At 46.3% G+C, this 71,735-nt stretch overlaps 4 protein-coding genes and 1 pseudogene across 4 annotated transcripts; all 5 read left to right on the top strand.

The window, feature by feature from the left end:
• Positions 1-2,016: 2,016 nt before the first annotated feature.
• LOC120969403 (uncharacterized) lies at positions 2,017-2,583 on the top strand (annotated as a pseudogene).
• A 5,739-nt stretch (positions 2,584-8,322) lies between these two features.
• Positions 8,323-14,142, top strand: LOC109785492 (uncharacterized). The gene is made up of 12 exons (XM_040395441.3): positions 8,323-8,572; positions 9,077-9,144; positions 10,052-10,056; positions 10,838-10,914; positions 11,004-11,087; positions 11,501-11,540; positions 12,011-12,056; positions 12,525-12,583; positions 12,703-12,770; positions 12,961-13,071; positions 13,147-13,211; positions 13,739-14,142. Exons 1-12 carry the CDS (start codon positions 8,517-8,519, stop codon positions 13,816-13,818), a joined length of 759 nt encoding a protein of 252 aa, XP_040251375.2. The 5' UTR covers positions 8,323-8,516; the 3' UTR covers positions 13,819-14,142.
• Positions 14,143-46,829: 32,687 nt separating this feature from the next.
• Positions 46,830-48,810, top strand: LOC109785497 (F-box protein At5g49610-like). Its single transcript, XM_020344097.2, has one exon. The coding sequence runs from the start codon at positions 47,632-47,634 to the stop codon at positions 48,808-48,810; it is 1,179 nt and encodes a 392-aa protein (XP_020199686.1). The 5' UTR covers positions 46,830-47,631.
• Positions 48,811-52,356: 3,546 nt separating this feature from the next.
• LOC123494802 (ethylene-responsive transcription factor 5-like) lies at positions 52,357-52,884 on the top strand. Its single transcript, XM_045231239.1, has one exon. It carries the CDS (start codon positions 52,357-52,359, stop codon positions 52,882-52,884), a length of 528 nt encoding a protein of 175 aa, XP_045087174.1.
• A 7,072-nt stretch (positions 52,885-59,956) lies between these two features.
• On the top strand, positions 59,957-63,934 carry LOC109785500 (putative disease resistance RPP13-like protein 1). The gene is made up of 3 exons (XM_073503395.1): positions 59,957-60,682; positions 61,461-61,813; positions 61,876-63,934. The coding sequence occupies exons 1-3, from the start codon at positions 60,308-60,310 to the stop codon at positions 63,932-63,934; spliced, it is 2,787 nt and encodes a 928-aa protein (XP_073359496.1). The 5' UTR covers positions 59,957-60,307.
• Positions 63,935-71,735: the final 7,801 nt, after the last annotated feature.

The raw sequence follows: 71,735 nt of genomic DNA, 5'->3' as shown, positions 1-71,735 counted from the left end.
GAAAGAAGAAAAGGAGAACATATGTATGTACATCAGACTTAGATTAGTGGATGTAAATAGAGGGGGTGAATCCGAATATATGCACAGCGTTTGCTCTGTTCGCTTTCCTTTTCCTTTTCATTCTTGTTATAATCTAGGACCATCATTTTTCATCTTTATACTACTCCTTCTCAAGGGGGTTGGAGGTACCTCCTGCTTTTGCTACATGTTTTGTGTATTGCACGCTCTATTTGAAATGCATCGGAGTCAACCGACTGCCTTAATTTATCCTAGTAGCATATATAGAAACTCTGAAATCTGAAATGCAGTAGCATATGTTTTGTGCCTGTGCAAATTTTGTTCTTGTACATGAAAGAAATCATTGCCAAATATCTGCTTCGCAGAAGGATTACTCCGTTTGAGAGAAGATCAGTTTTGTTCCATCATGTAGCTGTTACATCGCCTGTTATATATAACTTTGTTACATGGTAAATGTACCAAGCACTTTGATATAACATTATTCAGATGGCGTATAAAGTTAAATGGAACAAACATCACCAGATATCACTTACCATCTCGGATCAATAGTACAAGGGAAGATAACCTAGCTAATTAAGATGCTAGTTTATACTTCAATTTCCTAGACTCATGCAACATAGAATCCTCTATCAAGATATTTACAGATAAAATAGGCACAAAAAGTATAAATGCGACATAATACATATAAATGGCAAACACGTCGCATGTGTAGACCATCCAAACTAGATCCGACGTATGGCTCGGTTTGTTATTTCTAAATAAATGGAACAAATTGCTCCATAGGTAGATGCATTTTATTTTCTCTTTTTTGTTTCTTTGTTTAGATTTAGATTGTTGGATACATTCAACAAAATACCATGAACTAAACTTTGAAAGCATAACATGTTACCTATATTCCATTTATAATGATGGAAATTTCCATTGTATGTTACTAATGGTGAAGTTTTTAAATATTACAAGTGCCACTATGTAGTAGAAGTGTCAAATGTAATGTAATGCTAGTTAATGTTTGTAATAATGACATGTAAAAAGGTAAAAATATTTAGTATAAATAGGTGATCATGGAGTTATATTGGAGGTTGTTCAGCAAAAACAATAAACCTACATAAACAAGATCCGAAATCACCCTGGTAAGAATAAGGCAATAAAATAAAATTAGATGTCGCGACGTAAACTATCTTAACTGGGGTCGCGATGATGCGAGCCATCAAAAATCATAACCTCCTATTACGAACGTAAGGTGTCCCAACGAAGATTCACCGATCAAACATCACAACGATGAACATCGAGAGGGGCCAAGAGTAGCGTAGACTGAAAAGAAAAGGGGAGAAGAGCCACACACTAATGCAATGATAGGAGAGAAGACGATTCATCACACACCCCCACTCTCCACGCCGACGTATAGGGCTATCCTGCGCGAATCAATCACAAACAGCCAACCCACCTGGTGGGGCAATAAAATAAAATTAGATCACGACGTAAACTATCTTAACTAGGGTCGCGATGATGCGAGCCATCAAAAATCATAACCTCCTATTACGAACGTAAGGTGTCCCAACGAAGACTCACCGATCAAACATCACAACGATGAACGTCAAGAGGGGCCAAGAGTAGCGTAGACTGAAAAGAAAAGGGGAGAAGAGCCAGACACTAATGCAATGATAGGAGAGAAGACGATTCATCACACACCCCCACTCTCCATGCCGACGTATAGGGCTATCCTGCGCGAATCAATCACAAACAGCCAACCCACCTGGCGGGGTACAATATGTACTCGACGACGAACAGTGCCCCGACACGATGACAAGGCGGCCCCCACCGCGATCATCTCCTGAAGCAGAAAAGAGAACAACAAAAAAACTCACGCACAGAGAGAAGAGTGAACCACAACCTTAAACGCAGACCCAGTTAAAAGCGAAAAGAGCCAACGAGATGAGTTAAAACATTCAGAAAAAAATGTACAAACACAAAAGCCAGAATGTGGAAGTCAGAATAGAGAATTCAATGTAACGACTATTTTTTTGCGAGGTAATAGAGTTTTATTCCATTAATATAGGGTTACAGTCATGAGGCAGAAGTTCCTCGATACATGCCCAGGCTGCTGCTGAACCTCCTCTTCCTGCTCGGCCACCTGCGCCGCCTCTCCTCCTGGCTGCTCCGCCTCGTCGGCGCCGGCGTCGACGACGACCTCTGCTTCGACTACTCCGACGCCTCCGACTTCGCCTACTTCGCCGACCACCACCAGGAACAATACCAACACGAACACCACGACCACGGCCTGGAGGAGCACTCTCCGGCCGTGCGCTTCGACGCACTCCCGTCTGACAGCGACGACGGCACGGCACCGCTGCTGCCGGAGTGCTGCGTGGTGTGCCTCGACGACTTCCACGGCGCCGCCCGGGTGCGCCGGCCGCGCGGGTGCCGGCACGTCTTCCACCGCGGGTGCCTCGACCGCTGGGCCGCCACGGCCACCGCACCTGCCCGCTCTATCGGGCCTCGCTCCTCCCGCCGGCGCCGGCATCTCTCAATCCCATCCTCCTGCCCATGCCGCTGCCGGCGTCGTGATTGGCACAGGGCAGGCTCATTCGGGGTGCTGTTTGCATATATGTTCGGCAACTATTCTTGCTGGGTCCTGAGGAGAGGGTTCCGAATTTGTCGCTTCCGGGGTTTTTTATGCAAAAGCAAGCTCAACCGGTGAGATCACGGCAAGGGCCAGGCCATGGAGGCCCATTGGCGGAGAGGCGTCGAAATATTTTCCGATAGCCCCTCGCTAGGAGAGACTATTATAAGACGATCCCCATGGAAGGGGAGTAGTTCCTGGTTTGAGCTTTGATTGGTTTGGGTTTAGACTCTAATGGATTTTGTCTCCAGAGCAAAATCCATAAACCAAGAAAGAAGAAGAGGAGAACATATGTATGTACATCAGACTTACATTAGTGCAAGTAAATAGAGGTGTGAATCCGAATATATGCAGAGAAATTCAAGAAAAGCTTTCGCTCTCCTCGCTTTCATTTCCTTTTTATTCCTTTTTGAAACGCTTTCCTTTTTACTCTTGTTATAAGATTTCACTAGGATCAGCATTTTCACCTTTATACCACACCTTCTCAAGGGGGTTGGGGATGCCTCCTGTTTTGCAGCTTTTGCTGCATGTTTTGTGCATTACATGTTCTCTTGGAAATGGATTGGCTTCGAATGGACTTCCTTAATTTATCACTTGTAGTGGCATATATAATACAAACTCAGAAATCTGAATTCTCATGTTATGGTTGATGTGTACCTATGCTAATTTTGTTCTTGCACATAAAAGAACTCCTTGACTAATATTTACCTTGCAGAAAGATTGTTTTGTTTGCAGGAAGATAACTTTTATTTTGTCATGTATATGTTGCATTGACTATGGATATATAAGAAAAATAACTTTGTTACACGGCAATGCATTGAATACACTGATACTACATTATTCAGATGCCATATACAATAACATGTAACCGATGAGGGATCAGACATCGCTAAACATATTAGCTCAATAGTACAAGAGAATAGGACCTAACCAATTAATATGGTAATTAATACTTAAATTGGAGAAAATTACAATAATTTCCAAGAAATGTGCATTGTAGAACCATCTATCAGGATATTTATAGATAAAATGGACACAGACACGTATAAACATATTAAATGTCAACCACACTACATCTGTAGGAAATCCAAATTAGATTCGACATATGGCTCAACTTTGTTATCTCTAAACGAATAGAACAAATTAAGTCATTGATTGATGCGTGTGATTTTCTCTTTTGTGTGCTTTGTTTAGATACTTAAATAGTGATAGAAGTTTGTGAACATAACATAATTTTCGAATTAATTTCCAAAAAAATACTTTGAACTAAATTTGTGAAGGTAACATAATTTCCCATGATAAATGTTTTCTACTTTAATTGTTGCATTTTTAATGATAGAAGTTTATATCATATGCTTGCGATGTTTAAGTTTTATAAATATTACTAATGCTGACATGTGGTAAAAATTTGTTGAACATAAAACATATTTAGTATAAATAGATTATTTTGTAACAAGATTTGAAATTTGTCCATTTAGGGATTTGTGGTTTTATGTTGGTCACTCGACGCATGTTGATTTCCATATGCGATAGTGTGAGTCTTATAAAGAGTTGACATTCTTCATTAGTTAACAATATTTATCAACTCAGACATGACAAATCTATGACATGCAATTATATGGAATAACCCAAATATTAATGTCCTCCTAGAAAAGAGATTGACATTATGAAATGTGATACTTATTTTTTTATCATAAGTTCCTGCGGCCTGAACCAATTTTGCCGCCTGAATCAATTTTGCGGCTTGAGCTATATAATATTCAATATTACGTCCTTTTGTGTATATTAAGATAGTGCCATAAATCATGATGAATCCTTGTGTGTGTATGATTTATTTCTCTTATTTCTTTATCATTCATTTTGTAGCTGAGACCCACCAACTATTTGGGGACAACTTTTTATTGTAGTTTATTATTTCAGTGGGGAGTTTAGACCCATATTTTTAGTTAGATTTTAAAGTGTTTGTCATTCATATATTTAAACTATAGATCCCATTTATGTTCCCCTTGGATATTAGTGTTCCTACTTTTAAATCTTTAGAACAAGATCAATCTTAAACATATTTTTAAAGTTTTGAATTCAAATTATGAAACTATAATGAAACTTATATGAAATCTAAATGAAACAACATCGAATTCAAAATAAAAAATTAATGAAAATATGTAATAAAAATAATAAAGAAACATGTAAAATTATGATGAAACACACATGAAACAGCAATGAAATCCGGAATGAAACAATAACAAAAATATTTAAAAGAGACATTCAACAGTAAAATAATGAACAACTTGTAAAATTTCAATGACACACAAATTAGTCCCTCACGATATAAAGTGAATAGTACACCTAATATAGTGTCGATTTTGACTTTGTCGTGGAAAATACCATGAAAGTCATTTCACCACCAATTTGTTTCTACGAGTAGGACAATAAGTGAAGTTGTTGCCAACAAATTTTATGATTTTCCAACCATTTTTAAATTACTCTTAAAAAACAGATTCATATTCCCCCATGTACCAAATGTTCCCCTCCACACTACACTCCCTGTTTACTGGAGTACATCTTCCTGTCTTCATCGCCATCCCGCAATCCCAATCATAGGCGGACAACCCACATGGCGGGGCACACCATGTACCCGATGACGAACGATCCACCTGCACCGGACAAGGCGGCCCCCACCGAGCCTCTCTCCGACGCGGATGAGAGAATGACTGATAAACTCACGCACAGAGAAGAGAGTGTCCCGTTGAACCAAACCTAGGCCCAGCTGATAGTGATGGGAGTCAACAAGACGAGCAAAGCAGCGAGAGAGAACGTGCAAGCATGGAAGGCCAGGGTGAGGACAAGTCAACATAGAGGATCGAATCGGACGGCTACCATTGCAAAGGCGCCGCATGCCCCCATTCCCAAGAATCAAGAATTGGTGTATCTTTCTCTCTTTTCTGGTTAAAGGACCTACTAGTATCTTTGTACCGTTAATTTAATGAATGTAATACAAATTATATGTTACAAAAGTTATACTTTAGAAAATATACCATTTAAACATTTCATTAATTCTCTTTCGCAGGGCAAAAGCAGACAATGGCTCGCCCAACACAGGAGCAATCCTCCACCACCACCGCAATGTAGGCCTAGGGGAGTGGAAGGCCAGCCCAACAACTATTTCCTTCAACCTAGCCCACCTGACCCGCACAACTATTTATTGCAAGCTCCGCCACTGTCCATCTTAACCCTTATGCACCTATTATTGGCTAATTGGTACACATCACACTCTCTTCTCTTCTCTTTATCTTAATGGGCCAGCCCATCTTAAAGCACCAAACGAATTTCTCTTCCCCGGTTTTAGGAAGGTTTCCTTACGTTTTATTTTACTTTTTTAACTTTAACTTTTTCCTTTTTCCAAATGCATGAAACTTTTTTTCGAATTTTTGAACCATTTTACAAAACACGTGAACTTTTTTGAATCCATGAACTTTTTTTCAAATTTATGAACTCTTCTTAATTTGTACAAACTTTTCCCCAAAACCCGTAAACGCTTTTTCAAAGTCATATTTTTTTCAAATTCCATGATATGTTTTCAAATTCATGAACTTTTTAAGAAAATGGTGAAATGTTTTCAAATGTGTGATTTTTTCCAAAATACATATATTTTTTCAAAATAACGAACCTTTTCAATTTCATGATTTTTTCTCTAAAAAATGATTAACTTTTTTTTGCAAAATCGATGATCTTCCACCCTCCCTTCTCCATCTTCCATCCTACTCTTCTTTGGTGTGTTCACGTCATCCACCTCCATGTCCTCCCCACTTCTCTTCCCTATCACAATTCCCATGCTCTCCTGTAAACTCCCTTCTCCTCCCTTTGCTTTCTTTTAAATTTCTCCCCTTTTTTTGCCCTCTGACTTTCCTTCCTTTTCCATGCTATTACCCAACACCTTATTTTTTGAATTTATTCTTAGACTGTTTCTCCTTTGCCTTTTGATTCTCGTTTCCCTCCTTTCCACTAGCGTGTCTTTCCCTTTTTCCGCTCATATCTTCTTCACCTATTGGCATGTCTACCAACATGGAGTTATTGTCCTTATTCTTGCTCGGGTCATCTCTTGCATCATCCTTGAAGGCTAGTTGTTTTGTTATTGCATGAACGGCCTTTCCTCTGCCAGCATCACGAGTTTTCAGCGGACTGGTCACCTCCTTCTCCCCCCATCACTGCTCTTACCGATCCATTTGCATTCTTCCTCCACAATGACCCATCACTTCTAGAGTTTGCACCGCCTCTTTCAAAACTGTACTGCCTTCGGTCTCCATGAGTCAGGCCATGTGAACCCGAGTTGTTTCTTCCCCCACTCCAACTCCTACTCCCTTCGCTGCTCTTACTGTCCGTCCATCTCCCTCTACCCCAATAATCTCCCCTCTTATTTTCTTCCTCTGCCCTCATCCACGACCCAAATTGTGACACTTCTTCCTTTGAAGGTTTTGAGGTGCACTCTTTTTCACTATGACCAATGATGCCACAAGTGTAGCAGGAATTCGGCATATGTTCGTACTCAAAGCGACGCCAGATAAGCCTTTTCTTTTTTTGGATCTGACTCGTTTGTCTCCACTCCCTTGGATTCTTCCTCATTTCTGTCCAGCATGAAACCCCTCATGAGTGGTTCATTGATGTCAAGCTTCACTTTAACCCGGAGAAATTTACCAACCGCTCTACCATCATGTCCAACATCTACGTCCAAGACCTCCACAAAATCACTTCCTATCAATTCTCCCATGGATCTGTTCATAGAACTCAGTATTAGCCCAAACACACGTATCCATATTGGGATCAAGTTGAACTCGTACTCGTCGACAATTTTGTTTGGATCGTAGTTCTCCATTACCAGAAGCTCCTTGTCGAACCACCAGGGTCCGTGCTCCAGGGCTCTTCTCCAACCTGTTGCCTTCCTGAAGGTGAAGAGAAAGATGTTCTCTACTAATTCCTTGCAGCCTAGCCCCTTGATCGGGCACCATATTTTCCCCAACGTATTACCAACTACACCTGCATGTGCTGGTTTCTTCAAAAAAAGCTTTCCCACTGCCCGCGGATCATCTGATGCCCAATCTGGTGCCCTATCTTTCTCCTTTCCTCCTATCTTCAAACCCTTCCTCTCCACCGCTGACAGTTTCAAATCCTTCATCATCCCCTCTACTGTGTCCATACCCCGTCACTCCTGCCAAGAGAACCAAACTAGGGTTTACAAGTGGTGTACGACCGTGCGCCCAAGAACATCACAAAAGGTGTGTGGATGGGGAAGTATGGAGTAGATGGACCGGGGGAGGGGGGGGGGGTCAGAGGTGCACAGAAACAGGTGCATATAACTCAGGCCAAGGCGCCGACGGCGAGATCACTTGGCGGCGGGCGGTGGAGCGTGGGCGAGATCTGATCGCCCTCACGATCAGCTCTCCAACAATTACGCTAACCGTCACCCAAGGGACGGACTTGCCCAACCCCAGCTGGTAAAATTCTTGGATTGACAAAAACTCAACACTCCGACTTCCACTTCCCACCGACTCATCCATGAATCATCATCATCGTTCATCAACCCGTGAGGTGGGCTGGCCCTTTGAATAGGGGGTCCTTTGTGCTCCGCTGCTAAAAAGGCCGGCCCGTCAGATGGGCTCTAGCGGACGAGGCAAGTTGGTCCAAGAGCGGCCCGCGGCCCACATCGTGGTTCTCTTCTGCCACCTCAAGGCTCCAGCCTCCAGCGTCCGGTCGCCGCCACCGCTCGCTTAGCATCCTCCCCCAAACCCCGGCGCGGCATCCTGCCGGTGGGCTGGTGCTCGTGCGCCGGCCGCGGCTGCTGAGGGGCTCAGACGAGGCGAGGCGGAGTGGGCGAGAGAGCGCGATGGCATCGCTGGGGCGGCTCAAATCCGCCATCTTCGACAGGGAGGAGAGGAGGATGTAAGGATCTCTGGCGCCCCATATCGTTGCCTCCCTCTCTTTACCTTCTTCGATTTATTACTCGTCGATTTAATCTGATTTTTTTCTGCTCCAATCGGCAAAAAAAACCCTAGCTTTTTTTTAATTCTAAATTCCGTGTTGTTAAGACTGCTAACGAGAAATGCTCACATGATTTAGTAGTACTTTTAATTATTTGAGGATACAATCCTCACATGGTTTACTACTTTTAATTCTCGAGGATACACAAACTAATCTCCCTGCACAAGTAATGCTGTGTTTTACAATGTTCTGCACGGTTTACTACTTTTATTTTTTATCTTGGTGATATCCAAAATAATCGTGCCCGGGAAGTGTAATTTACTTCTTGGCACATAATTGCCTTGTACAAGTTAGAGTAGCCTAGCGTGCTAATCGAAGGCAATGGTTTTCGGCCTTTGGGTCGATCTTTTCGTTAGTTTGCGTGTGGTTCATAGGCTGCTCTGGATGTGGGTTTGATGAATGCAGGCAGTACCAGTCACACATCCGGGGGCTCAACACGTACGATCGCCATAAGAAGTTCATGAAGGATTACGGTATGATCTGCTGCTGCTGCTGTTTCCTGCAAAAGCATGCTGTTATTATCTTTGCCCCAATTTTTTCTGATTGACTATGGATTTGTCTTGGTTATGGTTGACAAAAATGGTTTTTTTTTCAATAAAATAGCATGGTAACGAAATCACGAGTTAGGTAAACCAAATTATTCTTGGTGGTGGGGGTTCAAAGAACAGGCAAAATTTATATCTTACAAGTCCACTAAAAACTTGCATTTCTGATGTAACCACACATACAAAATTGACCCTGCAAACTTCTTGTGCTTGTGTTATTACTAATTAGCTCAAGTGCTGACCTCTGTATGGAATTCAGCATCCCACACACCACAACTACTATATATGCTTCTGGCTTTGTAATTGATCACAACCATTCATTGTGCTGGCGAGCCTGCTTTAGAGTAGCTTTAAGTCTAACATATTTGTACCTTGTCCCAATGGTGAAAAGGAAACTGGGGCAGTGGCATATAATGAGTCATTTATTTGCTTAGTCTTGGTTTCCAAAAGGAACTGAATGTTGAACAGTCCCCTCTACTTAAGGAATAATTGGGGGCTACCTTCATCCATACATGGATTTTGTATTTCTATGTGTAACTTGTCACCTAGCTTAATACAGACAACATTCTAATATGGATTTTTAATATGGGATTTATGTTTTTTCCCAGTGTCAACCATAGACAGGTCACATAACGACTGCCCCTTTTTGCTGATTGATTCTGGAATTGTGTTGGTTAAGGCATTTATTTGTGGTTGAGCAAAATGGTTTGGGAATAAAATGGCATGGTAATGAATCATGAGTTAGGCAAGACAAATTATAATTGGTAGCACTAATAGTGTTAAAAAACAGAGGACACGTGTAAGTTGTAATAACTTTCAAGTATGCAAAAAACAGTTGCAGTTCTGCTGTAACTCCACATACAAACATAGCCATCGATTCTCCGAAATTGATCCCGCAGCCTTCTCGTGCTCCTGTTATTGCTAGTCATCTCAAATGCTGAATTCTGTGTTGAATTGAGCAACCATCACACTAGAATCTGGTTACCTGTATAGGTTTCTGCCATTGTAGTTGATTACAATTTACAATCATTCAGTATGCTGGTGAGCTTGCTTTAGTAGTACCTTTAATTGTGATATATTGTTACCTTGTCCCGATGTAAAGTGTGGATACATGATTGAGTTGCCCTTTCATAGTGAAATGGAAACTGGGGCAATGGCATATAATGAGCTATTTATTTGCTCAGCCTTGGTTTCCTAAAGGAACTGAATGTTGAACAGTCCCCTCTACTTAAGGAATAATTGGGGGCTACCTTCATCCATACATGGATTGTGTATTTCTACTATAACTTGTTACCTAGCTTAATATAGATAACATTCTAATATGCATTTTTAACATAGGATTTATGTCCTGGTCTCCAATATATTGATAACCAGTCTTGTGCAATGGTGCATTTTTTTTGCCAAATGTCAACACATAGATAGGTCATCACTTCATTGCCAAACTTTTTTTAATGCATCCCAATCTCACAAAATAGTGGAATGAAAGAATAGACCCCTTCGTTGTAGAAAGAATTGGAGATCAGACACTCAACCTTACAGTTCTTTTAACCTTAGCGTACATGATATCCATCATTCATTTTCTGTGTGCCACTGATATATGTCTTTACCTTTCAACAGTCAGTTTTATGGCCATGAGAAAAATGTGGATAACAGTCTGCCCATCAAAACTGATAAAGATACATTGAGAGAAGGATACAGGTCTGAACCACGTCCTATTAACATATGCCTGTGGTTTTAGGAAACTCATAATTTCATAAATGCCTCACTCTTCTTCTATCATTTGAAAGGTTCATTCTTTCCGAGGAAGATGACATGGATTCAACTTGGGAGAAGAGGCTGGTCAAACGTTACTATGACAAGCTTTTTAAAGAGTATCCATTTTTAGTATATTTTATATTGCATTGTTCTTTCTATGAGGACATGTCAGTACATGGCATATTTTTTGGATAATTTTGTGAAATAACAAGTTCATGTATGCTGATGCTAATGTCATTACATATAGTTATTTAATAGTTTGGTAATGTAAATAGGCATAAAGCATGTGAATGTATCTTAAACCTGTAAAGGGCATATATCTCTTGCTGTCCTCTGTATTGGTATGCTCTTCTGCATGAAGACTTAAGTGCTTCATGGTTTCACCTCAGTGCCTCATGAACTTGTGCTTTCTGTCAACCAGTATTGATCATTGCTTGTACAAATGGGAGCTGTATTTGATGTGTGCGCTATTCTTTGTAATTTTGTAAGACTTAACTATAGTGTGCTTATGGTCCTTAACTTGAGGCAGGTATTGCATTGCTGACATGACCGAGTTTAAAAAAGGCAAGGTATGGTGCTTTAACCCTATGTCAGTGAATAATGTTTCTTGATGTAAACATGTAGTTTCTCCTTTAGTCTTGAATGATATACAAAAGGAAGAATGCATGGCATGACTTTTGGAGGTACATCTAAAGGCAACAACAGTGTCCTTCCAATTGTGACTCTTGTGACCTTGATGAATTCATATTTCATAAAATTAATGCACATGCAAGAATAACTAGAAAATTGTTTTTTTGGTTGTGAATTTGCATCAATGTGCATATTGCAAGAACCATGTTTTCCAACCTGCCCATTTTTCATATTATGTTCTGGCAGGCACGCACCCTTGTAAAATAGAAGTGAACAACTTAACGATATGGCAGTTGTGCATTTTCAGTGGCAGGATGATGAATGGATGTGCAACCAGTTTTTTTCCCTTCTAAAATCATCTGTAGTTTTGGATATGAATCCCATCTTACAAGGGTATATTCTCCTGCAGATTGGATTGAGATGGAGAACAGAAAAGGAAGTGATATCTGGCAAAGGTATTCTTAAGCAACCCCATCTATTAATTTCCATCTAAAATCATTTCTCTGGAAAGTATGACTGAACTTAAATTGTATCAGTATTCTGTTGCTAGTAACAGACCATTCAAATGGAAGTCTAGAACTTAAAAGGGTATTTAAAGAAATTGTAATTAAAGGTTACTGAGCTTAAAGCTTTATTTCTTTACACTATTAGGCATACTTTTCTTTTATTTAGCTGTATGTCTGAGTGCAGTTGGGGTGCTTGCACCAAATTACCACCAAACTCAAAAACAAATCATAACTGAATCTCTAAATTTTGGAAGCCATCATTGTAGTTTTCTTTTCTAATTATACTAAGGTGGTAGAAAATACAGAATTTGTTTTTTTTCTTCTGAAAATTGTATATTTGCTTAAACAGGATCGGATATTTCTTGTTCAGAATCAATACAAAATCTTTAGCAATGGTCAGAATATGCTCTTTTGCAGGGCAATTTATCTGTGGCAATAGATGTTGTGATGAAAAACATGGGCTAGGTAGTTATGAGGTATGTTCTTGACTAAAATCCTATTGCTCATGCTAAAATGTGCAAAACACAAAACACGTTTATAAAGAACTGTTTCAGCTGTATTTGTAGCACTTACATTTTTCTCTTATCATTTTCAGGTGAATTTTTCTTATGTTGAAGCAGGGGAGCAGAAACAAGCACTAGTGAAGCTGGTAGCTTGCAAGAGGTTAGTAAATCCACTGTTCCATAATAGGATTTAGTTGAACCAGATTTGGCACTGCTCTTTCTTACCATGATAGTTATATTTCCTTAACTTTTCCTTGGACCACTGAATCTTGCTTCGTCTTTTGTGCTTTCATTTTGTTCAAGCAAGTGCCCAATTGATTATTTAGCCTGATTGTAGTACATTATGAAAGATGTGCAGAAAAGCTTGCTTATAAGAGGCTGAAGGAGAAAGAGAAAGAGAAGGAGGAGAATCCCTACGGTGAAAAGGAAATTGAGTTGAAAGACAGGGACAAGAGAAAGAGGTATCTTAAGTTCTTGTTCTTGTCCAACCCCATTATTTTGTTACACTACATTCTTTGACTCTGTTCAAACTGCAGAGAACATGAAGAAAGTGATGATACCTCTGAGGATGAGGCCAGGAAAGATAGAAGAAAGAAAAAAGGTACAGCTGATTGCATACGCCTTTTATACTGGTCATGCACTTTGTTGGGTTGGGGGGGCAGGGGTCTAATGCTTAGTTAATGGCTTGCTTGGCTACTGTACTCCTCAGGCAGCCAATTCTCAAACAGGGTTTTCATAACATCCCTGTGGCCTATTGGCACCATCCTTTTTCCTGAAATCCGAACAGCACTTTTCAAGATATTTGGCACCTAAATGTTGAGTTCACTTGACTCAGGGTAATTGTGTGTGTGGTTTCCACCTGGGAATGGGCCCAGGTCACGGCTGATCTCGGGCCTTGTAAATAAGGCCTATTTGGAACACAGATCTTGTGTTTATTCATGTGCGCAAATGTCATGGCTCTGCGCTCAGTAGAACATATGCCTGCATTGGGCTCACCAGAACCTGCGACAGCCTTGGGCTTTGTCGATTATTCTGTGCTCATGCATGCATCTTGTGTTTGTTCATTGGGGATTTGGGGATGCCATAGATTCCAGCGGCATGAAACTTACTCTTGCAAAAATGCTGCAGGTCGGAAGGGAGCTTCTTCAAGGAGTTCAGCAAACAAGGATGAAGGTTTCGAAGAGTTCCTCGAAGGCATGTTCCCATGATCTGGTTATCTTAGTGGCTACAAAAGGTTCTTCCATGCTCTTTCGGGGAAAAAACGAGCACGGATCTTGTAATAAAGCCATTCGTAGTGGAGTAGCAAGTCGTTGCAAATCCGACCCTTGATGTGCTTTGACTACAAGTCAATGTAGGTGCGCTATCTGTAATTATGTGTGCCCGTGTTGTTTCATTTTCACATCGCGTTAGTAGCTGTTAGAGATGCCTGTTACTCTGTTAGTCAAAGAAAAATGAATGTAACTACTCGTGGGTCTACTTTAGTGTTACACTGAAGGAGTGAAGGACAATTCCAGCAAACATTGACTTCTGTATCCGTATCAGTGTTCTGGCTGGAGAGGTTCGGTGATGAACTACTGTATCTATATCAGCTAGCCTGCCTAGTTTTAAACCAAAAAACTGTGATGAACTTGATATTACATTTGCATTATACCTCGAACAGTTGGCTACCGGTCAATATCTAGACGCAGTCCGCTGGAACTTGGAGCTAACCATACGAGCTTGTCGTGCTTAATTAAACGAAAAGCAAACCCTGAGGCCAAATACCTTGTGACAACAACTTCCCCAGATAGCCACTAACCATATGTTACAAGACACAACAGAGACAAAAAATACACAACTTCTAGGCTATACCTTCAAGAAGAAAACGCCGGACGTGCACCAATGATGGCGAGTCCACCACAAGGTTGAACTCTGGATTCTCATCCCCAAAGCCAAGTTTCGATCCACCACCTTCAACAAGCACACGACGCAGGCGCGACATGACATAGCCCGATCTGAGATCTTGTGTTTCCACCGAAGTGCATAAAATCGTCATTGAAGCCTCCTGTACCATCCGCCCTTATCCTTCTACCAACGTCTCGATATTCAGATACCTCTGGGGAAGACAATGGAAGATAAAGACGTCCCATACCGCCCGCCTCCCGCCATTGCCGCACCACCTTCGATCCAACAGCAACAGGCTAAGCATGAGCCCTCCACCATAGCCATCGTGCGTCTCCACATAAGACATTGTGCGTAACATCCTCCGGTAGCACATCCACCTGGTAGCTTCACCTGCCGACGACAGGTACTGCCTAACAATTCCGAAAGAGTCACATGTGTCACCTGCCGAGCCGCATCGAACCCGATCTATTGATGGAAGGGACGTCCCATACCGCCACCAGCCTCAGAAGGCTGTCGCCACCTCGAGATCCAGACTCAAGTCGCCCACATGACCCCGGTGTCCGCCGCCGTTGATGAAGAGGGGCCACCGCCCCGATTCCGGGTGCTACAGGGAGCACCCACCACCGCGTCAGCTGATGTCGTCGCCCATACAATGGCAACCGCCGTCGCAATCCCGCATCAAGCGCGGTCGACGCCGAAGAAAGCTCCGGCCGACATGCGTTCCCTGCACGAGCTCGTAAACTGGATCCCAAGATCCACCGCCACCGGCGCCGCCACAACATCCCGCATCAAGCTCTAACGTACGATGATGTAACAAAACTCTTAAATGCCCTTGATCAATGAATAAAAAAATAGCGGATTGATTCCTTCACACACGATGAACCCGAGAAGCTAAATGTTCCTTTTTCATGTACGCACAGGGTTTTGCATACATATATAATTCTCACTGACTTTAAATGCATATTATTTTATCTGCCGTTGCAACGCACGGGCATATGTGCTAGTCTTTACTAAATCTGCGACACTAATTCCGGGATGGAGGAAGTATATAATAGAAAGGCCAACACATTGGCCATCTATGTAAGAAATACTTCACAACCAAGTGATCACACACATGCATCATGCATATCCCATCTACAATGTTTTGTGTGGTATCCGATAGAGAAAGATAAAAGAAATACAATACCCCTAGCAGAAAAAAACCCATTGGAAAAACATATGCAACCTAGCTGGTATGTTCCCATGTTGTAGCTGGTGCAATGAAGAATCAATCAGCACACATGTTCACGTACCATGAGTGTTGTGTTGTGATCAGCCGAAGCTCCAGATCGTGTTCACTCCTTGAGTCAACTCTACGGTGCCGCCTCAACTGCGAGTCAGTGACCACCCAGCCAAGCCGCTGCATTCTTGCCCCACGACACGTGCCTCTGTCACTACCATAGCCGACATCGTCGCTCACACACTTGTGTGGGCTATAGCTTGCACTATCATTAACATCAATCCAGCTAGTAGCTAAATAGATAATGCTTCGTATTCCTCCTGCCGATTAAGTGTGCAATCATATACGTCTTCCATTGTTATCATGCCGTTCGGCCAATTGCATGGCAGCACCGTCAGCGTAGGTGCACCAGCGAGATCGCGCGGAGCATGAGTAGGTCGTTCTGCCGCTTGCTTGGCAGCAGCTTCCGCGTAGGTGCGCCAGTGAGATCGCGCGGAGCATGACGATGCCGTTTTGCCGCTTGCTTGGCAGCAGCTTCAGCGTCGGTGCGCCGGCGAGATCACACGGAGCATGAGGATGTTGTTCTGCCGCTTGCTTGGCAGCAGCTTCAGCGTCGGTGCGCCGGCGAGATGGCGCGGAGCATGAGGAGGTCATGTAAGTGCGATATAGAGTATTGCCAACTATCTAACCATGTCCAATTCATAATAGGTATTGACTTGTCGTTTTATCTCTGGGATATTCTTTTGAAAATACATTTTCCTTTGAGAAACGTTTCTACCCGGCGCACCGGCCGAAACTTTCGGCCGGTCCCGCGCGAGGCACGCGATCGAGGCCATCGTACGCCTCGCGTGACGCCCCTGCCCCTGCCTTATCTTCTTCCTCCCGATCCCCTTCTTCCTCGCTACCTTCGTCCTCCCGATCCCCTTCTTCCTCCTAAATTCTTTCTCAGCCGCGTCCACGCATGGAAGTGGCCACGCCCCTCCTCTTCCCCCTTCAGATCTCACCGCCAGCTAGCCCCAATACCGCGCAGGTCCATACCTTCAACGTCAGCGCCATGCCCACTTCTTTCCGCTGCCCGCGGCTGCAGGTTCCTTTCGCCCCGGCGAGCCGGAGTTGAAAGCCGCCATGGATAAGCCATCCGAGAGCTGCTGGAACTGTCCACCGGAGATGCTACCAGCACGGCGGCGCGACCTCCTCTCCCCGCTTCTGCAACCATCACTAGTAGAAAAAGGGCCTATTGTCCCGGTTGGTAAGGGCCTTTTGTCCCGGTTTTTGAACCGGGACTAAAGGGTCGTTACTAATGCCCTAACCCTTTAGTCCCGGTTCTTACACGAACCGGGACAGATGGGCCTCCACGTGGCCGGTGCGGCGAGCCCAGGCAGGAGGGCCTTTGGTCCCGGTTGGTGGCACTAACCGGGACCAATAGGCATCCACGCGTCAGCATTTCAGGGGCTGGGGTTTTTTTTGAAAGGGGGGGGGGGGGGGGTTTGGGGGTTTTGGGGGGTTAATTTAGGTGTTTCATATATTGTGTTAGCTAGCTAATTAATAGAGAGAAGTGTCCTCTCTTATCTCCGTGCTTGGTCGACGCTACGTACTATATACTTATGGAGAGGACTAGACACGCTAGCTAGTAATCAAATGAAGGAAACAGAAGATCGTCATGAACATATGCATACAGAGAGAAGTGATATCGACCACCTCTCCTTCTTCGAGAGATTGGTCGAACAACAAGTTCTCGTATATCTATCCGACACTACCGGCTACATATATACAATAATTATCTCTTACAATATAATCTCCTAATTAAATTATAAGAACACAGGGTCCACATAGTATTCTCCGTTTTCAGCGATCACGTGGTCAAGGAAGAATGCCGCCAATTCCTCTTGAATTGCTCGCATACGATCTGGTGCTAGGAGTTCATCCCGCTTCCGAAACATCTAATTTGAAGAAGGGGGTCAATACATATATATATATATATATATATATATATATATATATATATATATATATATATATATATATATATATATATATATGAATAAATGAAACTCAACACAAATGATGGTAATAAAATAAAATTGTGAATATTATTGCTTACGCACTTCATATTGTTCGTCAGAGTAGCCCCGCTCACAGGTCGTGTAGCGGATGGACTCGCAAACGTAGTATCCACAGTAATTATTCCCGGGTTCCTGCCACAACCACTTTACAAGAAATAGAGGTCAATCAAACTGATAAGCAAGCATGCTAAATGGTATTGATGAAATAGCGCTTGAATCACTAGGAGATGCGCGGAACATGCTACTATAGTACTTACTTTCGAGTGTTTAAATTGCAGCTTCTTCGGCAGTCCCGGAGCTTTTTTGGTGAATTTTCTCCAAACCCTGCCAGACAAAAAAAACAATTACTTGATATCGGGAAATGAACAAAGTTGCTGATATGGTGGATAATGATCGATTTAACTTACTTCTCGAGCATTTGAGTCATGTCCGCATAGTCCTGGGGATCTTTTCGTCTCGAGTCTAAGACGGTTACTACTCCCTGCTCAAGCTTAATCTCTAGGAGAATATAGTGGAAGCTGCGCACGCATGCATAAGTCATCAATTACATTACTATAACCTGGACTAATAAGGGAAACCGAATATGCACAAGACAGTAACACTCACTTGAAGTTGTAAGGAAAGAGTATTATATCTTTGTTTTCATTTATTACCAACGATCGTAGCAAGTTGGCCTCGGTATTTTCGGCATGATATTTAACCTCAGTTGCATCTATGAGATTTGTGTTAATGAACCCAATATCACCGATTTGTCTTTTCTTTAATTCGGCGATCTTCAATTTGCATAATATAGTGAGAATAATTATAAATATATGCAATGAAAGAGCTGACCTATATAGAGAGACTTAATGACAGAAGTAGTACTACTTACAGACAGTAGCAAGTGACCGTTGATTTATCGAGGGCCTTTTGATTGAAAAACTGGAAGAACTCCTCAAATGGAACATTCAACAGTTCAATTCCAACGAGGTCATGCTCCGGTTTAACTCTCAGCGTCAAAGTATCCCTCCCCCAGACTCTCTGCAGGTTTTCATGTACCAATCATGTAATCTTCGCATCATCGTTGTTAGAGATCTTTCATCTTTGACGAGAGGCTTCCCGTAATGGTATTTGTATTCGTCCACCTCCAAGATATCATAATGTACATCATTGGGCAGGTAATCTCCAAGATTGCTATAATCGGGCACCATCCTCGGATCATTAGAGACGATGTCGCTAGACACCTTGAGCGGGGGGCACGATTGGTTCGCTTGTTCGCCGAGCTAGGCAATTTTTTTCCCAGCTCGTCGTTCTTTTAACCTTTGATCACTAACAGTACTTCCCGACCGCTCCGCTTCGGCAAATGTCTTTGCAATAATGCGCTCATAGTTGCCTTTCGGCGGAGACTTTGGTGGTTTTGTCAGGGCAGCCAGAGTGCGCTTCGCTTTCACCGGATCTACCTTCTCCTCCGGAGGTGGATGTTTATTTGCTTTCACCCCTTCAAAGAAGTTCGTCACTTCGGCTCGCACGATTTTCCTGGTTTCCTCCTCGGTCCTCTCGTATGGTAACTTCTCTGGAGTCTTCAGAGAAGGACCGAATCTGTATTGCCTCCCGCCTCAGGCTGTACTGCTAGACGCCGGCAGAGCAGACGGAGCGGCTGCGGCTGTCTTCTTTCCTTTCTTACGAGGCGGAGGAGAAGGACTACGACGCGCCGGAGCAGCCGGAGCGGCGGCGGGTCTCTTCCGCCCTTGCTGACGAGGCGAAGAAGGAGGAGGCTGGCTGCTCTGGCGCGCCGGCTCAGGCGGAGAAGGAGGTGGAGTGCCGCCACGCGCCGGAGAAGGAGGCTGAGTGCCCTGATCACTCGCCGGAGGAGGAGGCGGAGTGCCGCCACACGCCGGAGAAGGAGGCCGAGTGCCCTGATCACTCGCCGGAGGAGGAGGCGGAGGAGGAGGCGGAGTGCCCTTACTCGCCAGAGGCGTCCAGTTCGGAAGGTTGATGAGCTCCTTCCGCCATAGGCATGGAGTCTTCAGAGCAGAACCCAGCCGAGTCTCCCCTTCACCGGTAGGGTGGTCAAGCCGGAGGTCCTCAAATCCCTCCGTTATTTCATCCACCATCACTCTAGCATATCCTTCTGGAATCGGCCGGCAGTGGTAGGTTGCGCCGGGTTCAGGAGGTAAAACAGAGCCAACAGCCGCCTTGACTTTGAAGTTCTGCCATTGCGTCACAAGGTGGCAATGTTGAGACTCCGTGATAGCATCCACGGGGTAGCTAGCAGGAGCCGTCAAGACATGCTCCGGCTGAAGCAGCTCGGTGGAAGCCACGCTGCTTCTCCGCTGAGATGGTGGGGTAGCTTCGGGGGTAGTTTCGGCATGTCGATTGGCGTCTCGTTCCTCTAGCGCTTGAACCCTTTCGTGCAGATTCTGAATTTGGGTCTGCTCCACTTTTTTCCTCCTCTCCTGGCTTTTGTAACCGCCTGCGTCCGGAAAACCAGCCTTCCACGGAACGGAGCCTGGCGTAACTCGTGTCCGTCCAGGGTGCTCAGGATTCCCGAGGGCCATTGTGAGCTCGTCGTTCTCTCTGTCTGGAACGAACGTCCCTTGCTGCGCTGCATCGATATAGTGCTGAAGCCTCTTGACTGGTATTCTCAAAAGCTCGTCCGTCCAAACGCACCTCCCTGATACAGGGTCCAATTTTCCGCCAGCCCCGAAGAACCAAGTCCGGCAACGGTCTGGCCAGTTCAATGTCTCTGGTTCGATCCCTTTATCAAGCATATCATTCTCAGCCTTGGCCCACTTAGGCCGGGCTTTGAGGTAGCCACCTGACCCCGTGCGATGGTGAATCTTCTTCTTCCCAGCATTCTTCTTGTTTGTCGCTGACATCTTCTTACTCTTTTCCGATGTCTTGTGGGCCACAAATGCGGGCCAGTGATCTCTGATCTTCTCATACCGGCCGATGAATTCTGGTGTCTCTTCTTTGTCGACAAACGTTTTCAGCTCATTATTCCACCTCCCGAATAGGTCTGCCATCTTCTTAAGAGCATGAGACTTGATTAATTGCTCTTTAACTGGCTTCTCCGGATCCTCCTCTGGCGGTAGGGTGAAATTTGCCTTCAGCTCAGTCCAAAGATCATCTTTCTGCATATCATTGACATAAGACACCTCAGGGTCTTCCTTCTTAGGCTTATACCATTGGTGGATGCTGATCGGGATCTTGTCCCTAACAAGAACCCCGCACTGAGCAACAAATGCTTCCTTTGTCCGGATGGGTTCAATCGGTTGGCCGTCGCGCGCGATTGCTGTAATCTCAAACCTTTCATCCGAGCGCAACTTTCTCTTGGGGCCTCGTCTCTTTACCGAAGTTGTGCTCGATCCGGAGGGCTAGAAAAAAGAAGAAAGACGAGAGTTAATTAATATGTGTACATACCAAAACAATGAATGCATCAATTAGCTAGTCAGCACAGGCTTAACTAATATATTTACCTGGCCGGACTCTGTTCGGTCACCGGAGCCGTCACCACGGGCTCCTTCTTGCACCAGCATTGGGTCACCGGAGCCATCATAATCATGTCTTTCCTCCTCCACTCTTCGATCACCGTAGCCTGCTTCTTCACCCTGTTCTTCCAGATCATCATTGTCGTTAAGATACGACAAGATATCACCTCCGGCTAAGATTATGTCCCCCAACACCTCTTCTGGTTCCTCGTCTCGTCCGTGCTCCATTGTTTCTGCAAATATTACAACATGGCAATTATTACACAAACATGACAGCAGGTGGATATATTAGTGCAAACGTAGACCTAGCTTATTCCGGGTTTGGGGTGGCCTCGGCAACGCTTCAAGGGTAGGGGCGCGGCGGGAGGGGGTAGGAGACCGACATCGTTTTTTTCTAGGGTTTGGGTGTCCTCGAGAGTTTTGGTGGAGCGAGAGGGCCGGGGGGGGGGGGGGGGGTGCTCTCGTGGTATAAGTTATCATGGTCGAAGTTATCCGGGAGGGGGTTATATCGACAACGACGACATACATACATGGGAAAATAATGTTATCGGGGAGGGGGTAGGTCGAACCCCCCCTCGTGTTGAAGTTATCGGGACACGGGGTATATCGACAACGACATATCCGATAAAAAATAAGAAGACGAAGAAGAAATAAAAAGAGGAGAAGATTGAAGAAAAAAAAAGAAGAAATAAAAAGAGGAGAAGAAGAAAGGAATAGAGGAGAAGATCGAAGAAAAAAAGAAGAAAAAAAGAGGAGAAGAAGAAAGGAATAGAGGAGAAGAAGAAAAAATAGAATATCTATTTTTTCTTCTTCTCCTCTTCTTTTTCTTCTTTTTTCCTCTTCATTTTTATTTCTCCTCTTCTTCCTCTCCTCTTCTTCTCCTTTCTTCCTCTTCTTATTTTGGTTTTTCCTCTCCTTCTTTTTCTTCTTCTTCCTTTCCTAGCTAGATATATAAAACTTTTCTAAAAATGTAACTTTTGCATATATAAAACTTTTCCATGGATCATCATTTCTCATATATATCCATCTATAGCCACATACATATATAAATGGAAAAAAAATGCTATGAACAAAAATACATATATACTTGGTAAATATTCTATGAACATCGTTTCTCATATATATCAATGCATACATCCATGGATCATCATTGCTCATATATCCATAGTCATATATAAAAACTTTCTGTATATGAACAAAAAACTTTTTATGAACAAAAAACTTTCTATGAACAAAAAAACAATTTTGACATATTTAGCACATTCTAAATTTTCCTAACTCTTTTACAACCGCAAAAATTAACATCATTAACTCTTTTACAACCACAAAAATCTAACCATCATTTTTGACATATTTAGCACATTCTAAATTTTCCTAACTTTGATGTATTTTTTACAAACTTTTCTAAAAATCTAACTTTTGCATATATGTATTTTTAAAACATCATTACAATTGAAAAAAAAATACATACATACATACAAAAAACATGTAAAAAGTACATACATACATATATGAACATACATTAAAAAAATACATATATCTAAAAAATACATCGGGGCAGGAGCGGCGCGAGGCGACGACGTCGGGCGAGGGCGCGGGCGACGGCGACGGGCAAGGGCGCAGCGATGGCGAGGGCGCGGGGCAGGGACGGCGCGCGGCAACGACGTCGGGCAAGGGCACGGCGACGGCAAGGGCGCGGAGGTGTGTCTGTCACCGTACATCCATTGCCGGTTCATCTGCGTGCATTATATATAATTAAGTGTGTCAAAAACCATTACAGAACATCATGAATAGATAATTAAGTGACCAAATTAATAGAAGTTCATCATCACATTAAAACCAAAATACATACATAGTTCTCATCTAACAACATATAGCTCTCCAGAGCATCTAATTAATTAAACCATACATTGAAACTATGTAAAACATTTCAATGCGAAAACAAATGCGATCATAATCACAACCAAGGTAACAATTGATCCAACGGCATAATGATACCAAGCCTCGGTATGAATGGCATATTCTCTAATCTTTCTAATCTTCAAGCGCATTGCATCCATCTTGATCTTGTGATCATCGACGACATCCGCAATATGCAACTCCAATATCATCTTCTCCTCCTCAATTTTTTAATTTTTTCTTTCAAGAAATTGTTTTCTTCTTCAACTAAATTTAACCTCTCGACAATAGGGTCGGTTGGAATTTCCGGTTCACATACCTCCTAGATAAATAAAATCTATGTCACGTTGGTCGGCATAATTTTCATAAACAATAAATGAACCAATAGTTATAAAGATAATATATACCACATCCGAATCATAGACAGGACGAGGTCCGACGGGGGCGGATACCAAAACCATCGCACTATATAATAAGAAGGAATAATAAAAGTAACAAAATTAGACAAGTATCTATCTGAAGTAAGAATTTTTTTTCTTTCAAAAAGAAGATAAGAACAAGAGGCTCACCACAGTGGTGCTGGCGACGAGATCGGCGCGGGCGATCGACGGCGGTGAAGACGGGGACGGGACGTGACGGACCGCTAAACCTAGACAAATCTCAGGGAAAATGGAGCTCGGAGGTCGAGTTTTGAGAGGAGAAAGATTAACTAGTGTGGCTCAGACATTTCATTGAACACCTCATGTGCATAGGAGGTGAGCTAGAGCACCCAAATGCCCTCCCCTCGACAGCCAGAAAAAATATAGCACTGTGGAGTGCTCTGCTGCGGCGATGGGCTCACGAACCAGGACGAATGCCCCCATGGGTCCCGGTTCGTGACTGAACCGGGACTAATGGGCTTGCCATGCCCGAACGAAAGCCCTGTTTTCTACTAGTGCATCTTCTTCCAAACGAAATTGAAAGCATTTTTGCTCCTCCACCGATGTTGCAATCGACGACCAAAAAAGCTACAACCGTTCGATTCGAAAGATTCAACCAGCGGTATATAATGCTTCAACAAGACACCATGCACTGAAAAAAGCTACAATCGTTCATATGAAAGCTTCAACTATAGTTTGAAAAAGCTTCGACGGACCCCGTACAACTAAAAAAAGCTTCAATAGTTCATGTGAAAGCTTCAACCCATATTTGAAAAAGCTTCAAACGGTGGAGTAGTGAAGTTTCAACCCACCACTAGGAAATAAAAAAAATCTACAGCCATCATTTTGGAAAGCTTCAACCGTTGAATTGAAAAGCTTCAACCGGTTTTATAAAAAGCTTCAACTGGCTTTATAGGAAGCTTCAACCCGCAAGTACACAATGAAAAAGTTGCAATCGTTGACATGAAAAGCTTCAACCCAGCGACAAAAAGCTAGAACTGGCACCTCATCGTTGATGCAATGGCGGCACTCCTTCGCCGGAGCTGCGACCTTCACCGGTAGGAGCTGCATGCGATTTTTTGCTGCAATCGACAGCGGGAAAAGCTACAACCGGTGCCACGTCTTGCTACTCCCGGCAAAACCTGACGAAGGTTGAAGCAAATCGTGGTCGGCGCCGTGACTGTCGACATGAATGGTTGTAGCGATTCCTGTCACCAGTCGTAGCAAAAATGAACCATGGTTGAAGCAAAATATATCTGCACGTGGATGATGAAGGAGAAAAGAATGGTTGGGCGTGGCCATGGCGACAGGGTTGCGGCGAGGGGCGGCGGCGGAGCTGCAACCTGAGCTTCACCCGTCGCTGCTGAGAGCTACAACCGCAGGTGCAGCTGTTTCATGGGTCAAGGCGGCGACGAGGACGGACGGCGAAGGTGGGGACCGGTGACGAGGACGGCCGACGAGGATGGGGACCGGCGACAAGACGGTTGGCGGGAGTGGGGACCGACGACGAGGTCAGCCACGGAGGGGAGAGGATGTGCGCACCGAGTGGGAGAAGTGATTCCAGCGAGAGGAAGAAGAAGTTGCGGGGTAAACCCTTTTTTTCCGCCAGATCCAATGACCCACGCGGCTCAAATGCAACGACCCTGACACGACCGGCCGAACGGTTAGGCCGGTGCGCCGGCGCAGATTAGTGCCCTTTTCCTTTTGTGCGTATCTGAATTGACGTGTGTTAGCACTAACCAAGAGTACGTGAACTCTGGACTGTCTTTTTTAGCGCAGAAGCCTAGGAGTCCAGATTGAGTGTTGTTCCATTGTCCGGCCATAAGCACTCTTCCTTGTTTTTTTTTTAATCGTGTGCTTCCTTCCTTCTTTTCAATCGGACTCGTTCGCTGGCCGGCTACCTAGTTGGCTGCCATTGCAATGGCCGTAAGCTGTATATGGTCGTGTGGGACATTTTTTTAATAAAAAAGGCATATGAGTTGGGCAATCAAATACGTGTTATTTGTCCGTGACACGTGATGTGTCAAACTATTTATATGTGACATATTTCTGTGTAACGCTAATATCTAGAATTTACGGTCAAGATAATTTATCTGTGTGTACGAATGTAATGGCTTGTTTTACTTTTCTTTTAAGTATATAATATATAGATAGATTAAACCCCCTGGTGTTAAATGCCAGGTTAGGTGGTGAACATTGTATGCCTGTGTACATAACTGGTATTTGACAGGAACCGATGATAGTTTTTAAAGCCTGAAAGTGAATCTTGATTTTCTAAAAAATAGTAATTATAAAAAACTTTTAGACAGAATCTCATCAAGTGAAAGCTTGTGCAATCTACTTGTTCCTGTACGTAAACTTTATTGTTTTGAAACGTTAGCAAAAAAGCTCTGCCTCATTCTGAAATTAATGTTCTTCTATTGATTTGTCTTACAATATTCTGGTTTTCGAATAAAATTTGGTGAAGATGGATGGGAATAGAAAGGAAGAAGGGTAGGTGAGAAGTACAACATAGCCCTTCTTCAGTTACAGATCGTACACAATGCCTCTTTTTCCCTGCTGAGTATGTTATTTGTGCATGTATATTGACTAGGCCCATCTTTCTAATTTGTTGTATAGATTGAGGTAAAGGCCTCACCTTGTATTTATATATACCGTGCACATTACACCGACTCAATACATCGTGCAATTCATACATCCAATATGGTATCAGTTTTTTAGGTTTTCCTCCCGCTTCCGCCGCCGCGCGTCTTCTCCACGCCGCAGCCGCCGCCATGCCGCCGCTGCCCTCGCACTCCTCCGTGCCGGACGCCGCTGCTTCCTCTACTTGCTGCGCGCCGCCAGCGTCATCTCCCTGCTAGCGCCGCCCTGCATTTCGCTACATCGCCTGCTTCCCCAGCCGCCGAGTCCCACCGATCCGGTCGCCTCGCTAGCCGCCAAGTCCTCCCGATCCGGTTGCCTGCTTCCCCAGCCGCCGAGTCCCACCCGATCCCGATCTGCTCGCTAGCCGCCTGCATCCCGCAAACACATCTGCCCACTCGTGCGCCTGCCCAGACACCTGCTCGGCCCTCAGCGCCACTTCTGCTCACGCGCACGTCTGCCCCTCTTCGACTCGTCTGAAGCCTTGCTGCCGCCGCGCCGTCGAGTGCCATGTCGTCCGTCACCTCCTCCGTGTCCACCAACTCCAACCCGTTTGCCGACGCCAACCCTCCCGATGTCAACGACATCCGCAGGCTCAACATCTTCGAGCGGGTGCCGGTTCGTCTCTCCCAGGCGGACTCCTCCTATCACACGTGGAAGACGTACTTCTCCCTCGTGTTCCGAGAGTACCATCTCATGGACCACGTGGATGGCACCGTCGACTCCAGCCTCGTCCCTGAGTTTCACGACTGGTCCACCATCGACACCACGATCATCCGCTGGTTTTTCCTCACCATCACGCCCGACCTCTTCCAGACGGTCGTGACGGACGGTGATGATGCCTGCGCCGTGTGGACCAAGCTGAACGGGCTCTTCACCGACAACAAGCTCCAGCGTCGCGTTTTTCTGCAGCAAGAGTTCTTTGGGTGTCATCAGGACAACACCTCCATCGACGACTATTGTCGCCGCCTTAAGACTCTCGCCGATGAGCTTCGCGATATTGGCGCCAAGGTCGATGATGACCTCCTCCTCAGCACGCTCACCGCCGGGCTCAACGAGGATTTCGGCAATGCCGCCGGGAACCTCAGCCTCATCCCCAACCCGTCCTTCGCCAAGTTCGTTGCGTACCTCCGCTTGGAGGAGCGGCGGATGAAGCAGGTGAAGACGCGCGCCATCCACACCGCCCTCGTCGCCGGCGCCTCCCGCTGCCCCAGCAGCGTCATCAGGCGCCTTTCCCGGCGCCCCAGCAGCCGGGGCTCCTGCCACTGCCGTACGGCCCACCCGCGCCCCTGCTCCTCCCGCTGAAAAGCGCCGCGGGGGCCGGCGCGGTGGCCGACGCGGCGGTCAGCAGCAGCAGTAGCCGCAGCAAGCTGGCCAGCAGCAGCAGCAGTTTCAGGCGCTGCAGCAGCTCCAGGTGCTGCCCCCATGGGCCTCCGGCTACAACCCCTGGACCGGTGTCGTCCATGCGTACACCATGCCGGTTCCACGGGCTCCTGCACCGACGCTTCCCGTGCCGCGCCCACCGGCGGACCAGGCGTACTACGCGGCTCCGCAGCCGTACGGAGGATACCCACCGCCGCAGATGAGCGGCGCCTACGGTCTCCCTGCGGTCCCGCCGCTGCCCTCGCCGGCGCTGCCGACGGCACCTTGGGATCCGGCGCTCCTCACCGCGCTGCACGCTACGCCTACGCCGAACAACTACACTGGAGGCGGTGATTGGTACATGGACACCGGGGCTACGGCTCACATGTTTGCTCATCCTGGTAATCTTGCCTCCTTCACCCTGTCACCACCGACCGCCGCATCATTGTCGGCGACGGTTCCACACTACCTATCACACATGTCGGGCACACTTCTTTTCCTTCTACTTCTATGCCTATTACTTTGTCTAACATACTTGTGTCACCTCATCTTATTAAGAATCTTGTTTCTGTTCGTTGTTTAACTCGTGAAAATCCTGTTACTGTTGAATATGATGAGCTTGGTTTTTGTGTCAAGGACGCTCGAACCAGGATGGTACTTCACCGATGTGACAGCCTCGATGAGCTCTATCCGGTGCATCCGCCGTCCACCTCCACCACCGCACCAGTTGCTCTCTCCGCCGGCGTTGATCTCTGGCACGCTCGTTTGGGTCATCCCAACCCCGTCACACTTCGTCATATTCTTAGGAGTTTCAGTTTCAATTGTAATAAGATAGAGGATCACACCTGTCATGCCTGTCGTGTCGGCAAACATGTTCGCCTTCCGTTTAATAACTCCACCACCACAGCTTCTTTTCCTTTTCAGTTGATTCATAGCGATGTGTGGACCTCTCCGGTTCCTAGTAATTCGGGCTATTTATATTATCTGGTTATTCTTGATGATTATTCTCATTATGTGTGGACGTTTCCTTTACGACGAAAGTCGGATGCACTCTCCACTTTGTCGGCTTTTTACTCGTATGTCAGCACGCAGTTTGGGCGTCCCATCCTTGCTCTTCAGACTGACAATGGAAAAGAGTTCGACAATCTTGCTTTCCGCACTTTTCTGTCACACCACGGCACAGTTTTTCGTCTCACATGCCCGTATACTTCCGAGAAGAACGGTCGAGCCGAACGCGTCCTTCGCACTCTGAACGACTGCGTTCGGACGCTCCTGTTCCACGCTAATGTGCCGCCTCGTTTCTGGCCAGATGCACTCGCTACTGCTTCACTTCTCCTTAACCTTCGCCCTTGCCGCCCACGGTGGAACTATGCACCTCACCATCTTCTCTTCGGTACGCCCCCATCTTATGATGACTTGCGTACTTTCGGGTGCCTTTGCTATCCTAGCACTGCGGACTCCGCTCCTCACAAATTCGCACCTCGTTCTGTCGCTTGCATCTTCATCGGCTACCCCTCCAACTCCAAGGGATATCGGTGCTACGATTCCGTCTCCCACCGTGTGTTCACTTCCCGGCACGTTTACTTTGATGAGCATGTGTTTCCGTTTCAGCAGGTACCTCCGGCTGTTCCTCCCGCCACCGGTGACGCGGGTTCCTCAACGTCGCTCCCAGGGCGCTTGCGCACCTCTCTTGGCCCGCCCCTGGCTTTGAGGCGCGCCCCCGCCTGCGGCGCCTCCTACAGCCGCGGGACTGGCCCCCGCGCCCCCCGGCGCCCGCGGCCTCCTCGGCGCCCCCTGCTCCCCTCGGCGCCCCGTCGGCGCCCCCGGCCTCCTCGGTGCCCCCGGCCCCCGCGCCTCCGGCACCTGTGGCCGGCACGGTCACCCGCGCCTGTACGGGCGTTTTTCGCCCGAGCTCGCTACGCCGCGGATGACTACGTCCATGCGGCGTCCACCTCTGAGCCGTCGCCACTGCCATCCTCCGTCCGAGCCGCTCTTCGTGACCCGCTCTGGATGGTTGCGATGCAAGAGGAGTTTGACGCCCTGTTGCGCAACCGGACGTGGCAGCTTGTTCCCCATCCCCGGCACGCCAACGTGATTACCGGGAAGTGGGTCTTCAAACACAAGCTCCGTCCTGATGGTACTCTTGATCGCTATAAAGCGCGCTGGGTCGTTCGGGGCTTCAGGTAGCGTGCTGGCATCGACTTCACCGACACCTTCGCTCCGGTCGTCAAGCCCGGCACGATTCACATGGTTCTTCACCTTGCGGTCTCCCGTGCTTGGCCGGTGCACCAGATGGACGTCTCCAACGCCTTCCTCCATGGTCACCTCGAGGAGCAGGTCTTCTGCCAGCAGCCCACCGGGTTTGTTGACCCGGCGCTTCCCGACCACGTGTGCCTGCTCTCGCTGTCCTTGTATGGACTCAAACAAGCTCCGCGCGCTTGGTACAAGCGCATCGCGGCGTTTCTCCACCAGCTTGGGTTTCGCTCTACCTGCTCGGACGCCTCGCTCTTCGTCTATCATGAGGGCTCCGACACGGCCTACTTGCTGCTCTATGTCGATGACATCATCCTGACGGCATGTACTGTTGGTCTCCTCAGTCAGCTCACGGCTCGTCTTCGCGCTGAGTTCGCCCTCAAGGACTTGGGCCCTTTGCACTACTTCCTTGGTGTCGAGGTGGTGCGCCGTCCGGATGGCTTCTTCCTTCATCAGCGGAAGTACGCTCATGAGCTCCTGGAGCGCGTCGGCATGCTTAACTGCAAGCCCGCCGCTACGCCTGTTGATACGAAGGCCAAGCTTTCTGCGACGGATGGTTCTCCTGCTTCGGATGCTGCTTTCTATCGGTCTATCATTGGTGCTCTTCAGTACCTCACCCTGACTCGACCGGAGATCCAGTATGCCGTGCAGCAGGTGTGTCTTCATATGCATGCTCCTCGAGACGTTCACTGGGCTGCCGTCAAGCGGATTCTTCGCTATGTCTGTGGCACTATGGATCTTGGCGTCACGCTTCACGCCTCCGCCGACACCGTCCTCACCGCCTACTCCGATGCAGACTGGGCGGGCTGTCCTGACACTCGTCGTTCCACTTCGGGCTATTGTGTCTACCTTGGACCCTCACTTATCTCGTGGTCGTCTAAGCGGCAGCCTACGGTCTCTCGTTCCAGTGCTGAGGCTGAGTATCGTGCGGTGGCCAACGCCGTCGCGGAGTATTCGTGGCTTCGCCAGCTGCTTCAGGAGCTTTCCTGCCCTGTTGACCGTGCCACGGTGGTCTACTGTGACAACGTCTCGGCGGTCTACCTCTCCGCTAACCCGGTACATCATCGCCGGACCAAGCATATTGAGTTGGATATTCACTTTGTTCGGGAACAGGTGGCTCTTGGCCATATTCGTGTTTTACACGTCCCTACTTCCCAACAATTTGCAGATATCATGACCAAGGGCTTGCCTACGGCGTCTTTTGAGGAGTTCCGGTCCAGTCTTTGCGTCAGCCGCGGTGCCGCTTCGACTGCGCGCGGGGGGGGGGGGGGGGGTTGAGTATGTTATTTCTGCATGTATATTGACTAGGCCCACCTCTCTAGTTTGTTGTATAGATTGAGGTAGAGGCCCCACCTTGTACTTATATATACCGTGCACATTGCACCAAATCAATACATCGTGCAATTCATACATCCAATATCCCCGAGCCAGTGCCTCCACTTGAAGGAGTATCTGATCCAAACGGTCATTCTCACTCTGGTCCAGCCGCTAACCTTCGGGCTTGATTCATCATTTGTTGGCTGCTCTGTTTCATCGCTGGCTTGCTCTGCTTCAGGGACCAGGCCATTGACTGACTTGACAGTGTCCCATCTTGGATGAAGCAGTTATGTATTGCTATCTTTCTCAAGATTGCTATCTCACAAGCTTTTGACGAGGGATCCATTTGGCACCTCCTTGTAGCAGAATCTCTACAAGGAGAGGGGGGGAAACCTGGTAGTGTTTTGACAATAACAAAACTTTTTGTTACAAAAGGAAAAAGTAAATTATTAGAGCAGAATCTACTTTTTGTGTATTTCAGAAATTCATACCTCTCTTTGTACTTTGCTCTGATCTCTCGACCACGACTGGGTTCAGTTCAAACATGGCCTAAAGCCAGAAATGAATAGATGTGGTGAGTAAGAACATCATTCCCTTTCCCGAGTTTGAGGCGAGACTTGCCTGTAACTTGACAAAAACCTGGCGGGCTATAAAATTCCCCTGGCGGTGACGTCTAGGGCCTTAGGGTTTTTGCTGGTACTTCTCGAGCGAAACTCGTGTGATCCTCCCTGGCTAGTTCGGACCTTGTTCCTGGCTGGGCGTAGGGAGTGGAATTTCGTGATGGCGAGATCTGGTTCCCAGTCATCGACAAACAGCGCCATGGCGGCGGGAGGAGTGTCGGGTGTGGAAGCCCTGATAGGAAAACTGAATCTCCAGGAGAGGGAGGAGGATGATCTGAACTTCGACGAGGAGTTCCCAGACGAGGTTGATGAGGCGGAGTTCATGGTGATCGCTAGGGTTCACACAACTAGACCCTTTAGTCGCGGTGCGTTCTATGACTCCATGCGGATGGCTTGGAGCCTAGCACAAGGAGCGACCTTCAGCGCCCTTGGAAGCAACTTGTTCGTGATCACTGTCAATTGCTTGGGTGACTGGAGAAAGGTCACGGAAGGTGGTCCATGGTTATTCCGGGATCAAGGTGTGCTGATTGAGAGGTATGATGGATTCACAAAACAGGATGATGTGGTTCTGGACAAACTGTCAGTGTGGATTCAGATTGTTGATCTCCCCCCATTGTACCGGAAGGATCACATCATTAAGTCCCTGACCAAGAAAGTAGGGAAGGTGGAGAACGTGATGCTTAACCCTAGATGGGGAAACGGAAGGATTGTGCGTGTTCGAGTAAAATTAGATGTTAATGAGCCTTTGATGCGTTTCATATCCATAACTAAAAATCAGAAGAAGGTCTATTTCTCAATCCTTTATGAGAAAATTCCTGTTTTTTGCTATGTATGTGGGTACATGGGTCATACACATCTGGAACATGGCAACGGCAAACACACGCCTGAGAGTATGGATTGGGGCGAGTGGATGCTAGCCCCTAGACCTGGTGCTCAACAACAAGGACAGGGAGGTATTCCAGTTCAGAGGGGAGACCCAGGTGAGGGTGTACAACGTGGCAAAAGCACTAATGATAATCTGCAGGATGACGCCAATAGCCCCGTGGAAAATCTGAGAGATGAGATTCTGAACAAGGCAAATAGCAGAAAGAGGCTTAATTATGATGCAGCTGTGTCTGACCCGAAATCCATGCAACTGGTGATTAAGGAGACCGGAGTGCTTGTGGCGGTTCACGGGGCTTTATGGTGAGCCAAGTGGAGAACGGAAACATTTGACGTGGGATTACATAAGGGAATTACATGCTATGTCAGACATGCCGTGGTTACTAGCTGGAGATTTCAATGAAATTTTACATACCCATGAAAAAGAAGGGGGTGCTGCACGGCCCCAACGCTCCATGCAAGCTTTCAGCGATGCCCTCTCTGACTGTGGTCTGGACGACCTTGGTTACATTGGCGACATATTCTGATGGCGACGAGGAAACATACGAGAGCGTCTAGATCGTGCAACCAGTAACAATCGATGGGCGGATATGTTCCCTGGTTACGTTGTGTCGAATGAGGATTTCGATAAATCCGATCACCGGCCGGTTCTTATTGATACAGAATACCAGCTCGGAGTACAGACTAGAGGACCTTGCGGCCCTCGCAAATTCGAGGCACACTAGCTGGCTGAGGAGGACGTCGTGACGATTGTTCAAGTGGCCTGGGACAGACGCAAGGCATCCGGGATAGCATCATTTGCAGAAAATACAGCAGAAGTTCATGGCGCACTACATCGTTGGGATAGAGAAGTATTAAAGGGCCCACGGCATAGGCTCAGAGAGCTGCAGAAACAGCTAAACGTATTGTTGTCGGGTCCGCTGAGTGATGCTGCTGCTGTTAGGCAGCACGAACTGCACCTGCAAATTGAGAAGTTACTTCAACAGGAAGACATCTATTGGCTCCAACGTGGCCAGGCTGATTGGCTAACCCGGGGAGACCAAAATACAGATTTCTTTCACTGAGCTGCTAATGGACGACGAAAAAAGAATTTTATCAAGCGGATTCAGAAGGAGAATAGTGAATGGATAGAAGAAGAGACGCTCATCAAAGCTAACGCTGCAGCTTACTTTTCAGGGCTCTTTACATCTGGTGTTCTGGAACCGAATGCTCATGCCATAGAGAAAATCAAACCACGTGTTACTGAGGTGATGAATGCTGAACTAAACAGGGCCTATTCACGCGAGGAAGTGAAGAAAGCGATGTACAATATCGGCGACTTAAAAGCGCCTGGCCCGGACGGGTTACATGCTGTTTTTTATAAACGGTTCTGGCATATAATTGGTGAGGACTTGATTGATGAGGTGTTGCTGGCCATTAACACAAGGAAGATCCCTGAGGGGTGGAATAACACCACCATTGTTCTAATCCCGAAGGTTGAAAATCCGAATGTGATTACACAATTCCGTCCTATCAGCCTATGTAACGTGGTATACAAGGTGATTTCTAAACTTCTAGCGAGCCGGCTTAAATTTCTCTTGACAGATATTATTTCACCAAACCAAAGCGCCTTTGTTCCGGGGCGGCTCATCATGCATAATTTTCTTGTGGCTTTTGAATCATATCATGCAATTAAGAGGAAAACGGTTGGTAAATATCATGCTTCCCAGACGAGGTTGATGAGGCGGAGTTCATGGTGATCGCTAGGGTTCACACAACTAGACCCTTTAGTCGCGGTGCGTTCTATGACTCCATGCGGATGGCTTGGAGCCTAGCACAAGGAGCGACCTTCAGCGCCCTTGGAAGCAACTTGTTCGTGATCACTGTCAATTGCTTGGGTGACTGGAGAAAGGTCACGGAAGGTGGTCCATGGTTATTCCGGGATCAAGGTGTGCTGATTGAGAGGTATGATGGATTCACAAAACAGGATGATGTGGTTCTGGACAAACTGTCAGTGTGGATTCAGATTGTTGATCTCCCCCCATTGTACCGGAAGGATCACATCATTAAGTCCCTGACCAAGAAAGTAGGGAAGGTGGAGAACGTGATGCTTAACCCTAGATGGGGAAACGGAAGGATTGTGCGTGTTCGAGTAAAATTAGATGTTAATGAGCCTTTGATGCGTTTCATATCCATAACTAAAAATCAGAAGAAGGTCTATTTCTCAATCCTTTATGAGAAAATTCCTGTTTTTTGCTATGTATGTGGGTACATGGGTCATACACATCTGGAACATGGCAACGGCAAACACACGCCTGAGAGTATGGATTGGGGCGAGTGGATGCTAGCCCCTAGACCTGGTGCTCAACAACAAGGACAGGGAGGTATTCCAGTTCAGAGGGGAGACCCAGGTGAGGGTGTACAACGTGGCAAAAGCACTAATGATAATCTGCAGGATGACGCCAATAGCCCCGTGGAAAATCTGAGAGATGAGATTCTGAACAAGGCAAATAGCAGAAAGAGGCTTAATTATGATGCAGCTGTGTCTGACCCGAAATCCATGCAACTGGTGATTAAGGAGACCGGAGTGCTTGTGGCGGTTCACGGGGCTTTATGGTGAGCCAAGTGGAGAACGGAAACATTTGACGTGGGATTACATAAGGGAATTACATGCTATGTCAGACATGCCGTGGTTACTAGCTGGAGATTTCAATGAAATTTTACATACCCATGAAAAAGAAGGGGGTGCTGCACGGCCCCAACGCTCCATGCAAGCTTTCAGCGATGCCCTCTCTGACTGTGGTCTGGACGACCTTGGTTACATTGGCGACATATTCTGATGGCGACGAGGAAACATACGAGAGCGTCTAGATCGTGCAACCAGTAACATTCGATGGGCGGATATGTTCCCTGGTTACGTTGTGTCGAATGAGGATTTCGATAAATCCGATCACCGGCCGGTTCTTATTGATACAGAATACCAGCTCGGAGTACAGACTAGAGGACCTTGCGGCCCTCGCAAATTCGAGGCACACTAGCTGGCTGAGGAGGACGTCGTGACGATTGTTCAAGTGGCCTGGGACAGACGCAAGGCATCCGGGATAGCATCATTTGCAGAAAATACAGCAGAAGTTCATGGCGCACTACATCGTTGGGATAGAGAAGTATTAAAGGGCCCACGGCATAGGCTCAGAGAGCTGCAGAAACAGCTAAACGTATTGTTGTCGGGTCCGCTGAGTGATGCTGCTGCTGTTAGGCAGCACGAACTGCACCTGCAAATTGAGAAGTTACTTCAACAGGAAGACATCTATTGGCTCCAACGTGGCCAGGCTGATTGGCTAACCCGGGGAGACCAAAATACAGATTTCTTTCACTGAGCTGCTAATGGACGACGAAAAAAGAATTTTATCAAGCGGATTCAGAAGGAGAATAGTGAATGGATAGAAGAAGAGACGCTCATCAAAGCTAACGCTGCAGCTTACTTTTCAGGGCTCTTTACATCTGGTGTTCTGGAACCGAATGCTCATGCCATAGAGAAAATCAAACCACGTGTTACTGAGGTGATGAATGCTGAACTAAACAGGGCCTATTCACGCGAGGAAGTGAAGAAAGCGATGTACAATATCGGCGACTTAAAAGCGCCTGGCCCGGACGGGTTACATGCTGTTTTTTATAAACGGTTCTGGCATATAATTGGTGAGGACTTGATTGATGAGGTGTTGCTGGCCATTAACACAAGGAAGATCCCTGAGGGGTGGAATAACACCACCATTGTTCTAATCCCGAAGGTTGAAAATCCGAATGTGATTACACAATTCCGTCCTATCAGCCTATGTAACGTGGTATACAAGGTGATTTCTAAACTTCTAGCGAGCCGGCTTAAATTTCTCTTGACAGATATTATTTCACCAAACCAAAGCGCCTTTGTTCCGGGGCGGCTCATCATGCATAATTTTCTTGTGGCTTTTGAATCATATCATGCAATTAAGAGGAAAACGGTTGGTAAATATCATGCTTCCCAGACGAGGTTGATGAGGCGGAGTTCATGGTGATCGCTAGGGTTCACACAACTAGACCCTTTAGTCGCGGTGCGTTCTATGACTCCATGCGGATGGCTTGGAGCCTAGCACAAGGAGCGACCTTCAGCGCCCTTGGAAGCAACTTGTTCGTGATCACTGTCAATTGCTTGGGTGACTGGAGAAAGGTCACGGAAGGTGGTCCATGGTTATTCCGGGATCAAGGTGTGCTGATTGAGAGGTATGATGGATTCACAAAACAGGATGATGTGGTTCTGGACAAACTGTCAGTGTGGATTCAGATTGTTGATCTCCCCCCATTGTACCGGAAGGATCACATCATTAAGTCCCTGACCAAGAAAGTAGGGAAGGTGGAGAACGTGATGCTTAACCCTAGATGGGGAAACGGAAGGATTGTGCGTGTTCGAGTAAAATTAGATGTTAATGAGCCTTTGATGCGTTTCATATCCATAACTAAAAATCAGAAGAAGGTCTATTTCTCAATCCTTTATGAGAAAATTCCTGTTTTTTGCTATGTATGTGGGTACATGGGTCATACACATCTGGAACATGGCAACGGCAAACACACGCCTGAGAGTATGGATTGGGGCGAGTGGATGCTAGCCCCTAGACCTGGTGCTCAACAACAAGGACAGGGAGGTATTCCAGTTCAGAGGGGAGACCCAGGTGAGGGTGTACAACGTGGCAAAAGCACTAATGATAATCTGCAGGATGACGCCAATAGCCCCGTGGAAAATCTGAGAGATGAGATTCTGAACAAGGCAAATAGCAGAAAGAGGCTTAATTATGATGCAGCTGTGTCTGACCCGAAATCCATGCAACTGGTGATTAAGGAGACCGGAGTGCTTGTGGCGGTTCACGGGGCTTTATGGTGAGCCAAGTGGAGAACGGAAACATTTGACGTGGGATTACATAAGGGAATTACATGCTATGTCAGACATGCCGTGGTTACTAGCTGGAGATTTCAATGAAATTTTACATACCCATGAAAAAGAAGGGGGTGCTGCACGGCCCCAACGCTCCATGCAAGCTTTCAGCGATGCCCTCTCTGACTGTGGTCTGGACGACCTTGGTTACATTGGCGACATATTCTGATGGCGACGAGGAAACATACGAGAGCGTCTAGATCGTGCAACCAGTAACATTCGATGGGCGGATATGTTCCCTGGTTACGTTGTGTCGAATGAGGATTTCGATAAATCCGATCACCGGCCGGTTCTTATTGATACAGAATACCAGCTCGGAGTACAGACTAGAGGACCTTGCGGCCCTCGCAAATTCGAGGCACACTAGCTGGCTGAGGAGGACGTCGTGACGATTGTTCAAGTGGCCTGGGACAGACGCAAGGCATCCGGGATAGCATCATTTGCAGAAAATACAGCAGAAGTTCATGGCGCACTACATCGTTGGGATAGAGAAGTATTAAAGGGCCCACGGCATAGGCTCAGAGAGCTGCAGAAACAGCTAAACGTATTGTTGTCGGGTCCGCTGAGTGATGCTGCTGCTGTTAGGCAGCACGAACTGCACCTGCAAATTGAGAAGTTACTTCAACAGGAAGACATCTATTGGCTCCAACGTGGCCAGGCTGATTGGCTAACCCGGGGAGACCAAAATACAGATTTCTTTCACTGAGCTGCTAATGGACGACGAAAAAAGAATTTTATCAAGCGGATTCAGAAGGAGAATAGTGAATGGATAGAAGAAGAGACGCTCATCAAAGCTAACGCTGCAGCTTACTTTTCAGGGCTCTTTACATCTGGTGTTCTGGAACCGAATGCTCATGCCATAGAGAAAATCAAACCACGTGTTACTGAGGTGATGAATGCTGAACTAAACAGGGCCTATTCACGCGAGGAAGTGAAGAAAGCGATGTACAATATCGGCGACTTAAAAGCGCCTGGCCCGGACGGGTTACATGCTGTTTTTTATAAACGGTTCTGGCATATAATTGGTGAGGACTTGATTGATGAGGTGTTGCTGGCCATTAACACAAGGAAGATCCCTGAGGGGTGGAATAACACCACCATTGTTCTAATCCCGAAGGTTGAAAATCCGAATGTGATTACACAATTCCGTCCTATCAGCCTATGTAACGTGGTATACAAGGTGATTTCTAAACTTCTAGCGAGCCGGCTTAAATTTCTCTTGACAGATATTATTTCACCAAACCAAAGCGCCTTTGTTCCGGGGCGGCTCATCATGCATAATTTTCTTGTGGCTTTTGAATCATATCATGCAATTAAGAGGAAAACGGTTGGTAAATATCATGCTTCCCAGACGAGGTTGATGAGGCGGAGTTCATGGTGATCGCTAGGGTTCACACAACTAGACCCTTTAGTCGCGGTGCGTTCTATGACTCCATGCGGATGGCTTGGAGCCTAGCACAAGGAGCGACCTTCAGCGCCCTTGGAAGCAACTTGTTCGTGATCACTGTCAATTGCTTGGGTGACTGGAGAAAGGTCACGGAAGGTGGTCCATGGTTATTCCGGGATCAAGGTGTGCTGATTGAGAGGTATGATGGATTCACAAAACAGGATGATGTGGTTCTGGACAAACTGTCAGTGTGGATTCAGATTGTTGATCTCCCCCCATTGTACCGGAAGGATCACATCATTAAGTCCCTGACCAAGAAAGTAGGGAAGGTGGAGAACGTGATGCTTAACCCTAGATGGGGAAACGGAAGGATTGTGCGTGTTCGAGTAAAATTAGATGTTAATGAGCCTTTGATGCGTTTCATATCCATAACTAAAAATCAGAAGAAGGTCTATTTCTCAATCCTTTATGAGAAAATTCCTGTTTTTTGCTATGTATGTGGGTACATGGGTCATACACATCTGGAACATGGCAACGGCAAACACACGCCTGAGAGTATGGATTGGGGCGAGTGGATGCTAGCCCCTAGACCTGGTGCTCAACAACAAGGACAGGGAGGTATTCCAGTTCAGAGGGGAGACCCAGGTGAGGGTGTACAACGTGGCAAAAGCACTAATGATAATCTGCAGGATGACGCCAATAGCCCCGTGGAAAATCTGAGAGATGAGATTCTGAACAAGGCAAATAGCAGAAAGAGGCTTAATTATGATGCAGCTGTGTCTGACCCGAAATCCATGCAACTGGTGATTAAGGAGACCGGAGTGCTTGTGGCGGTTCACGGGGCTTTATGGTGAGCCAAGTGGAGAACGGAAACATTTGACGTGGGATTACATAAGGGAATTACATGCTATGTCAGACATGCCGTGGTTACTAGCTGGAGATTTCAATGAAATTTTACATACCCATGAAAAAGAAGGGGGTGCTGCACGGCCCCAACGCTCCATGCAAGCTTTCAGCGATGCCCTCTCTGACTGTGGTCTGGACGACCTTGGTTACATTGGCGACATATTCTGATGGCGACGAGGAAACATACGAGAGCGTCTAGATCGTGCAACCAGTAACATTCGATGGGCGGATATGTTCCCTGGTTACGTTGTGTCGAATGAGGATTTCGATAAATCCGATCACCGGCCGGTTCTTATTGATACAGAATACCAGCTCGGAGTACAGACTAGAGGACCTTGCGGCCCTCGCAAATTCGAGGCACACTAGCTGGCTGAGGAGGACGTCGTGACGATTGTTCAAGTGGCCTGGGACAGACGCAAGGCATCCGGGATAGCATCATTTGCAGAAAATACAGCAGAAGTTCATGGCGCACTACATCGTTGGGATAGAGAAGTATTAAAGGGCCCACGGCATAGGCTCAGAGAGCTGCAGAAACAGCTAAACGTATTGTTGTCGGGTCCGCTGAGTGATGCTGCTGCTGTTAGGCAGCACGAACTGCACCTGCAAATTGAGAAGTTACTTCAACAGGAAGACATCTATTGGCTCCAACGTGGCCAGGCTGATTGGCTAACCCGGGGAGACCAAAATACAGATTTCTTTCACTGAGCTGCTAATGGACGACGAAAAAAGAATTTTATCAAGCGGATTCAGAAGGAGAATAGTGAATGGATAGAAGAAGAGACGCTCATCAAAGCTAACGCTGCAGCTTACTTTTCAGGGCTCTTTACATCTGGTGTTCTGGAACCGAATGCTCATGCCATAGAGAAAATCAAACCACGTGTTACTGAGGTGATGAATGCTGAACTAAACAGGGCCTATTCACGCGAGGAAGTGAAGAAAGCGATGTACAATATCGGCGACTTAAAAGCGCCTGGCCCGGACGGGTTACATGCTGTTTTTTATAAACGGTTCTGGCATATAATTGGTGAGGACTTGATTGATGAGGTGTTGCTGGCCATTAACACAAGGAAGATCCCTGAGGGGTGGAATAACACCACCATTGTTCTAATCCCGAAGGTTGAAAATCCGAATGTGATTACACAATTCCGTCCTATCAGCCTATGTAACGTGGTATACAAGGTGATTTCTAAACTTCTAGCGAGCCGGCTTAAATTTCTCTTGACAGATATTATTTCACCAAACCAAAGCGCCTTTGTTCCGGGGCGGCTCATCATGCATAATTTTCTTGTGGCTTTTGAATCATATCATGCAATTAAGAGGAAAACGGTTGGTAAATATCATGCTTCCCAGACGAGGTTGATGAGGCGGAGTTCATGGTGATCGCTAGGGTTCACACAACTAGACCCTTTAGTCGCGGTGCGTTCTATGACTCCATGCGGATGGCTTGGAGCCTAGCACAAGGAGCGACCTTCAGCGCCCTTGGAAGCAACTTGTTCGTGATCACTGTCAATTGCTTGGGTGACTGGAGAAAGGTCACGGAAGGTGGTCCATGGTTATTCCGGGATCAAGGTGTGCTGATTGAGAGGTATGATGGATTCACAAAACAGGATGATGTGGTTCTGGACAAACTGTCAGTGTGGATTCAGATTGTTGATCTCCCCCCATTGTACCGGAAGGATCACATCATTAAGTCCCTGACCAAGAAAGTAGGGAAGGTGGAGAACGTGATGCTTAACCCTAGATGGGGAAACGGAAGGATTGTGCGTGTTCGAGTAAAATTAGATGTTAATGAGCCTTTGATGCGTTTCATATCCATAACTAAAAATCAGAAGAAGGTCTATTTCTCAATCCTTTATGAGAAAATTCCTGTTTTTTGCTATGTATGTGGGTACATGGGTCATACACATCTGGAACATGGCAACGGCAAACACACGCCTGAGAGTATGGATTGGGGCGAGTGGATGCTAGCCCCTAGACCTGGTGCTCAACAACAAGGACAGGGAGGTATTCCAGTTCAGAGGGGAGACCCAGGTGAGGGTGTACAACGTGGCAAAAGCACTAATGATAATCTGCAGGATGACGCCAATAGCCCCGTGGAAAATCTGAGAGATGAGATTCTGAACAAGGCAAATAGCAGAAAGAGGCTTAATTATGATGCAGCTGTGTCTGACCCGAAATCCATGCAACTGGTGATTAAGGAGACCGGAGTGCTTGTGGCGGTTCACGGGGCTTTATGGTGAGCCAAGTGGAGAACGGAAACATTTGACGTGGGATTACATAAGGGAATTACATGCTATGTCAGACATGCCGTGGTTACTAGCTGGAGATTTCAATGAAATTTTACATACCCATGAAAAAGAAGGGGGTGCTGCACGGCCCCAACGCTCCATGCAAGCTTTCAGCGATGCCCTCTCTGACTGTGGTCTGGACGACCTTGGTTACATTGGCGACATATTCTGATGGCGACGAGGAAACATACGAGAGCGTCTAGATCGTGCAACCAGTAACATTCGATGGGCGGATATGTTCCCTGGTTACGTTGTGTCGAATGAGGATTTCGATAAATCCGATCACCGGCCGGTTCTTATTGATACAGAATACCAGCTCGGAGTACAGACTAGAGGACCTTGCGGCCCTCGCAAATTCGAGGCACACTAGCTGGCTGAGGAGGACGTCGTGACGATTGTTCAAGTGGCCTGGGACAGACGCAAGGCATCCGGGATAGCATCATTTGCAGAAAATACAGCAGAAGTTCATGGCGCACTACATCGTTGGGATAGAGAAGTATTAAAGGGCCCACGGCATAGGCTCAGAGAGCTGCAGAAACAGCTAAACGTATTGTTGTCGGGTCCGCTGAGTGATGCTGCTGCTGTTAGGCAGCACGAACTGCACCTGCAAATTGAGAAGTTACTTCAACAGGAAGACATCTATTGGCTCCAACGTGGCCAGGCTGATTGGCTAACCCGGGGAGACCAAAATACAGATTTCTTTCACTGAGCTGCTAATGGACGACGAAAAAAGAATTTTATCAAGCGGATTCAGAAGGAGAATAGTGAATGGATAGAAGAAGAGACGCTCATCAAAGCTAACGCTGCAGCTTACTTTTCAGGGCTCTTTACATCTGGTGTTCTGGAACCGAATGCTCATGCCATAGAGAAAATCAAACCACGTGTTACTGAGGTGATGAATGCTGAACTAAACAGGGCCTATTCACGCGAGGAAGTGAAGAAAGCGATGTACAATATCGGCGACTTAAAAGCGCCTGGCCCGGACGGGTTACATGCTGTTTTTTATAAACGGTTCTGGCATATAATTGGTGAGGACTTGATTGATGAGGTGTTGCTGGCCATTAACACAAGGAAGATCCCTGAGGGGTGGAATAACACCACCATTGTTCTAATCCCGAAGGTTGAAAATCCGAATGTGATTACACAATTCCGTCCTATCAGCCTATGTAACGTGGTATACAAGGTGATTTCTAAACTTCTAGCGAGCCGGCTTAAATTTCTCTTGACAGATATTATTTCACCAAACCAAAGCGCCTTTGTTCCGGGGCGGCTCATCATGCATAATTTTCTTGTGGCTTTTGAATCATATCATGCAATTAAGAGGAAAACGGTTGGTAAATATGGTACTTGTGCGGTGAAACTTGATATGCACAGGGCTTACGACCGGGTCGGGTGGTGTTTTCTGGAGAAGGTTTTACTAAGACTGGGGTTTAGGCCCAGCTGGGTGGCATTGATTATGGAGTGTGTAAAATCTGTAAGGTACCAAGTCCGAGTTAATAATGATTTATCTGACTATTTTCTTCCGTCCAGGGGTCTTAGACAGGGGGATCCGCTCTCGCCATACTTATTCTTGCTTTGTGCTGAAGGCCTTTCTAGCTTGATTACGCATGAAGAGGAGGCGGGTAATTTGCTTGGAGTTCAGGTTTGCCGGGACGCCCCACCGGTTTCACATCTACTGTTTGTCGACGACTCTCTTATCCTTATGAGGGCCGATGCAGCAAATGCTAATAGTCTCCGGAGAGCACTCGATAATTACTGTGCTGCCTCGGGACAACTGGTGAGTGAAGCTAAATCAAGTATTTTCTTTAGCCCCTGTACCCCTGTTGAAACTCGAGTGGAGGTGTGCACAACTCTAAATATTATGGCGGAGGCGATCACGGACAAATATTTGGGACTACCCCCAATTGTGGGAATTGACAGGTTAGATTGTTTTCAACATCTTATTGACAGAGTTCTCAGCAGAATAAGGGGATGGAAAGAAAAAATGTTATCTGTGGGAGGTAGGGAGGTCTTGCTGAAGGCAGTGATATAGGCTATCCCGTCGTATGCTATGTCAGTTTTTAAATTGCCCAAACAGGTGTGCAATAGCATTACAACGGCCATGTCTAAGTATTGGTGGGGCGATGATGATATAAAAAAACATATGCATTGGTTTTCATGGTGGAAGATGTGTGTTCCAAAAGAGAGAGGAGGCATGGGATTCAGAGACTTGCACTGTTTTAATATGGCACTTTTGGCTAAGCAGTGTTGGAGGTTGTTGTCTGAATCAGAATCACTTTGTGCGAGAGTGTTGAAGGCTAAATATTTTCCTGAGAGCGACCTTCTAAATTGTAGTCTTAAGAAGGGTAGTTCTTATACATGGCAGAGCCTATGGAGTGGGATACAAACTTTCAAGAGAGAGCATATATGGAGAGTAGGGGATGGCTCTCAAATAAACATATGAGAGGATCCATGGATCCCAACCAGCCCTACACGGGGAGTAATGACACCGAGGGGTAATATTGTTATCACACGTGTCTCTGAGTTGATAGATGAAGAGAATAGAGCTTGGGATGAGCAGTTGCTTAATGAATTATTTTGGCCAGTCGATGTACATCGTATTCTGAATATACCTCTGGCTATAGGCATGATGAATGATTTTGTCTCTTGGCACTGCAATAAGAACGGTATTTTTTCTGTACGGTCAGCTTATCATGAAGAGTGGGAACACCAACATGGACCAAAGTTGAGAATGACAAACTCAGTTCAATCCTCAAGTACTAGTCCTATTTGGAGTACCATTTGGAAATTAAGTGTACCAGCCAAGATAAAGATTCATGTGTGGAGAGCCTTACTTGGAGCCATCCCTTGTCTGGGGTTCTAGCAAATACACATATGATCACGAGTTGACAATGTCCTATGTGCAGTATCGATTGTGAGAGTATTAAACATGCCCTATTCTTATGCCCACGAGTACAAGATGTGTGGCGCATCCTGGGTCTAGGACAATTATTGGTTCCTGAGGTATGTACTACACAACGTGAGGGAGGATCAGTACTAGCTGACATGTTTCTGTCCAAGAGCAGCCTACAGGCAACGGTGGCGGGAGTCCAACGCAATGCACTGGTGGCAACCACTGTATGGTACGTGTGGTGGGAGCGTCGCCGCTACACCCACGAGGAGTTTCTACAGGACCCGTCCAGATCGGCGCAGGCTATTGCGGCTCTAGCTAAAAAATTCACGAGAGCTAGAAATATGAACACAAAGATCAGGAGGCACAGCTGGGAGAGGCCACCTGAGGGAATTATAAAATTGAACGTCGATGCGGGATTTGAGATGGACAGTGGCTCTGGGAGTACAGGAGCTATCCTGCGAGATGACATGGGAAATTTTTTAGCTGCTTCGAGCGGGGACATTCCCTTTGTGGTGGATGCGGCGACGGCAGAAGCAAGGGCTCTGAGAAATGGGTTGTTACTTGCTAATGATATGGGTTGCAACAACTTTATGTCGAAGCGGACTGCATGGAGGTGATTGATGTTATGCAGAACGGCAGGAACTTCCTGGGACCTGCGGCGGCTATCTATGAAGAATGTACTTTCTTAGCTCGTAATTTTAGTTTTATTGTTTTTAATCACTGTCCTAGAGAAGCCAATATGGCGGCCGATGTGTTGGCTAGGAATTCGGAGACCTCTCGAACTATTGTTTGGAAGTCGGAGCCTCCGGGTTTTCTAGTGGACGTCCTATCAAACGATGTATCCTTATTTTCACATGAAATATAAACCGTCATGATTGCTTTCCCTCAAAAAAAAAAAAAACTTAGGCGACTGGCAAAATAGTTGAACAAGGCAGAAATACCTAGTGATGTACACCATAGTTATCTGACCAGAGTTATGGACATTGACAGAGATAACCAAAGTGTTGTGGAGATCATGACGTCTGTTGTAGGTTGCTTGGAAGACATGCAGTTTCATCGTTAACCCAGTTGAATGGGACGGATTTTTTTGCCCCACTTTATAAACATAAAAAACAACCAGTCCATACAATGAGTAGCACACAAGCGACAATAAAACGTCTGCTGGGGCCTCTGCGCAAGCAAGCCCTTGATTTTTTTTTTGTTCAACACACATGGCAAATTAGTTTACAAGTAGATTTCCAATTAGCTATAAACTATTCATGGCAAAAAAAAAATCATGTTCTTGCCATGTTCACTTTTATAAGATCTTGTACTATGTTCTCAACAATCTTTACATGGCATTTTTTTGGCATTGATCATGGCAACTATATGATTTTTTTTGTTTAACACACATGGAAACTTCATTTACAAGTAGGTTTCCTATTAGCTATAAACTATTCATGGCAATTCATTTTGTTTTCATGTTCTTGCCATGTTCACTTTTATAAGTTCTTTTTTAGTTGACATTTATAAGTTGCCTATGTGTTGAACAAACTTTTTTACATGGAATTTTATTTTTTGCAATGACCATGGCAAAAGAAAAATTTTATTGACCATGGGAAAATTGCAAAAGGTCACATGGCAAATTGATAACATTTTATTCCATTAAACACGAAAATTGCGTAAATGTTCATAATTGTTAAGATTTTAAAAACATTTAATGCTCACTTTTGCAAGTATATGCTTTTTTTTGTTCAACAAACATGGAAAATTAGTTTACCATGGCAATCATTTATTTCGCCATGTTTTTTTTTTCTGTTGAAGTTGCCATCGTCCCATTTTGATTATCTTGGTAAATTTTTATCTTCAAGGATGGTAGAAAATAATAATATCACATTTTTTTCTATCCAAAATGTTGACCACCAAAATCACTGCCATGCTGTACCAATATTAAGCCCGTTTTCAACGATTTGCCATGCATTTTAGAGAGAAAAATCAGGATTTCACATTGTTTTTCGCCATAACGAAATTGTTCATGTAGCCAGGTGACATTTTTCTTGTTATATATCATCTCAATCTTGTGTGCTTTTTGTACACCTCACGTTTTCTACTTTCTGAAACTAATCATATTTTTTTAGATGAATCGTATTATTATTCAGCATGGCAGAAAAACATCCTCCATATGTTTTGCAAAAAATACAATAAAGCCTGCTACGTATGTGCTCCAATCAGGGCTTTTTGGCCCAATTATTTTTTTTCTTTTTCTTTTTTGAACATAGGTCAGGTCCTATTCCAGCAACAAGTCAAGAGGTTCGATCTGACCGGGAGGTTCCCCGTATATTTAACGTCAGCTAGATATCCGGGTACGTACCAGGAAAGGGATCCGTTGGAGAGACTCCAGCCCTCGTTCGTTCCCGTCTTGTTGTTCCCCACCGATCGTCCTCCCAGAAGCCAAGCCCCGCTGGCCGCCGTCAGTGCCCTAATCCAAAATACCACCGTAAGATCACCACCCGTTACTCTTTGTTCAATTTTTCCCACACAGATCGATGGTTTCCTCTCTCTATTTAATTTGCAGATCCTGTCTCCCGCTTCTGATCCATGTTCGAGAGGAACACCAAGTCGAGGCTGGAAAGCCATCCAGGGCTGACGTCAGAGGCGGCCGGCCTGCTCACCGACGACCTCATCCTGGAGATCTTCTCCCGTCTCCCTGCCAGATCCCTTCACCGCTTCAAGTGCGTCTCCGTGTCCTGGCGCGACCTCATCACCGACCCCGCAAACCGCAACGAGCTGTCCCAGACTCTCGCCGGCTTCCTGTACACGTTCCCCGGCCGCAGGGACCACCACTTCGCCAGCGTCTCCGGGGACGGTGCAGCCCCATTCGACCTTTCCCTCCCTTACCTGCGCAATGACAAGGACGATAAGGGCATCACCCTCGTGGACGCCTGCAATGGTCTTCTTCTCTGCCGTCGCCACAAGAAGAACAAGGCGACCCCTTGGAAAGAGGATGATTTCGGTTTTGTGGTGTGCAATCCCACCACAGGGAGGTGGGTGGAGCTGCCCCCACAACCGCAGGCGCCGCCGAGAAGATATACCCACACCGCAAGCCTGGCTTTTGATCCGGCAGTATCGTTCCATTTCCACGTTCTTCATTTTGAAGAGACCTATACGGGGTCTTACATCACAGGAGTGAACATCTACTCGTCGCGAACAGGAGCATGGAGTCATAGGGACAGCAGTGGGATGGTTGAGAAAGTTACCCTGTTCTCTAGGAGTAAATGTGTCTTTGCTGGAGGTATGATGTACCTCATGGGCAATCTGGAGGAGATGAACGGAGAGTATGTGCTGGTGGGGGTGGACATGGACGGGAAAGTGTGGAAGACTATCCGCACGCCGTATGGTCGAAGATTTGGTACGATTGGATTGTCTCAAGGGTGCTTACACTATGTTGTAGCTTCTGTCGGTGATTACGATGCAATCCAGGTTTCTGAGATAGCGCTCTGGTGCCTCAAGGATCGTGATAGTAAAGAATTAGTCCTGAATCATACTGCCAACATCAATAAGCTTATGAGCATGACTGAAAAGATGTACATGGTGGCTGAGATTCATCCAGATTGCGACACCATTTTCTTGGTTTCATTTGGTGGTGATACCTTGGCAGCGTACGATATGCGACATCAGAAAGTTGGTTGTATCCTTAATCTTGAGAAGAACACACGATGGTTTCTACCTTATGTTCCTCTATTCTCGGAGTCATTAGCAGATGAAGATTGTCGGTAGTGTTACCTTCAAACCTCGCTTGTGCTTCCTCAAAGAATTGGCTCTTCTGTTGGCTGAAGTACCTGTTTGTGTACCTCTGGATCTGCTTGAATCATGCCGCTCAATTTTCTGGTGCTTACTCTCCTGCTTGGTTGATTTTCAGTTCAGAGCAATGCCTAGTAAACCTATAAATTAAGCATATTGGAATTCCCAAAGAACATTGTTACCCTTGTTCTTGTTTACCTAGCACTGGTTGTTGTTCTGGACATGTATTAGTGCCATGTGGCTAAATTGTACTGTAACCGGTCTTCCTTTCCATAAGAATCAGTTATTATGGTTATCTTAAATCCTGTTACTGGTACTGTAGTAAAAGGTTCAATCACACTGGTTACTGTTGTGATGTTTAGTCGACCTTATTCATTCAGTATTTTTATAAAACACTACTGCCTTTGAGCAAGTTCTTTTTATTTATAATTTCTGTAGCTAATGTATTCAGTAGAGCTTTGGATTTGTTAACGACAGAGAAATTGTATCAATATAAATAATATAAAGTTGGAGTATCTACAAGAGTTTTTAGTGACAGTGGTAACAATAATTTTGTAGAGATGCAGCTTCGAGGTCATGCACGATATTTGTCAGTCAACACGGCTGAATGACCACCAAAAATAAGCCCTCTTGGTGTGGTTAATTGATGCCTGCTGTGTTGATTGATTTGGTTGAGTTGCTAACCTGTTTGAGTCTGCTCAACCAGTGTCCTTTCTGTATGTGTTTGTGATGTGATGATACCTGATTGTTGAACTGTTAATTTTTAGACTATGGAATGAGAATAGACAATATGAACTGAAAACACTCGAGATGAGTTACCCAAGAATGCCATTTTGTTCCAAGAAAAGCCCCGAGCTGCTCTAGAACAGATTATATATTTTATTTTAAACTAAGAAGTTTTATATCAATAAAGAGCTGACCATTTGCTTGTCAGTGTTAACATTTGCCACAGTGAGCAGAGGATTGAATCCCAGCTAGTATCACACAGTATCTTCTAGACGGTCTAGCTGCATATGTGATGTGTATATGGAGTTAATCTATTGCATGTTATTCTTAACTAGTAGTATGAAGTCTGCTTATTCCTCAGGTACAGTGTCATTTACCCGTGATTCCTGGGAAGAATTCTATGAGTGGTAAAATCGTCCCAATTATTAAACTTGCTTAGATGCATGAGTTTCTGCTACTCCTCTTTTGTATTGATGCAGCTGTTCAACCGTCAGCATGTTGCACCTTTTTTAAGCCTGAAAGTGAATCTCTACTCTCTCTTTTTAATAACTTTTAAACAGAATCTCATCAAGCGAAAGCTTGTGCAATCTATTTGTTCATGTATATAAATACTACTTATTCGTCAAAAAAAATCTTCTAAAAGGTGGGAAAAAGTTTTGGCTCTGTCTGAAATTAATGTTCTTCAGAACTGGGCTGAAGACTGTAAGTAACTGGAAGATGGTAGCTAGTAACTGCAAGCAGCTCTCACTTGTGCAAACTGTGTGGCCCATCTTGGATGAAGCAACTTTGTATTACCATGTCTCCAAACATTGCAACGTCGCAAACTTTTGAGCAGGGAGCAGCTCTGCCATACTGGTCATTTGCTGGAGCGTCTTTTTGTTTGGTTGTCCATCATCCAGAGCAGGTCGAGACTCGAGCGCCAGCTGACTCCTCCTGTCGTATCAGAAGCTCCTTTGATAATTTACGTCCCCCCGCTTTAAATTATAAAGCAACCAACATCCACAACCAAGTCACCGATACAAACACACACCACACACACCCAAGACGAGATACAAGAATGCCGGGCATCCTTTGATAATTGAGAGAAGAATTGACATGTTTTCTGTTAGAGAATAATTTGTTAGTTATATTAGTGATGTCTTTTGGCCTTTTGCATTCTAGTCTCTTGGCATCCTTTTGTAGCCTTTTGGGGTCCTCATGTATTTGTATATATGCTTGCTTTGGCCTCCTAATAATACAAGTTGCTTTTTCTTCTAACATGGTATCATGAGCTAAGGTTTTTTTTCGCACACGCAACTCGTGCGATCCTATCACAATTCACGGCCGTGCTATCTCCTCATGTGCCGGCGCTGCTCTTCTGCGCCTCCACTGCAGGTCAACCCAGCTGTCCACTCGTGCCACCCGCGATTCAGCCGAACCACCCCGCTGCTGTTCGTCTTCGATTTGACTTTGTCCGCTGCTCCTCTTCAATTTGATCTTCGCCGCCCCCACCGGATTCCGCCATCATCCGCGTTCGGCGTTCCTCGTTGGATCTTCGCCGCCGGTCGCCAGATCCCGCCACCTCCAGCTGGATTCAATCTCCGGGCTGCTACTACTGTCTCTTCCGCGTGGCTGCCTGGTCGGATCCCTGCCCAGGTGCCGGATTGCGCTGTCGCCGACCGCCGATTCGGTCGTCGTCCGCCCGTTCGCTGGTGCGTGTTTTCCTCACCTGAGCCGCTCCGTCCGTGTCGCCGGAGATCACGCTCGTCCACTCGTCGTTTGCCACCGCCATCCATCGGTCTCCTCTGATCTGCTGCTGATCGGGTGGTTTCCTGGTGTTCACATTGATTACAATCGGGAAGGATTGGATCGTGTTGATCCGTCAGCTTACTTTGGGCCTCGTCTGAGTGGGAAGAAAATCTGGTACGACCGGGTCGTACGCATGCAAACGTGAGACCACCCCGAGCGCTTGACATCTGGCAGTACAAATCTCAAAGCACGCGGCATCACCTTATCCAAACTGGAGCCCAGATCGACGGCCAACCTCTCCAATGCCGCCAACTCCTGCCGCCGCTGTACTCTGCTCCGGCTGCTCACCACATCGCCGCCGGTGAGGTCCACTCCGGCTGCTCGCCACATTGCCGCTGGTGTGCTCCTTGACACTCGGCGTACTCCATTCCCCGCGTTCGTTGGCGACCCAGGTCGCGGCACCGTAGAAGCTGCTCGCCGGCGTGCTCCACGATGCCAGCCGCCGTTCTCCTCAGCCACCCTCGCGGCGCGACCGACGTACTAAGCAGAACAAGTTCATGTAGATTTTTTATATGTGTGATTTGAGCTGTAAAATCTGAACAAAGGCTGCTCCTTATTATTTTTCTTCTGAATTTTATTCCAATACAAGATGTGGCATATGATGTAAACAAGATCTGCAATGTATATGTTGGTGTCCATTCTTGGCATATGTGCGGTGTGACGTTTCCATATTCTGCTGTCAACTCTTCGATAAATGTACAGATGCATTTGCATTTGCCGTGAGAGCATCTCCAACAGGCGCCCCAAAAGACGCGCGCGTGCGGTAAACCCAGCTTTTAGCGCGCGCGGGATGTTTTGCCGCGCTCCAGCGGTGGCGGGAAAGTCGCGCGCGGGAACCGTTTGCGCGCGCGCGAAAAGGCGCCAGCTCGCGCGCCATTTTTGGCGCACCGCTTCCGGCGCGCCTATAAAATGCGGCGCGCGCCACGCGCCTTTTCCACACTTCTCTTCCTCTTCCTTTCTGCCACGCGCCCCTCCACCGCTCCAGCGCCCCGCCATCGACGCGCCATCATGCCGCCGCGCTGCCGAGGAGTGTCGGGCTACCGCGGCGTCCGCCTGCGCCCCAACGGCGGCTACTACGCCGAGATACGCTCTGGCGATCTCCGGCTCGGACTCGGCACCTACGGGACGGCGTGCGAGGCCGCCCGCGCGTACGACGCGGCGGCGTGGCGCCTAGGCCGGCGGCACGGCCAGATGAATTTCCAAGACGTGTACATGCTCCAGCAGGCGCTGGACGTCGCCCCAGCGCCTCGTCTGAACACGACACAAGACCGTGCGGAGCGCGCTGAGCGGCAGCGCCGCCTCCTCATCGCCCAGGAGGACGAGCGGGTCATGGCGAAGTGGCGCCGGCGCCACCCGGAGGACGTCGCCTACGAGCAAAACTACTGGGCAAGGCGCCACGAGGAGGACACACGAAGGCGCCGCGAGGATCGGTTGGACAGGCGTCGGCGGAAGGCATCACTACTAGAAAAACTTGGTTTGCCGACGGCACCCGTCGGCATAAATGCAGCTATGCCGACGGTCAAGGGCAGGCCGTAGGCGTAGAAAAGCCGTCGGCATAAATCCATATATGCCGACGGGGCCGTCGGCATATACGAGGCCGTCGGGACCGCTCGAGGTAGGCCTACGGGGCCCGTCGGCATAGGAGCAGCCGTCGGCATAGCCCTTGCCGTCAGCGCTGACCGTTTGACGACGTTGAGCCTACGCCGACGGGTGGTAACGGCGGCCGTCGGCATACCCGTGCCAGCCCTATGCCGTCGGCATAGACCTGGCCCATACCCCTCTGCCACGTCATCGATTCGTGTGCTATGCCACGTCATCGATCCGTGGGACTGCACCTCCGTGTGTGCACAGATATGCCGACGGCCTAGCCGACGGCCTGAACCGAACTGAATTAATCAAGATTGGTGAACTGAACTTAACCTCACTGGAGGAGCCGTGGGTGGACATGGTTCTGGAGGAGACGATGCCATGTATGTTCCTTGGCCGTGTGCTGCGATGCCGTCGTCTGGGGCCGCAGCCATCTTGCCGCCCCGTCGCTAACAGGATGAAAGCAGATCTGATGTCTGTTCGTTTCTTTTGAAAGATGAATCATCAGAAGCTGAGAGGACGGCGTAAAGGAAACGGACCAGCTAATTGAGCGCGCGTTGGGCTTTTTAATTGAGCGTGTGTTGGGCTTTGTTTTTATCTGCAACTCACGTTGGGCTGGATGTTGGGATTGCCACATGTCAAGCGCTCGGGGTGGTCTCACGTTCGTGTGCGTACGACCCGGTCGTACAAGATTTTCTTCCGTCTGAGTGGTCTCCCTTTGGGCCTCGTCTGGTGTATCTGGTACCATCAGAATTCAGATTGGTACGTGAGCTTAAAAAAAGAGAGATAAAAAAAAGTAAGAGAGATATTATGTTGCCGGTCTATGCTCATCCCCGTCCAGTGACTACCAAGGGTGTTCCCTATATTGATCCCGTGTCGCATATGCGTCACCGCTCGGTGTTTGGTGCTCGTCCGTCTCTGATGTTGCCCTCTATGGTGTCTTCAGCAGGCTGTGATAGTCGTTATTCATCGACTCTTCTCGTGGCTTCTGTATGTGGTGGCGGTGCCTGATCTACACCTACTTCCCTTGCCGCTTCCGCGCGCGTCGGTGACCGCTCTACGTCGACTCGCTACTCTCAGTCGACTCTACACACGGCTTTCACGGGTGCTGGCGACCGATCTTTGTCAGCAGATGGTTCTACCTCCACGTTTGCCACTGTGTCTCTGTCTGCGCATGAGATTGTGCAACTCCGATGCCTTCTTGATACTTGAGATTCTTCACCGATAGGTTCTGCTGGTTTTGCACCTAAGTTTTCGGGCAATGAGAAACCACCTTCTACTCATTCATGTACATCCTCATGGATTTTTTATACGGGAGCTTCTTTTTATATGACTTATGATTCCTCCACTTTGACATCCTTTCGAACTGTCGAGTCTCATGTTCGTGTTCATACTGTTGATGGTACACCCCTCCTGTCACTAGTCGAGGCACTCTTAGCACATCTTCTTTTTTTGTTCCCTCTGTTGCTCATGTTCCTCGACTTAGCATGCAACTCTTTTCAGGTAGTCAGATTGTTGTCTCTAATTGTAGGGTAAATCTCGACTTCGATTCATGTTCTATTCAGGATCGTCGCACAGGCGCTCTGCTTGGTGGTGGCCCTCGACGCCATGATGGTCTTTGGGAGCTTGACTGGCTTCGTCTTCCCTCTGATGCCACCGCCGCCAGTTTCCTGGCCCCTGTTGCCGCTTCTACTAGCTCTTTTCAGCAGTGGCATCATCGTCTTGGCCATTATGTGGTTCTCGTCTCTCGTCTTTAGTTCATCATGGTGTTCTGGGGTCTGTCTCCGGCAACGCTTCGTTGGATTGTCTAGGTTGTAGGCTTGGTAAGCAGATTCAGGTACCCTACCCTCACAGTGAGTCAATGTCTAAGCGTCCTTTTGATCTCATTCACTTAGATGTTTGGGGTCCTGCTCCCTTTGCTTCGAAAGGGGGTTATCGCTACTATATTCTCTTTATAGACGATTTTACTCGCTACACCTGGATCTATTTCATGTCTTCTCGTAGCGAGGTCTTATCTATATACAAAAACTTTGCTGCCATGGTTCATACCCAATTCTCCACTCCTATTCGTTTTTTCGCGCAGATTCTGCTGGTGAGTATATCTGTCGAGCGTTGAGAAGATTTCTTTCTGAACAGGGTACTCTTCCCCAGTTCTCCTGTCCTAGTGCTCATGCTCAGAATGGTGTGGCTGAGCGCAAGCATCGTCACCTTCTTGAGACGGCGCGTGCGATGATGATTGCTGCCTCTCTTCTGCCTCACTTTTGGGCTAAGGCTATTTCCACTTCCACCTATCTCATCAATATTCAGCCATCTGCTGCTTTGCAGGGTGGTAGCCCTTTCGAACGTCTTTCTGATCGTTCTCCTGATTATTCATCCACTACTAGGGAAAATCTTATACAAAGAATCTTACCAGCACCGCGTCCCAAAAATAGGCGCTACTGCTATTTAGCAGTAGCACGCCTGCGAAAACCATGCTACTGATATAAACATAGCAGTAGCGCGCTGGTGAAATACGACGCTACTACTAATATTGCCACGACGTAGCCACCAGCCTAGGAATAGTAGTAGCGCCTGTTATGTATATGCGCTACTGCTACGGGAATTTAGCTGTAGTGCGTTATCCTAACACGCGCTACTGCTAAACATGACCTACCTCCTCTAACCGGCCGCCCCCACCCTCCCTCTCCACTCTCACTCTCCCCCCACCCCGGCCCCCGTCGTCCGCCGCCACCGCCGCTCCTGCCGTCGTCGTCGTCCGCCGCTGCCGACGTCCTGCACCTCCTCCACTGAGGTAGCCCCTCCTTCCCTCCTCCCTCCTCCTCCTCCTCCTCTCTCCTCCCTCCTCCCTACCGCGCCCCTCCCTCCTCCTCCGGCCGCCCCCTCCTCCCTCCTCCCTCCTCCTCCGACCAAGCCCTCTGCCGGCAGCCCTCCTCCCCCTCCTCCTCTCTCCTCCCTCCTCCCACCCCCTCCTCCCTCCCAACTAGTTAAAATTGTATTACTGTTCTTAGTTGAATTAGTAAGTGCTTAGTAGAATTAGTAAGAAAATTAATTATTTTTATTTATAGTAAGTGCTTACTTGAACTAGTTGAATTAATATAACTAGTTTATTTTTAGTAAGAAAATTTAGGTATATGAGATTTAATGATCTAATTAAAGTTTTACTATAGAACTAGTTTATATTTAGTAAGAAAATTAATAAAACTAGTTTATTTTTAGTAAGTGCTTAGTTGAATTAGTTGAATTAATAGAACTAGTTGAATTTATGTCATTATCACTTTGTCATCAAAGAATGCTATATGAGATTTGATGATCTAATTAAAACTCGATGGAATATGCAGGCTTAGTCGTGTCTCCTTGGAGTGATCGTCATCCGAGCTACCTCCACTTCCTCTACACACGAGTCGGTGAGCTAAAAGTCCACCTCCTCCTTCTCCACCTTCCTCTACATCCGAACTAGGGTATTTAGTTATGCTTCTTAATCAAATGAAATGTTTGGATTATAAGATATATTGAAATGTTTTTGTCAATATTGAACCATTGAAATGCAATGAGCACCAGTTTATGCTCATGTGCGAAGTGTTCATTCATTTCTGAGTGACCTATGTTTTGCCGGAGTGTTGATTCATTTCTGTTCTGGCAAATCTCAGGCTCTCGATATGTCCTATTTTAGCAAAGGTCATGCCGGAATATTTAGAAATATTACCATTTTTGTAATATATGGTCAACGTTGTTTCTATGAATATTTAGAAAAATTCAAATGCTCGATTAACATTTTTTGAACACGTGGTCAATTTTTTTACTAAACACGTTTAACATTTTTCAAATGCTTGATTAACATATTTTCAAATTCTTATCCAACATTTTTTCAAATGCTTGATTAACATTTGTATATACATGATAAATAATGTCATCATTTTTTTAATACATGGTCAATATTATTTTCTATACACATTTATCATTTTTCAAATGCTTTATTACCATTTTTCAAATACTTGTTCAACGTTTTTCAAATTCTTGATTAACATTTTTCAATACATGATAAAAAATTGATTTCTTTTTAGTGAATGGTCCACATTTTTCTATACATATTTAACTATTTATAAATGCTTGATTAACATTTTTTAAACACGTGTTAACATTTTTTTTCAAATGCTTGATTAGCATTTTTTCAACACATGATCAAATTGTTTCATGCACATTTTATTTTTGTTGTATACATTTTTTCGTATACGTGATAAACATTTTCTCTATACACGTTCAACGTTTTTTAAATGTGTGCTTAACATTTTTCAGTTCTGAATACTAAGAAATATAAGGAAAAATATATTTAAAAAAGCAAAATACAAGGCAGAAAAGTGAAAAAAAAGTTGAATGCCCGCAGTCCCTGCTGTGCTGGCCCATTATGGGCGCTGCGTCAGGCGAGCGTTCGCTTCGTTTCTCCTGAAGCGACACATATCAGCGCCCAGCTAGGTAGAGGGCAGCTTATTCTGAAAACCTGAAAAAAAACACTGGCTGTTAGTATGGATGGGCGTATGATTTTCTTCAAGAAAAGTTTAGTAGGCCAAAAAGCATAGACACGCTGGAGCAAGACGCGGACACTCTTTTCCGTCTTGTTGGCGCGAAACTCTCTCACTTTTTTCGAGTCACCGCCCTCTCCTACTCTTCCTCTGCCGCCGCCGCCGCCGCTCCTTTCGCCCCCCTACCCATCCCTACTGATATTATCTTCATTTAGGTGTTTTTAGGGGTATCTTCATTTAGGTAAGGAGAGGAGAAATAGATATTGGTGAATATTTAGAAGAAATAGGAGGAAAGGGATTGGGCTTTCAGTAAAGAAGGGTCAGTGAGTATGGATGGGCCTATGATTTGCTTCAGAAAAAAGTTCAGTAGGCCCAAAAGCATACACACCCTGCTGGAGCGAGACACGCGCGCTCTTTTCGGTCTCGTTGGCGCGAAACTCTCTTCACTTTTTTCAGGGTCCCCGCCCTCTCCTTCTCCTCTGTCGTCGCCGCTCCTCCCCTCCCCTTATCCCCAGCGATATTATCTTCATTTTCCGGCCAATTAATCCACTCACTGTTTCCGCACACGGGCATTGGGATCAAATCCCAAGGTATGGTATGCTCTGCCCTCCGCGACTTCGATTCACCGGAAAAAGTTGCCAGCAGAGTTTCTCTCAACCGGATTTTCTTTCATGTTTTTACTTTTTATTTATTGGATTGAAGAAAACTATCTATCCTCAAGTGTATCCAATGCAGCATGTGTGCTCCGATTTATCCAATCTAACTAGTGCGCTCGTTTGAGCTTTTGAACTAGCTACGATGCGTGCTTTGTCCAAAAGTCCAAATCCTCTCTCTGTATGCCTTGGGCCTCCTTTTATACGCAAAGGGGTTGCCACAGTGGCACACGGGAGGTGGCAAGCTACAGTTGTACGAGCTTATCGCCCGGCAACGTAGGACAAAACGCATTTAATGCGTTGCCTACGTGTCCTCTTGCTTTATTGGGGATGGCAACAGAAGCCATCCCGTCATTCGCCGCTCCTCCTTGCTTTGACACGCGTTCAGGTCGACGAGGCATGAAGTGCCACGCCGGCCAACTAGCTGCTATGTTGGCACAATGGTAAGCTTCCACGAAGATCTGCATGCCGCCATGCAGGCGTCTGCTTTGTTGGCACGCCTATCGTCGCACTGGAGTGGTGGTGAGGTGGCGAAACCTTGCCGGGCGCGGGTCTGGCCGCGGCTCAGCGATCGTCTCCGGCAAGGTTTGCCGGGGGCTTTGGAGTCATCCCCGGCAAGGATCTTGTGGGGGGTCTTCGTCTTCTGGTCCCACGTGGATCTGTGGGTTGTCAATCTTTATGAGGAGCTGCATGCTATCAGGCATGTGCTCTCAAGATCTTGGTCTTGACGTTGTCGATGGTGTCAGAGCTCTCAGCCCCAAGGGTGATGGGCTTGCTGGTGTTGTGTAGGATGCCCCGACAAGGCCCTTGCCGGGGGTGGTCCAGCTTGCCGTCTACTCCTTGCGCTTCGGGTATCTGTCTTGGTGGTCTTCGGGTTTTGCCTTCCTCTGCCTCGCCAGGCCCTGCCACAGGTGTGGCTGCGACTGCCCGTGCACTAGTAAGGGGTACAGAAGTACCCATACTTTTTTACACCGACAAAAATGGCAAGATCTTGAACTGTTAGAGAAAGCTGCAGGAATTTATTTTGATCAACTTATTAATAGAAGATTCATCCAACCTTTATATATCAACTACGGCACAAATGCATTGTTCTGTATAGTTCGTGACGTCGTACATGTTCTTATTGCACACAAGTCTGCAAAAGATAATTTCATTGTGGTAGTAGATTGCAATCGAAAGAATATAGCACTTTCTCATAAGCTTCATCAACTACTCTCGTCTTTGGCAATGCAAAATATGCCAAGATACCAGCAAGCATCAGAAAGACACATATTTGGTCACTTCCCTTTTTTAGATTATTCCAATGTATGCCTTGTCTTAGAGAGTTCGAGATTCTCGGCGTCCTAAACCTTCAACTATCTGGTCATTATGGTTAAAATGATCCTGAGATCAAAGCAGTGCTTGATGCAAGAGATAATGAATCAACGCCTAGCCACTAGGTTCCATCGTCTAGAAAAGTTCACTGTGAGTAGTCTGAATCAGTCGGGAACGATGGATGTGTGGTCTTCCATATCACGGCGTGAAACAGTCTCAACAGCACCAGTCACCTAATGCTTGTGAGCTCTATGCATGATTGCTTCCATTCCATGTCTAGATTAGATTAAACATTAATGTTAGTACAAATCCGCTGTTTGTGTCATACCTAGGCAGCAGCAGCAGACATTAGGTTCAACGACTACTCGGTTGCTTGAGGTCTGGGTTAACCCTTGACACTGAACTTTGCGGATATCCACCGATTGTCATATTGGTTCAGACAGATGAAGAAAAACTAACACCAAGCTACGTATTTTTTTTTCTCAAACCCTTCATTTTAATTACGTGTCTATCAGCTGCCAGTGGGATTCTAAGCAATGCAAGCATGACTTTTTCTTGTTTGCCAGTGGGATGTTCGCCAAGCTGACACAAATAATTGTTTGAAATAACGTGTTCATCCATAGAGCTCTGACTTTTTCTTAATTATTGACGTGATATCATGCATGCCAAGTTGCTTACTTTGACCGACTTCATTCCATAGGATTTGTAAGTTGCAACATCGGTTTTAGTTAATTATTCTATCCGTGTTGATGATTAGCTTTCTCTCCACTCTGAACGGCATTGACCAGCTGGCTCTGAGAATACATACATGGCAATTTCCTGGGTTGGTTCTCTGAGCAACATGGCCTAGTTCTTCCATCTCTTCTCTTCTACCTCTGCAAAGCCTCAATGGTGGTGGAAGGTGTTGCATGGGGCATATCCGTCGCAGGATGGATCATGTCCCCTATCATCTCCAGGCTTCTGGACAAAGCCTTGTCCTACTGCAAAGATGACAAAAAAAAGACACTTTACCGCTTGTTGACAGATGTTCTTCCTCGCCTGACGCTTACTCTAGAAGCAGTAGATGCCATTAATCATAGGGCACTCTTTGAGGACATGGTGAGTGGCCTTAAATCTGCTTTCTATGGCATAGAAGATATCCTTGATGAGCTGGAGTACATTCGTCATCAAGAGAAGCTGGACAGGCAGAAAAGTTTTTCGTCAAAAATAGAGAAGAAAAGGTCCTTAATTAATTTGGATGCTGAAGCCGGTCCCTCGATCCAGGTCCTTTCTTGCCACTATCAATTTTTAGCTATGTAAATGTATACTACCCTGCACGGTCTTTATGGCTTTATCATAGTCAAGTTGTACTGTTTTCCTCTTGTATTTTGGTAGAATGGATCGTGCTAATGGCCAATATGATAGTATTGTTTTTTTTTCTATAAATAAGGCATGCACCCCAAATAGTTCAAAGATGGAAACTAGTATAATTTTCAAAATGTCCAAAAATTCCTAAAATAATGACATATAAATGTGAGTCGGCTGTGTGCTTGCAAAATTTCATAGCAAAAAGATTAGTTTTGGCGGTTAAAAAGATTTAGTGCTTAATATGCTTCACTTTTGTAGCATCAATTTTTCCACAGGGTGCAAAAATGTTATTTTTCTGATAAAATTTGCACGCATACCGAAAACAGTAACATTAATATCTGTAATTGGCTTCACTTATTTTCAAAATTTTATTTATGATTTAAATCATTTTCATCTTAGGAACCATATTGCCTTTCTTCATTCACTCAGCTCTATACAATGATGCCCAAGTTTTAACCCAGGCCAAGCGGCAGATCCATCTTTGCATCTATTCTACTGGAACAGAGGCGCATGCACGCCTTTTGTCATGTGCCTCCTAATGCATATTGTTTTCATCACATATACAAATTGTTTGGTGAACAATCATGGAATTTCGATAAATAAATTGACAGATGATTTTCAGGAGAAAAAAGTGTTTACAAAATTAATTCACTGGACTTGTGTTTAAATTTTGAACTGTTGATCGCTTTTGCAGGATATTTTTATGGAACCGAGTTTGACATTCAATGCAGCTTTAAATGATCGCTTGAAGGATAATATGTCCATGATAGAAGAACTTATTGATAAAGCACAAGATATTATTGCACTCGGGGAGCCGTCAAGCAAGGATAAAACTGGTACTGCCAAAAATACACAGGCAAGCACTACTTCAGATCCAACAGCAGCGGTAATTGGCCGAGATGAGGATCGTGACCGGATAGCAGAAATGCTTCGTGATGAAAAATGTGATGGCAATCCAAGCTCAAGTATCACTGAATGTTTCTCAGTAATTGGCATTTATGGCATTTCAGGGTCTGGGAAGACAACCCTTGCACAACATGTTTGCAAGTATGAGGAAGATAAAACCATTTTGACCTTATTATGTGGATTCATGTTTCTCCCAACTTTAGTGTGAGTGACATTTTCAAGGAGATGTTTGAGGCAGCTTCAGTAGATAAGGAGAAATCATGCCGTACATTCTGTAGCCTTGATATTTTGGAAAAAGAATCGAAGAAGAAACTAGAAGGCAAGAGATTCCTCTTGGTACTAGATGATATCTGGTGCGATAAGGATTTTGATAAGCAGAAGCTGGCGAAGTTACTTTCTCCATTGAAGCTCGGAGAGAGAGGAAGCAAGATCCTAGCGACTAGTCGCAATAAAGATGCATTTTCAGATCTAGGTCCTGGTGTGGCATGTACCATTTTCCCAATAAGTGCCTTGGATGAAAAGGTCTTCTTGGAACTGTTCATGTATTATGCCCTTGAAAATACAAATGCAGATGATTCAGATAAAAAAGAACTGAAAGATATTGGGGCTGCTATTGCACTGAAACTGAAAGGTTCACCTTTGGCGGCCAGTACAGTGGGGGGACAACTACGTAAAAGAAAAAATGATGTTGGCTTTTGGAGAGAAGTTCAAGACCGGGACCTTCTGAATGAGACATTGGGGGCCCTCTGGTGGAGTTACCAGCATCTTGATGAGAATGTTAGGCGATGCTTTGCTTACTGCAGTATTTTTCCTGAAAGACATCGCTTGTACCGGGATGAGTTAGTTAAACTATGGGTGGCAGAGGGGTTCATACAGACTGTTAATGCAGAAGAGGACATGGAAGCTGTTGGTCGGGATTACTTTGATGAGTTATTGGCAACCTCGTTTCTGCAACCAGGAGGATACCACCTAGGCAGTTTCTACTATTTAGTCCATGATCTTATGCATGATTTAGCCAAGAAGGCAGCAGGGAGTGATTGTTTCAGAATGGACAATGGCTCCAGAAGAGAAGTTCCTCGTGATGTTCGCCATCTTTTTGTTGGGCACGAGGGAATGAACATTAAGAAGATTTTTGGATTGAAAAACTTACGCACACTCATTATTGATGGTAAGGAATGGTCTACACGACTTAATGAAGAATTCTTTGCCAAAGTGTTTAAGAAGCTGCAAAAATTGCGGGTACTGGCTGTAGAAATCAATGAAAGAAGAGTGTTCAGAGTTCCAGATTCTATTGTGCATTTAAAGCATCTGCGCTATCTTGCCTTACGGATGTTTGGCCAATCCAAGTTGATTTTGCCTAAAACATTAGCCAAGCTTTACCATCTGCAGGTTCTAATTTTGTATGTTCACGATACAGAATTCCCTAGTGATATAAATACGGGCAACCTCACCAACTTGCGGCATATCAGCGGTGGTCAAATTGGAATATATTTTCCGAATATTGGGAGGCTAACATCACTCCAAACATTAAAAGTGTTCCAAGTGAGGACGGAACATGGGCATGAGTTAAAGCAGTTGAGGGACCTAAACAAGCTTCGAAGCTGTCTGGCAATCCAAAGTCTTGAAAATGTTAAAAGCAAGGAGGAAGCACATGAAGCAAAGCTAGCTGATAAGAAAGGACTACAAGGACTGCGACTGTCCTGGAGTTGTGATTCGACGTGCACACCAGAAGTTGAAGCAGTGGTACTTGAGGGTCTTTGCCCACCCAAGGATCTGAAAAATCTAGGAATCATGAACTACCACGGATTGAGGTACCCAAATTGGATGGTGTCTGAGAAGAATGGTGGCCCAAAGCACCTACATGTACTTAAGATCCGCGGCTGCAGTCGATTGGGACCAGCTCCCCAACTTTTTGAGTTCTTCATTCATCTTCGTGAGCTCGTCATTTCTGACTGCAGCTGGGACTGCATGCCAAACAATATGAAGGACCTGAGGTCGCTCAAGACCCTAATGATTATGAATTGCTTGCATCTCAAATCACTTCCAGAACTTCCCTTGTCTCTTATGAAGTTTGAAGTGCATGATTGCAATGAAGTGTTCATGAGGTCGTGCCAACAAGTAGGTGATCCAAACTGGGAAAAGATTCAGCATGTTGGCGTGAATAAAAGTGGAACTTTTGAAGTCAGGCTCCCATGGACAATGACTTTTTGGGAGGTATATACATCTATCAATCTCTTTGGTCCCTCCCTTTCAAGTAAATAACCGTCATGATTGCTACATAAGTTTTGTAATACATCTATACTAACCTATTGAAATACCAGGAATCATATGATACGGACAGAGCTGAAGAAGAAGACTCGCCATTGTTATGATATGCTGCCAACTGGCTGGGTATGCGATTTGTGGCTCTGTGTGCCTTGCTGTGATGCATTGTGGGCGAGCCATCATGTCATGGCTGCCTGCAATTGCAATGTGGAACTGTGGACACCAGATTTATTTGCTTACTATGTTTTGTAATGTTGTGGAGTGATGAACACTGGTTTTGTTTGTTTCACTATGATTTGTAATGAACTGGATGAACGCCAAAGTTAATTGTTTCCAATGGTTTGTAAAATTGTGAATGATATATATTGTTAGACTATGCTTTGGTCTACTGTTGGACTTGGTGTTACCAGTCAGAGCTGGTTGTACGCTCCACCCACCTACCGCCCTTGCATGGCGCATGCAAGGCTGTTAGCCGCACCCTATCTTCCCCATCGATCTAGGATCGATTGTTACGTGCGCGTGTATCTCTTTCCCTCTCTCTCATGTACTCTATTATATATTACCCCAGTGTGGATGAATACGAGTATGTGATGCATTGCAACCCTAGTCTATCTTCTATCATGGCATCATATTAGATCCTTCCACCGCTGCCGCCGCCGCCGCCGCCGCCGAGGCCACCGCGGCTACCCCTCCGGCGCCCTCTTCCCAACCTCTGGGCTCCATCCCGCAGCCTCCTCCTGCTCCTCCACCTCCTCCTCCTCTCTCACCCGTGGTAAACACGGCTCTCCCTCTCCAACCGCGCTGCCGGTTGCCGGCTTCACTTCTGCGGCCTATGTCCACGCGATGCGCATCGAGAGTGCCCACATCAACCTCGGTGTCCGCCTCGATATGAAAGGGGCCAACTACTCGACTTGGCATGGCCTCATGCTCGAGGTCATCGACCAGTACGATGTGGCGGCTTGGATCGCGCCGGACTTCACCAACCGCCGGCGATGTGGCGTGGAACATCGTCAACAAAGTCGTCAAGCGCTGGTTCTATGGCTCCATGGTCACGGACCTCGCCGGCTTCGTCCTCAACAGAGAAGCCACAGCCGCCGAGCTGTGGTCCTCCATCTAGTCCTTGTCCGTCAACAACCGGCACTCTCGGCGCTTCCAGCTCACGGCGGAGCTCTTCGCCGTCAAGCAAGGAGACGCACCGGTCTCCTCCTTCTGCGTGCGCCTCAAGGCCATCGCAGACGCGCAGAGGAACACCGGCAAGGTGCTGGACAATGATGAACTCATTGTTCAGCTCCTCTGAGGCGTAAACAAGGACCGTCATGAGGTCACGGCGAAAACCATCGAGAAATATCAAACTCTCGTTCCCTTTGATGTTGCAGTTGGCATGCTCCTCCAAGACGAGATCGGCGCTGACTTCTCCCACACCGGCGTCTCCCATGCCGCCCTCGCCATCCAGGAGCGCCCACCTGCCCCTGCTTCCTCCTCCGGCGGGCAAGCCAGGCCTCCTTGTAAGATTTGGTAGGAAGTGTTGAACCCTTTGTCTCAGGTTCACATCTGGGTCTCCTGTTGGGAGCTCCATGATAGGAAAGAGTCCGGCGGGGTCAAGCATCCCGTCTTCGGACGATACGATCTGCCCCGAATCTAAGGCCGAGGCAGGTGTGAGCGTTGACCCTTGGACGGGATCTAATAGTGGATCTGAAGGGCCTTCTTCATGAGGGTAGGGAGCGGCAGCCGAGGCTGCGAACCCCTCAAAGATCAGATCTCCTCGGATATCAGCTACGTAGTTCATGTTTCCAAACCTGATCTGGTGATCGGGGGTGTAACTGTCGACCTGCTCAAGCTGGCTGGTCGAGTTGGCACGTAGCACGAAGCTGCCGAACACAAAGACCTGTTCAGGGAGAAAGGTCTCCCCGGACACAACATCGTAGTTGAGGAAGAGGCAAGCCATCAATCCTTCTGTTGACAACACAGCGGAGCTCTCAATGAAAGCACCAATGTCGGAGTCAAAACCGGCAGATCTCGGGTAGGGGGGGGCAAGCTGTGCGTCTAAGGATCAATGGTAACAATGGACAGTGGGACACAATGTTTACCCAGGTTCGGACCCTCTTAAAGGAGGTAAAACTCTACGTCCTGCTTGATTGTATTTGATGAGTATAGGGGTTACAAGAGTTGATCTACCTCGAGATCGTAATGGCTAAACCCTAGCTTGTCTAGCCTATGAATATTATGATCGCCTCTACGAACTAAACCCGCCGGTTTATATAGACACCTGAGGGGCATAGAGTTGTACATAGTCGGTTCGCAGAGAAAGGAAATAGCATATCCGGACACAAATCTTGTCGTTCACGCATACAGGAGTCCTACCCGGACACGGGGGATGATCTTCTGCCTCCGTCTTCACGGCCCATTAGTCCGGCCCATATCAAATTGGCCGGCCGCCCGAGGACCCCTTAGTCTAGGACTCTCTCAATCATGTTCTACAAGAACACCTCCTACATGACTATAGTTTGAAAGCATTCGTCATGTGTGAAATGAACTAGTGCCTATGCAAAAATCTGAACGGACAGGAGCAAACAGAACACACTGACTCTTGTTCGGTCATTCCATCGAACATGTGGAGGGTAGCCCGTGCACTGTCGGCGCCCGTGCTCATCCACACCCCAACGAGCTGCGGCGAGTCCCATACGTCAACCGCCGGCATTTGCATGGACGGAAAGCTCTCCGAAATGTCCCAGCCGGCCGTCGAATCCTCCTCTATCCCAACGGGGTCGGACGGCGTAATCCGCGTCGACGCTCGGATGGAAGGGTGCGGGGATTTGGGCGCGATAGAGGAGACGACTACTCCACCATGTCTGAATCGCCCTGCGGCGTTGCCGCCGCCTTCCTCTCTCGCTGCCGGCGTCGCATCAACTTCTGGGCGACGTTCTCCGCCTTGCAAGTCGTAGACGACGAAGGGACCCCACCAATGAACAAGGTGGACTGCTTCTCCGTCGCGGTGGTCTGGGTCGGGTTGGACGACATCTTCGGCTGTGGATCAGGACCGGTGGTGAGGATTGGGAGCAAGGGTGGGGGGCGGCGAGGCTTCGGACGCGGGAAATGTTGGAGCGCAGCGAGAGGAGCAGGAGGAAGAGTTTGGTGGATTTGGTGCAATTTGCGGTGGGGTCGGGCTGTCGGGTCCGATGGGGCGGGCGTGCCCGAGCGCCCCTATATATGTCCCATATTTGGACTGGATATGAGGGGTCCCAGTCATCCCGGGCTTTTGAGGCCCGTTTATGGAACCGTCTGGATCAAAAAATTGTGACCGGGCGACCCGCTCGGGATTATGAGGCGGGTTTGAGGCACCCGGTTGTAGATACTCTTCCTACTAAAGTTTCCAGATAATTACCAACACTATAAAACCAACCATAATCCCTGTTTCCTAAAAAAACATAATCCTGGTTTGGAGGCAAGCGAGCATCAGTTGGTGGCTTTCGGTGTTGGCGATCCTGGCGGTGCTGGCTAGAGGTCAGCTGCTTCTATGGAACACAAAGCCGGTGCCTCCACCAATATGCACCATGGTTCTGTCCTACGGAGGTCTCTCTCTCCCCCTCTCTCCAGCTTCCAAGGTCACCATGATGGTGGAATCGAAGGAGAGAGGAGATGGTGATCCTGATCGGGTTTGTGCTCATCTTCGGTGGCTAATTGGGACCGGCTATGGCGCTAGCTAAGGTGCTCTGTTATCGGCTGACTCCATCTCGCCGCCTTACATGCAGGCCGAAGGGCAGCCTTCTTATTTCTTCCTCCATGCCAAAGAGCCTAAAGGGAGGTAACTCATCTAGTCATCTTCTCCATGGTGTATATGGCGTGGTGCCACGGAAGCTTCTCCGTCCCAAGAGGTGCTGTCCCTAACGACGATGTGGCTACAACCATGAAGATGTCAGGGACCCGATTACGTTTCTCATCTAGCTGTTGCGGTCCTCTTTGTAAAATGCATGACCAGTTTGCTATTAGGATTAGTTTTGGGTCCTTTTACTTTCTGCAATGTACCGTTGTTTCAATATCAATGCAGTTTCGGGGTCCTACAGGACCCTTTCTCATTCATCGCCCACAAATATATGTCTGCTTCCCGAAAGATTTTTCGTTTTCCACATAGATAAGTTCTATCGCATCATATATTTGTCACGTCCTCTTTTTTAATACAAAGGCTCTCTTTTTTAGCTCGAAGCTGTTGCGTTTACTCTATAATCTTGGCGAGATCCGAGTTCGAAACCGAACGGACCCAATCCAGCAAAATAGAAAACCAAGTTTTATCAATAGCGTGCTATCTCGGGCTATAGCATTTGGAGGGGATTCACGCCAATAGCATAATGTACAATTTAGCGAATTTTAGCATGGTACTGAGGCAAGTGGCGGTGATTAGCGATGCAAATAAATTAGCGATGCGTCATACCCAAAATTTTGTTAGCGTCATCGTCTTGCGCCTCCTTGCCTTCCCGGTAGTGGCATTTCTATTTGGCGCTTCATGTGCCCGTCACTATGCATTTACCAGACATGCGCACACCCACCTCATGCTGAGGTCCGCCCATTTGCGTCGTCGTGAATCGAACCTGCGATTTATTCGTTAAGTCTAAACCGCATTAACCACTAGGGACAACTAATGCATATGCCTTCATACTTCTTCATTTCATTTTATTCTTTCTCGGTTCATGGAAAGCCCCCGGTTTAACTGGTTATTTCTGGTTCGCTGAACATTACTTCGGATGCTTTCTTCATTGTTATTTTCCTCCAGTTTCTTGTTCCTTTTTCTTTTTTCATGTTCCTTTTCATTTTTCATTTTTTATTTGGGATTTTTTGTTTTTCTTAAATGTTAAAAAGTCAAATTCGTGAAAAAAATCAAAACTGATGAAGTTTTTTTAGGTTTTTTACTTTTTTACAAAATTCATGATTTTTTTCTCAAAATCGATGACATTTTTTGAAATTTGTTAGCTTTTTTTTCCAAATTGATTAACTTTTTTTTTCAAATTCACGAGCTTTTTAAGAAATTGATGAACTTTTCTTAAAGTAGTGAATTTTATTTCAAATTAGATTATTTTTTACAAATTGTGAACTTTTCTTAAATCCATGAACATTTTAGAATTCACGAATTTTTGTAAATTGTTTTAGGATTTTTTCCTAAAGTCAACAGTGACAGGTCAACCATGATGCTAACCCAGCGCGCCGCCCAGTGAACGTGCAGGAGCGAAGGAGGCCAACCGTTACTTGTTTCAACTTGGCACTTGAAGATGCTCCGATGGCCCCTGCTGATTGCCGTTGGTCGTTTACTCATACATGTATCACGATCTAGTGAGCTTATCACTGATCAATTTGTGAAGGACCCCCTCCTCCTCTCGATCCCGGGGGAACCCTAGCCGCCGTTCCTTGAACCCGTCCGCCCCCATCCCCTCCTCGCCGCCGTCCGCAACGACGCTGGGCAAAGCCTGGCTGGCGGGGCGGCGGTGGGGCTTTCCCCCCTTCGACCGTCTCGGGCGGCGCAGGATGGACAGATTGCGAGGATAGGGAACGCCCCTTCGTGTACGCCTGGATAGTGATGCACCACCAGAGATAGAGTATTATGACCTGTCCCATGAGTTCGACATGAAGATGCTACACCCGGTCAGGGACAACCAGCTGCAAGTGTTCTCGGCGAGATTCAACAAGGTCTTCGGCAAATGGCAGGGCTTGGGCAATGTCTGCCTCCTACATTGCATCTCGACGCTGAATGGGAGGGTATGATATTTTCTGACAGAGACTTGCTATTGGGTTGCCTGTGAATGAATCAATGAAGATGGTATTGTGGCTCAGTTTTGTTTCGTGTATTTCAGCTTTGTGTAGCAATGAGGTTTTCCGAAGGATCCATCGGGGATAGGATGGCTCATCATAAAGGTGGAAGGCTCCCTTTGTTAGATGTTTTAAGGTATGGTGGATGTCTCCACATTTTAGTACATATTTGATGTTCTGAATACTGAATGTTGGTCGTATTATCATAAGGATGCATTTTTCTGCAGATGCAAATATATCCATTTGTAGAAAAGAGTCACCTAAGCATGCAGTTTGCAACTTTCTCCCGCCCGCCACTCCTCTGCTCGACCACCACTGCCGGTACGTTGAGGCCCTCGCCACCAAGCGGCATGCTTTCCTGTGAGCTAGCTTCTTCAATACATGCTTGTCTGAATTTCTACAAGCTAAATTAGTACTCCCTCTGTCCCAAAATATAAGACCGTTTTTGACACTGTCTTATATTTTGGGACAGAGGGAGTACATGTTTCTCTGAATGTTGGCCTGCCAATTGGTATTGGATTCTTGTATGTTATGATTTGCCCAATCTGCTCTTTCTACACCCATGGATAGGACAAGAAAAATAATTAGAAAGCATGAAAGATGCCAATCAATACTTTCTGTTGGATACATCAATTGTTGTAGCTCTTCCTACACCCAAGCGCCACATTCTAAAATCTTAAGGCTCCGGCTGGAATTCGGGTCCGTTCATATGTTGCAATTTAGCGTTTTAGTTCAAAATTTAGAAACTGGATTCTGTGTATAGTTATCTCATCTGCATCATACGAACTCTGCGTGTGTACTTCTTCTCATGTTGAACTGATGTCTGATACTGGGTCTTTGAATTTTCAATCGCCTTGCATTTTCTTCATGATCTGGTGCATGTGCACATAATTTGTAACACACCAATTCATATTTTCGTTGAGCTTGAATTCGCTTCTTTTATAATGGTTGGAGAAGTCAAAAGGAATTATTTGCCGTGGTTAGCCCCAACCGGCTGGCATCTCTTTATATTGGTTAGATCAACTTGTACACCAGGGAAATACAATGGGTATACAACACGTACACGTATATATATAAAATACAACTCTAACACCCCCCCTCAATCTAAACAGTCGTGAACAAGGTTGAGATTGGAACTAAAACGACGAAGTGTGAGCTGAGAAGTAGGCTTCGTGAATACGTCAGCCAACTGATCGCCAGTGGAGATGAACTGAACATCAAGAGCACCCAAAGCAACCCGCTCACGCACAAAGTGAAAATCAACCTCGATATGCTTCGTGCGGGCATGAAAAACTGGATTGGCAGATAAGTATGTGGCGCCAACATTGTCACACCACAACACCGGAGGGCGAGAAAGAAACACACCAAGCTCCTTCAACACCGACTGTATCCATATAACCTCAGCGGTGCCATTGGCCAAAGCCTTGTATTCTGCCTCAGTACTAAAACGAGAAACTGTGGGTTGCTTGTGAGAACTCCAAGAGACGAGGTTGGAGCCAAGAAAAATGGCAAAGCCTCCCGTAGACCGACGATCATCAGGACAGCCCGCCCAATCGACATCAGTGAAAATACTCAGTTCCATAGAAGCGGAGCGCCGGAAACGCAAGCCAGTAGACACAGTACCTCGGATATAGCAAAGAATTCGCTTCACTGCCTCATAGTGAGCGGTAGTAGGCTGCGACAAGTATTGGCACACCTTGTTAACAGCAAAGGACAAGTCAGGACGTGTCAGAGTGAGGTACTGGAGACCCCCAACAAGACTCCTGTACTTGAAAGTATCCTCGGAGCTCAACGGTTGGCCTTGATCTCGAGACATTTTGTCGGAAGTAGACATGGGAGTAGTAACAGACTGACATTGCTCCATGTTGGCCCGGTGCAAGAGATCAAGAGCATATTTGTGCTGCGACAAGACCAGACCCTCAGAATTATAAGTGGCCTCAATTCCAAGGAAATACTCCAGGCGCCCAAGGTCCTTGACAGGAAAAGAACCAGAAAGAGTGGTAAC

This window comes from Aegilops tauschii, chromosome 7 (assembly GCF_002575655.3).
Source record: "Aegilops tauschii subsp. strangulata cultivar AL8/78 chromosome 7, Aet v6.0, whole genome shotgun sequence".
Lineage (NCBI taxonomy): Eukaryota > Viridiplantae > Streptophyta > Magnoliopsida > Poales > Poaceae > Aegilops > Aegilops tauschii.
This window is presented reverse-complemented; position numbering and strand designations above follow the sequence as displayed.

Coding starts and splice junctions, on each gene's coding strand:
- LOC123494802 (XM_045231239.1), top strand. CDS start 52,357: ATGCCGCCGCGCTGCCGAGGAGTGTCGGGCTACCGCGGCGTCCGCCTG.
- LOC109785492 (XM_040395441.3), top strand. CDS start 8,517: ATGGCATCGCTGGGGCGGCTCAAATCCGCCATCTTCGACAGGGAGGAG. Junction 10,915..11,003: donor ACATTGAGAGAAGGATACAG/GTCTGAACCACG, acceptor ATCATTTGAAAG/GTTCATTCTTTCCGAGGAAG. Junction 11,088..11,500: donor TATGACAAGCTTTTTAAAGA/GTATCCATTTTT, acceptor AACTTGAGGCAG/GTATTGCATTGCTGACATGA.
- LOC109785497 (XM_020344097.2), top strand. CDS start 47,632: ATGTTCGAGAGGAACACCAAGTCGAGGCTGGAAAGCCATCCAGGGCTG.
- LOC109785500 (XM_073503395.1), top strand. CDS start 60,308: ATGGTGGTGGAAGGTGTTGCATGGGGCATATCCGTCGCAGGATGGATC. Junction 60,683..61,460: donor AAGCCGGTCCCTCGATCCAG/GTCCTTTCTTGC, acceptor TCGCTTTTGCAG/GATATTTTTATGGAACCGAG. Junction 61,814..61,875: donor CTTGCACAACATGTTTGCAA/GTATGAGGAAGA, acceptor TCCCAACTTTAG/TGTGAGTGACATTTTCAAGG.